Raw genomic sequence first — 72089 nt, 5'->3', positions numbered from 1 at the left:
GACTTTGGAAAAATAAACTTAACAGAAATAATGCTCATAAAAGAAGATCCACTAACATCTGGCACAATTGTTATGGATAAAAATCTGATCAATAAATCAAATCTTCATTGTAAAATTTAAATGGAAAAAAAATTGATTGTGATGAAAATAACTTTAATAACATGAACATTATAATGGAAAGAATGGAAAATGGTTTAGATGGGTCTTCCAGAAAATTAATCAACAAATTAAATTCGCTGAATGGAATGGTTTCCCTAAAACTTTCTCAACAAAATTTAATCAATGCTGACAAAATTCCAATTTGAATATGTTTACTCAAAATGATAGTATCTCCATGTCCTTAGGATCCAAGTGGCAGAGTCAACATGGCCTGTGAAATGTCCTGTATTAATCCCAACAATTGATGTGGAAGTACGTTAACTAGTTTAGTCCACAGTAGCAAGAATTTCAACCTTAATATCCTAAAGAGACCCAAAGAATCTAATAAGATTGTTACACAGGAGAAGGTTAAATCATGGTCACTTGATATAACTTCAGTTTTCTTGAGATAGAGACACACTGACTAGAGAAAGAACTACATAGCTCTGCCTGCCATCCTTTTCACATGAGACTACTCCTATTTTCTGTCCACATACAAAACCATCTGCCTTGTTCACCATTGTCTCTCCAATACCAACAGTGTGCCTGGCACATAGTGGGTCCTGGGCAAATAATGAATGAATGAATGAATGAATGAATGAATGAATGAATGAAATGATGAGCCTTCTGCTCAACAGTATTTTAAAAACACAAGTCAACCCATCTCTGAAAAATGCATTAGAAATTATTCAAGTTCATTTCCTAGTGGTATTGCTTGCTAGGTCTAGGACCTCCTCATTTAACTTCTCTGTGTCTCAGTTTCCTTAACTATTCAATGAGCATAAGAGACATAACAACTCAATAGGGTTAATTGAAAGAATTAAACAGGAACCCTATATAAAGCACCAGGCAAAGAGCCTGCACATAGTAAGAGCTTTCCAAATGTTATCTATTAATATTATTATCACTACCATCATCATCTTTAAATAAAACTAACAATAAAAGTCAAATTGCCAGCCTTTTTAAACATTTTATATTTATGAGAAATAAATAATTACAAGTCTCATTTAGCATGACAAATAATTATTTATTCAGTGGCAAGTGGCGATACGCTGAGACTACTGAGCAGTCAGTACAGATTCTGCCCAATCTCTTTAAACTTTTAAAAGCAACCTCTACATGACTGAATAGTGTTCACTGGTTTTTTAATAGTAACAAGTGCTATTCTAATGCTAATCATGAAGAACTATAAAATTCTGAAGTGCCTTTGAAAAAGCCAGTATAACAGTACAGTTAATAAGCTTTAATGTGTCCTAATTATTTGAGACATTATCATTTTCATGTGATTGAAGACACAGTGAGCAGAGCACTCCCAAGTTCTTGGTTCAAATCCTAACCTCTCTACTTATTTGAAGTGACTCGCAACAAACCCTGTAACTTCTTCAAATATTTTAGCTAATGTGTAAAAAAGGGAAGCAATCCCTAACTTAAGAAAACTTACCAGGATTTTGACGCTCAAGTGAGTTACGCATATGGGTAGGAATGGAAAGGACCTCGTGCATTATCTCATGAATGAAAAAAATGAGGTCCCACAGAGACAGCACTTACCAGATGCCACACTCCTAGTTTTAGAGAGGCTGGATTTTGTTTAAAAAAAAAAAGCTCCTAAAGAAAACATCTACGAGTCAAGCTCTTTTGAGTAACTCAACTACATTAGGTATTAAATAAAACATGATTTCTCTTGTCTATTTGAAAAAAAAAGTTTAAGTTTGAAAGAGGGAGTGCATTATTCTTCTTGCTTTGCAACTATGTCAATCTGTAATGATGTTTAATTATAATAATAATGTTTTAAGACCATGTGCCTACAGAACAAAATGAATAATTATAATGATGAAGATAATGTAATAAGGAGGATGGTGACAGTGCCAAGGACTAAGTCAGGCACTTAAATATACATTATCTTTTTTGATTCTCACAACACTCTCGGGTATCTGTATTTTACAGATGAGAACACAGAGGTTCCGAAAAGGTTCAGCAACTTGTCCAAGGTGATACAACTAGAAAGTGACAGAACCAATGGCTGAAACTCTTATTTTGGTCTGATGTCCAAGCAGCTGTTTCCTAGACACAAGACTGGCTCGTGGAAGGCCCAGGCAGACCTGATTATCTGAAGCCTGCCTTTTCTTAGCCATTCCTTCTGGAGGCACCTTTTCTCATCTGGGCCAGGCAACACTATGAGCTGCTCACTCTTAGATCTCACTCTCACTCTTTTGATTCTCTCCCAGGTTCTGGAGTTCCATAAACCAGTATAAAATTCACCGAACACCAAAGCCAGGCAGAGGCTACCTGGTCAGAGTTGGCTCTACAAAAGAGCCAGCTGCCCTAGCTCCTCGACCTTCCCACTGTGCACATAAGACAGCCAAGGTGGAGGTAGCTTGCTCAGAAAGCCAAATAGAATGTATGTCGCATCCTGCCTCCTCTAAGCTATTCCCTGCCCTACAGCCTGGTACCCACATATATGTGAAAGGACATCAAATTCCACTTTCAGAGCTTGCCAGATGGAAGTGTTTCAGATGCCAGCAGATGCTACTGGGCAAGGGCTGCATGTGTGTTGTGGGTCTGTCCCCATGACGCCTTGGAGACCGTGAATTTCTCTGAAGAACACAGCCTGGTATGGGGCCCCCATAACACTCTTCCCACTGGAGGACCACCAAGCAGGGCTTCCCTTCTGATAACCCCAAGTGGACTTGTTGGACTTCATTGGTGTCTGCTACACAGCCCGGTCCGTGAAGCAACAGCAAATGCTTACACTCCTTAGTTCTCTTTTTCTCTTCTTGATTATACAGGTGTTCTCTTTTGGCAGGGAAATGTTAACCAGCCCTTAGCAAAATTGAACTTTGAGGTTTTGGGGGTTTTTTTGTTTGTTTGTTTTCTTGTTGGTTTTTTTGTTTTTTGTTTTTTGTTTGTTTGTTTGTTTTAAAAAAAGGCGAGAAGAAAATCTACAAGAGTCCCCATTTGGATGGTCAAATGGCTGGATTGGAAAAGGTAGAAAACGCCATCATGGGAACCTTGCCCACTGCAATATTTTGGTGTCTCACTGGCAAGGGTAAAAGTAAAGTCCGGAGGACGGGGCTTTGTCTCCTGCTTTTTCACACAGAGACTGCTTTTCCAAGTAAAGAAATGTTGACCAAAGAAAATAAAGGGAAAGACTGCCTCATTCTTTACCGACACAAAATGTGTAGCACTGTTCTAATTGAAGCAATATGCTTCCGAGGGTGGAGAAGTGTGGAAATAAAATAACCCATTTTTTGTGACTTGGCTTTACCTCTGGGTCTTCTCACATAACCTAGGTGGACAGTTGCAACACAGCAAAGAATACTATAGTCTCATTGTTATGCACTCCCCTTTTACACTCTGACTTTAACCCACACAATGACACTGTGTCTTTCAGGCCACAGTATGATTATTGTTTGATGGAGATAAAGGTTGGTAAAGAGAAGAAAACTATGGCTAGGAAAAGCAGTGCTTCATATTGCAGATATTAAGCAGATATATCAGCAGATATTTCAAGATTTAAGATTTATTCCAGAAAATAAAGAAATGGGAGAAACCTGGCCAGATGTTGTTAATTAAAAGAACTCAGGCTGAGGGAGTGGGAGGACCCAAGGGTATAAAGTAAAAGAACCCATCAGCTGCCCTGCGATGCGGGGAGGGATAAAGGTTCACAGCAATGGCTGTTACTATTTGCCTCCCAAGATCTCAGACTGCAATGATGACCTCAGAAGTGACACAGGCATCTCCTCGGAGGCCTCTAAACCCACAGCATCCTCTCAGTTCTGAGCAATTAGTATTTGCCCAGCGCTCTGTGGTACCCACCACTCCCCTCAAGACAGGGGTTAGAAGAGGTGCCCGGGAGCACATCAGGTCCTTGGAACAATGTTTTTCTTCCCAAGAACTTTGTTCAAGATGATTAAGAAGTCACAGATTGTTTCCCTTTTCTTGTTTACATACAGGTAAGGAAGATTTAATGAGTATCTACTATTTGCTGGCACTGCTGACAACTAGGAAGACAAATATGAATGCAACCTATTCTCTTCTGAATTCCTCACTTGCTTACAGCCTCTCCTAAACGCTGTCTTAGTCTAAAGTACAGTTTGGCTGGAACAGTTTTGTTCCTCCTGGTCCCCTTTATGAGGAACCTGGGAGAAATTATTGCATGGTATGGGAACTAAGAACAAGTGTACATCTAAACAATCGGCTTACATTCATATTATGGACACTCTGAACCATGTAACTGACCAATTTCCCCTTCTGGTGATGTGTAGGGACAAATGTTGGCCCATGAGAAGCCAGAAAGAAAGTCATTATGGTTTGAGTTTTCTGAGCCTTATACCAGAACCATTTTCATTTTCTTTATTTTCCTTCTTTCACTTCCTTCTTTTCCTTCTTTCTCCATCTTACAAAATTTATCTTTTTATTATATATTTCATGGATCTGTATAAACTGGTTTTAATTTCTAGGACATGGTGGGGTCTGAGAAAACAAGTAGTTGTTTTCCCCCAAATTCTATTTCCAGAGGCTTTCATTACAAAGGAATTATTTATCTTTGGAGGGTAAAAACAAAAATAACCAAGTGACAAATAGAATAAATAGATCAGACTTTCAGCAGCTGTCCATGAAGACATCGAGCAACAGATGTCAGGAAACCATGAAGTAGCCGCATCGTCACTCACACACAATGAAGCCAGGGCCCATTTGGGGAAAACATTCTGATGTTTCCCCGATTTTAAAATAGAAGTAATTAAGTAATCTTTAAATTTAAACCCTAAACTTTTTAATGTGCACTCTATCTACTCAATCCAGCTTTTTTTGGTCATTGACTATTTCCAGCCTCTATGGCCAGGAAAATCACCAGCACAGAATTCTTAAAAACATAAAAAGAACCAGATCATGCATCTGCAGATTAAATGAAACTTTTGGAGTTTCTTTTTCACCTATTATTTTAATTGATTACCTTAGTGAATCATAGAAGCGAGGTAAACAACAGTGTAAAAATAATTTTTTAAACATTTATAATAAAGCAACAATTAGTATAAAAATTGAGCAGTAGAAACTTTTCAAAATATTTATTCATTCACCAAATATTCCTGGATACCTATATGGGCTAGACCTTGAGAATAAAGCATAAAACAAATTAAGTTTTGCTTTTACTTTCATAAAACCTACTATTTTGGGTAAGATAAATATCAAACAAATTTTCATACGAATAAATTTATAATTTCCCAGAATGATCTAAGTATTACAAATGGAAAATGGTATTAGTCCAGATAACTATTATGTTATTACTATCCACCTCAAACTTAGTTTTGTAAAACAACAGCCATTCTGTTAAGCCCTGATTTTATGGGTCAGGAAGGTGAGCAGAACACAGTATGGATGGCTGGATCTTACTCCACAGTGACCTAGACCTCATCCAAGATGTCTGGAGCAGCTGGAGAAGACTGTGGGAAAATGTGAAATAGGGCCATATGTCTGTGGCCATGATCTACTCTACCTCCCATTGGCAGGGAATTAAAAATGTCCAGATAACTTTTTCACTTCCATGTTTGTCCCAAGGTCTGCGATGACTAGTTCTCTGTAGTCTTTCTAAGTGATTCACACAGGCTTCCTTGTACCCTGATAGTACTGGGGTAAACAAATTTTTAAATGGAAGCTGGATTCCCTGGGAATGAGAATTCCAAAAGGAAAGACATGGGAACTGCTGATCTTTCAAGGTCATGGCCCACAAATTGGAATGGTATCACTTCCATCATATTCTATTGATTGAACAGTCACAGTAACTATGAATATTCAAAAGGAAGGGACATAGACCACCTCTTACTGGATATACTGTCAAAGATTTCTCCAGGTCAAAAAAGCCTGAAATAATTGAACAGTAATTTCAAAGTGCTAATAGAGAAAATTATCAAGTCATAATTCAATACCCAATTAAACTATCATTCTACAGTAGGGCCAGAATAAATCAATTTCAGGAAGGTACAGAAGGCATGCAGAGAGAATTACTAAAGAATATTCATCAAGAAGAAGGAACTGAACACAGAATTAAGGTATAGAGTACAAAAAACATGAGAAAGAAAATATGAGTAATCAATAAGCATTGACCATATAAATCAATATTTATAAAACTGATTAATTGGAATGCTATAAAAACAAGGTAGAACTAAAGTTAAGACATAATATATAAGATAAGGGGCATGACCAGATCTCCAAAAGGCTTAGATCTTTTTATTTTTTAGGAGAAGAAAAATATTAACTTTAAAGTTAGTTAAATAAAAGTTACCTTTGATAAAATTTAAAAGTAGCTGCAAAAAGAATGAAAATTTAATGTATAACTCTTTAACTAATAGAGATGAAAAATGGGAGAAAGGGGACTACTTGACCAAAGCCATGTAAGGCAGGAAAGCTTTTTACAAAATGAGAAAGTATGATAAATAAGATGGAAAAAAAAACAAATTAAATCAATAATCTCAGTAAATGTAACAGATAAGACTCACCATTTACATTTAAACATTCTGAAACTAGATCTAAAAAATCCAGCTATATGCTGTTTACTGAAGACCATTCTAAAAACATAAAAAAAAGAATAAAAATAATGGGATTTTTAAAAAAGACATACCAAGAAATAGTATACAAAAGATATATGATATGGGGTGTTTTAATATCAGACTAAGTTTGTAAGACACATAACCAGTAATTTTAAAAAGTCACTGCATAATAATAAAAGAAAAATTCATTAAGAATAAGTATCTGTTTTAAATTTATATAAACCAGGGATGCCTGGGTGATGTCATTGACATAAACAGGATAAAATATTAACAAACTGAAGCCAGCAAAGTAAAAAAAAAAAAAAATCACATCACTATAAACATGGATAAGCAAATATTTTTAACATCAGAAAATCTATCTAATCAGAAATATAGTTTTTATATACCAGAAACTTAAGAAATACAACTTTCATAAGATATCACTAAATCTAACAAGAGATATGCAAGATCGTCAAGGAAAATATTAGTTAACTGTACTGGAAAACAGGGTATTAATTGAAAGAAAATATGTACTATGTTCATAAATGGATAGACTCAATAACATAAAATGCCATTTTTTTCACAAATTAATCCAAAAAGTAAATATAGCTGCAGCTAAATTCCTAATAAGTTACTTTTTGGAACATGATAAGTTGACCCCAAAATTTATATGCAAAAGCAAATAATAGACAATAATTAAGACAATTTTTGAGGGAAAAGAACAAGTATCAAAACATCAAGGCTTATTTTATTTTATTAAGGCTTATTTTAATGTAGTATTAGTGGTAACACAATTGCACAGTTTTGATTGCTTTTTTGTATCAGATACTGTTTGAAGGATTTTATAAGCATATGCTAACTTATTGCCATAATAACTGTTGGATAGTTACCATTGCTTACTTCACTTTATAGAAGAAGAAACGGAGGCACAGAGAAGCCAAATAGCATGCACATGGTCAAACAAGAAAATACAGTGGAGACAAGGTTGAAACACAGATGCCAGACCTGTACACATCCCATGCCACACTCCACAATCAATCTAATAACTGAGAGTTGTGGCTTTGGTTCACAGATGCACAAAAACACAGAAAAACAAATTAAGAGATCAGAAATGGAACAAAACAATTATGGTAAATTGATATAGGACAGAGGTGCCATTACATATCAATAGGGAGAGAGTGAGATATTCAATAGGTGGTAGGAAAATTACTTAACTGCCTGGGAACAAAGAAAATTAGACCCCAGCTTAATATCGTATGTGAATATACAGCCATGTATATTGAAAGTTTTAATGTATAAATCAAAATGTTAAAGCTTTTAGAAGAACACATAAGATAAAGTCTTCATGGTCTCAGGGTAAGGAATAATTTGTTAAACAAGATATAATATATATAAATTATAAATAACTGAAACTTAAATACTAAATTAAAATGAAATATTTCTGTGTGGCGTAATATGTCATACAGAATGAAAACTATAAACCGCAGAATGGATAGTGGTATTTATAACTCAAGTAACCAATAATTTTTGGAAGTCAGAGTTCAGAGAGCTTTTATGAATGTTCTTACTGTACATTAATTAGAGATAAACATGGTAAAATAATAAACAAATAAAATTTTATCATCAAAAGGCCAAAGATGAAAATAAAATCCAGTAATACCAAGCATCAGTAAGAATGTGAACTCTTGACAACTTTCACATACTACAGGTGGAAATAAATTGGAAAGTGTGTATAGTAGCCTATGATAAGCCTTAGCGGTATATTTCAAAATGAATAAATGCTAAATAGCCACAATGAGTAAAAAAAAAACCCTAAGTTGTGGGACACCTGGGTGGCTCAGTCAGTTAAGCGTCTGCCTTCAGCTCAAGTCATGATCTCCTGGGATCTCCATGTCCTGGGATCAAACTCTGCTCAGTGGGGAGTCTGCTTCCCTCTCTCCTTCTGCCCTTCCCCTCAACTCGTGTGCACGCACACACTTCCTCTCAAATAAAATCTTTAAAAAAATACACAAGTTGCAGAATGATACATATAGTATGATAATTATGTAATAATACACACAACCCTATCCAGTTTATGGAATCATATATAGGTATAAAATTATAAAAACAAGCATGGAGAGGTATAAAATCAAATCAATATAATTAAGACCTCTGGGAAGGAGAAAATGGAATAGAAAAAGGGACAATTATATAGGGGATTCGAAATGTATTTGGAATTTTTATTTATTTAAAATAAAGACATGAGGGCGCCTGAGTGGCTCAGTGGGTTAAGCTGCTGCCTTCGGCTCAGGTCATGATCTCAGGGTCCTGGGATTGAGTCCTGCATCGGGCTCTCTGCTCAGCAGGGAGCCTGCTTCCCTTCCTCTCTCTCTGCCTGCCTCTCTGCTTACTTGAAATCTCTCTGTGTCAAATGAATAAATAAAATCTTTAAAAAAAAATAAAATAAAGACATGAAGCAAAATTTGACAAAGCTGGTTGCTGAGCACATGGATGTTTATTATATTATTCTGTATAGTTTTCCATTTGCTTGAATTAATTCATAATATAGAAAAAATTGTTTCAAATGATATACATAAAATTACGTTATTTGAAGGGAGACATCATAGGCAAGGTAAATGCATTTTATGGATTTATTAAATAAAAAAGATGCAAACATATTACTTTTTAGGAGAAAGGAATTTTGCCATAATTGCAGCTTTTTCTACACTGTGCTCACAAAATAAAAATATATCTATCTGGAAACCAACTAGATAATTTGAAGATTTCACCAATAAGAACTGCTCTATTTTGGATTGTTCCAAATTGGAGAATTACTGCAATTAAAATAAGTTGCTTATTCTTTTTTATAAAAGTAGACTAGACCCTTAAATTAGATTGAGACAACTTTTTTAATGGTAAGTGATTGGAAAGACTTTTCTCTCTGTCTTGAGTATGGCTGGACATAGCTAACTAGGCCTTGGCAGTCTTCCTTCATTCAACAAATATGTTTTGAAAACTTACTATATGCCAGGGCCCAGAACAAACAAGCTTCCCACTTTCTTGGGGCTTTCTTTGTAGTAGGGAACATTGCAATTATCAGGTAGATAAATAAATATCAATTAGTGGTAAGTGCTATGAAAAAAGTGAAAGTAATGTGGGGGTGGGGTGGGGATTTCGATTGGTGGTCAGGGTAGACCTCCCTTAGGAACTGAGATCAGAAAGATAAGGAACAAAACATGCAAAAATCTGGCCAAAAAAGCCTCCAGACACTTCCCCCAGAGGCTGAGATACATACTCAGACTTTCATAAATTCCCTAACATCTTCATGTCATTGAATTGTACCTTCTCTATGTTTTATGTTTTGTTTTGCTTTGTTTTGTTTGTAAAGAAATAAGACTATGTTTTGTAAAGAAATAAGGATTTTATCACTTGATTAGAATTTCTGCCCACTCGAAGAGTATTCCAGAGCAACACAGCAACCTTGAGGTTCTATATGTGGGGACTCAGAGGCTAGGACTTAAGCAAGGGTCTCAAAGCTCACGAGATCCAAATTTTTGAGACTTTGGATAATTTACAAAAAGTAATCTAAACCACTATCTCTTCCTCAATCTCTAAACACATAGGCTCTAACACTTATTTTCTGTTTTATTGGTGCTCTCCTTAATATTTATGACTCACATACTATTGTTTATTGTCTGACTTCTAGAATAAGCTCCCTCAGGGCAAAGGTTTTTGTCTCTCTTGTTCACTACCAGTATGGTACCAATGTGGAGTAGGCAATCAGTAAATACTTATTGACTGAATGAATCAATGTTAAAACACTGGACACCAAGGGTCTAACTCTACTGACCTGCACTGTGCCCTGATTGTAAGTCACCTAATTATATTTCTCTTTAATAATATTATAAGCAATTTGAGGACAGAAACTACACTTTATAGCACTTCCATATTCCCCCATTATACCAAAACCAATACTGGGTATATTCAGGCTCTGTATCAATAGTAATTGTTCAAATGACTGTTTTCTAGGGCTGTGCTGACTAAAGACAGGGCAACGGAGAAAATGACACATTAACCTGATGGCCTGTAGTCCTTACACATCTAGAAAAGCTGTCATGTTCATGAGTTAGAGAAGAAACCATTTCACTGAACAGTTGCAGTCCATGCAGAGATAGAACTCTCAAACAAGAAACTTATTAGTGTTTTGATAAAAAGTTACCCCACAAGTAACCTAACAAATGCTGTTATAACTACAAGTCAAAGTTCACACTGACAGGAAGTCTGTATTGTGTCCAAAGAGGTTTCAGAAGCTGTCAATGTTGATAAATAAAAGCTAATGGATGAAATGAAAGAAAATAGGGACCTCAGAAACCAAGATGAGTACGAATGACTCCTGATCAATGAAGAGTTGCCTTATGTGTCCACCCACTGCTTGGTTTTGTTTGCTTAGTAACTAGGATATCTCCTCAATTTATATAGTGCCTATTAAACAGTCAGTGTTCAACTGAGCTGGCCCAAGTACAGAAGACCTAAAGACTCATTTATCAAAACTTCTCCTACACTGACACGCTACTGATTCGTGATTTGCAGAAGAAACACTACTACAGGTTAAGTTTTTGTTTCCTGGAAGGTCTCATGGAATGAAAGCACACTCCTCAGAGACTACCTGTGGACCTTCTAACTCCCAATGGACTTTTCAATTCCTAGCCAAGATCAAAGCCCTAAGTAGAGTTGGAAGGGAGAGCTGGTAATAAGTTTAGTAGAGCAGGTGGGAAGAAGAGAAGATCTAGGGAAATCCTTACAAAATGAGGTTGCATAAGCAACCTACATTAGAATCACCAAGGGATGCTTAGTTAAAATACAGATCCCAGGCCCCTTCCCAGACCTACTGACTCAGAATCTGTTGGGGTGCATATTAAGGCACACTGCAGTATGATAACTGGTGTTCTAAATAAGAGAAGACAGGTTCTGGTATCTTCCATTGATTACCACTGTTGGGAACACAGGGAGCTGTAAACCTCAGGAAAGTGGGGTAAAAATGGGTAAGAAAGGAGACATCACTCTAAAGTAGGTATGTAATATAGATGAGCTGGGTCAAACCAGACCACAACTAAGACACAGCATATAAGTGCAGACCACCAGATAATTAATAATGCAATCACTGAGATGACATTGTTAACCACGTTAGCAACAAGGCACCTAGTTGTCAGAGCAAGATATGTGGCAAAAGTAATTCAGGATCAACAGGACTGTTTCTTTAAGAGGCCAACAGTACACATTTTTAGACTTTGTGGACCGTATGGCTTCTACTGCAACTATTCACCTCTACTCACTGTTGTACCATGAACACCGCCATAGACAATACATAAGCAAAGGGGTATGGCTGTGTTCCAATAAATTTATAATAATAGGAAGAATATGGCCTGCAAGCTGTAGTTCGCTAACCCCTGCCATAGTTTATCTTAGGGAAATAAAAATGTAACCAGTCTTGTGCTTATATTCCAATCTGAAAATGTGTGTTCTATGTCATGGGTTTGTGCTTCACGCATTCTCTTTATTTACATATAAACTGGAAGAAAGTAGACCAAAAAACACAAAGAACAATTGATTATGAATATTTTTTGGTTTTCCCTGTATTTTCTAAATTTTCCACTACTTTCTGGATGTAATTATGTTTAATTTTCTTTTTGGAATTCCTTTATAATCAGAAAAATATATACTATTTTAAGAAGAAAGAAGGAAGCCAGCTAGTTTATATGTTCCTTGAGCTTCAGCAGAAAAGCTCTGCTTGGAGTTTGCAAATTTTTTGTGTGGAAAACAATCTGGCCTCTGCCCTGCTTGCAGATAATGTAAAAACTCTCTCCAGTCCTGCTCATTGGTGCAAGCAAAAGAGGAACAGAGAGGACAGGGGTAATTCAGCAGTTAACTGCACAAGCTTTGCCCAATGATCCTAATTTCCATGATTTTAATAATAATGAGTGAAACCCAAAGTGTTAAGTTGCACTTTCTACCTCAGCAAAACGGAGTGATAATTGTGCAGAGAATAATTTTATGGGTGAAGTGTGCCCGGTATTGTAAGACTAGAATAAAGTGCTCTAATACACAATGTCTTAGCAGGTGCAGGCACTTACCTGAGCAATTAAAATCTTCTTAATATACAAATCACAGCCAATGAGACTGCTGGCATGACAGAATAGATCTTTTAGGACACAATGTGTTTGTCTCAAACAGGTCCCCCCTACCCCTCAGCTTTATTTATTTATTTTTGCTAGCAATCATTTGTAGATCTTTTATTTGAAAAAGAAAATTGACCAAACATAGATAATTTTCTCCAAATATACCCAAGCACATTCATTCTCTTACAAATTCATTCAGACCACAGAAAAGCTATTAAGTACTAACTATGTATGAGGCACTGTGCTGGGTGCCGAACAGGCTATTTTGGGACCAATTATAATCATCTTCCCCACAAACAGAGGAAAGCACTTCTTGATGATGGCTATGAGTTACCAGGCTGGGGAAAACTGGACCTTTGAGTCCCCTGCAAGTCATTGGCATTCTAGCCAACTGGTTAAATTCGTGCTCTAGGACCATGTGTCAACCATGCCAGACTAGCATTTAACAGAGGGCCATCCTCTAGAGGTAACGGTGCAGGCGAGATGTTCAAGAGGAACCAAGTTAACACAGGTACCAGCCCTTCTCCTCCCTCATCTCTTCAGCACATCTCAAACTGGCCTTTGTCTCTCTCTTCCACAGAAAAGACAACCCTTAGAAAGATCACCAATAACTTCCACATTACTCAATCCAGTGTTCAATTATCAGCAGCCCTGACAGGAGTTTGACACGGCCATTCTTTCTTGACTCAATATCCATCATCTCCTCAACATTGAAGATAATCACACATCTCACTATTCCTTCCTAGTCCACCTGGCTAATTCTTCTTCCTCTTCTTACCCCATATCAAGTGCCCCAGTGTTTGGTCTTGTTCCTCTTCTCAAATCTATCACTCACTCTCTCAGTGAGTTGTAGTCTTAAAGCTTTAAATTTGAATCATATGCTGATGACTCCCAAACTCATATCATCAGTCCAGACTTATTTCCCAAAGTCCAGACTCAGGTATCTAAAAGTTCATCAGACACCTCCACTTGGATGCTGAGAATGGCTGTTTCAAATACACATGTCCCAGACTGGTCTAACAAAATCTGCATATTCCGCAATCTCCTCCATCTCAATTTATTGCAGCTTCATCATTCTAAAAGCTCAGGGAGAAAACCTGGGATCCAAGGATGACCCCTTCTTTATTTTATACCTAACACTTGATCCATCAGGAAATCCTGTTGGCTCTACTTCCAAAATATATACAGAATTGAATTCCTTTTGACCACCCCTGCTGCCACATTAATGTCTAAACTCTTACCATCTTTCAATTGGACCACTGCCATGGCCTCTGGCAATAATCCTGGAAATGAAGGGAGGACTATGAGTATTTCATTTCTGGTTCATTTTGATGGTGCAGCAATCAGTTCAGGCTGCCCCAAAAGGTTTTAGAGAACATGTTAACCATGGTACAAATAGGCAGAGAAAATAAAATGGAACAGTTTGGCCTCTTAAAACATTAGAAGATTTACAGGAAGTGTTTAAAACTCGCTTAAGTGACACTTCGTCAACGCCACAATAAGTCATTCTTTATATTGTTGACATGCTGTTGGGATTCATTTGTTAATTTTTTAAAGAGAGAGAGGGGGGAAAAAGTAGTAGAAGATTATCCATATTGCATGAATAAGCCTGTCTGTATGTCTGGGGGTAAATCTGTTTTGTTTAAAGAGAGGGGAGGATGACCACAAATATGTTCTTTCTCCTAGAACAATTCTGGCTTCTTCACATCGACACAATGATGACCACTATGTGTGGGCACAAAAACATTCTTCTGTAAAAAGCAGGGCTGTCTAGTTGTGTGAAGACACTGCCTGAGCATGGTGGCTTACATATCCCTCAATCACCTCCAGGGCTGGTAAGAATATCATGATCATCGTGACATACAAATGTCAACACTTTTCCATCAAAATGCCTTGAATCTTTGCATATGGGTACACAGGCGATTTTATCAGATGCCTGTCCCCTGAGGTAAGGCCCAGGCAATTTAAAAAGGAAATCCTTGGGAGCACCTGGGTGTTTCAGTCACTAAAGTGTCCAACTCTTTTCTTAATTAATTAATTTTTGCCAGCATAACAGTATGCAATCCATGCACTACACCATGCAATCCGTGCCCTCTCTAATGGCCACCACCTGGTTCCCCCAACCTTCCACCCCCGCCCCTTCAAAACCCTCAGATTGTTTTTCAGAGTCCATAGTCTCTCATGGTTCACCTCCCCTTCCAATTTCCCTCAACTCCCTTCTCCTCTCCATCTCCCCTTGTCCTCCATGCTATTTGTTATGCTCCACAAATAAGTAAAACTGTATGATACTTGACTCTCTCCCCTTGACTTATTTCACTCAGCATAGTGTCCAGCTCTTGATTTTGGCTCAGGTCATGATCTCAGGGTTGTGAGACTGAGCCCCATAGTGGGCTCTGCCCTGGGTGTGGAACCTGCTTCAGATTCTCTCTCTCCCTCTCCCTTTACCGCTCCCCCTGACTTGTTCGTTCTCTCTCTCTCTCTCTCAAAAAATAAAATAAAAAATAATTAAAATAAAAAGTAAAGTCAGCAATTTTGATGCAGACTGTCTCTATAGACATTTATTTAAAAACATTTATTTAAAAACTCTATTATCTATTATCTATTTAAAAACTCTGACAAGCTGACCAAGCACAAGATTGGGTTTTAGGAGTCCAGAGCCCAAGTTTAATCAATTCACTGGGTAATCCCCCCGCCATTCTGAGCCTTTGTTTTTACATCTATGAAAGGAATAATGAGGTTCTAGCAAACATTATTTTCTTGTTAGGCAGCTCTGGTGAAATAACATGAAAATGTTTTGAAAACCCAAAGTACTAGACAAATCTAAGTGACTATTTTTAATTCTTTCAAATACATCGCATTGTTTTTATTATTTCTGATCTGATTTCTGGTAACATTTTTATCTATGGGCCAGTTTTATATCCATGAGCCCACTGAAGCTTTTCTTAGAGTGAAAAATGTATCTTTATAGATACAGAAACCACTTCAAAATTAGAGATGAGGGGGTGCCTGGGTGGCTCAGTGTGTTAAAGCCTCTGCCTTCAGCTCAGGTCGTGATCCTGGGGTCCTGGGATTGAGCCCCACATTGGGCTCTCTGCTCAGCAAGGAGCCTGCTTCCTCCTCTCTCTCTCTGCCTGCCTCTCTGCTTACTTGTGATCTCTGTCAAATAAATAAATAAAATCTTTTTAAAAAGTTAGAGATGAGTTTTATATTATATATTTCATAAGAAAGTAGTGAAAAAATTGACGTTTTCCCCCACTTTATCAAAAGTATGTGATAAGCCTTGTTTTCACACACAAAATAATTAAAAAAAAAAACAAGAAAGAATAAATGTGAGCCAAAAAAACCCTTCACATAGCAAATCAGACAGTTCTGGGAAGTGCAATGTTCTGTACCAATGTCTTATCAGTTATCAATCAACCCCACAGTGGAGAGATTAAAATGCAGTTGCTTCTCCTGGCTCATGAGAGGGAGAAGCCAGTGTGGAGATTTCTCCTGCTTCGGCAGAGAGGACGACAGCTGGAGCTGTATGGGCACCGATGCCAACCCCCATATGTTTGCCCACATCCATGCTCCCTGTGGCTGGTGGATATTCTCAAGGACCAACATGTCTCTTCTTCTCTGGCCTCGGGGAGCTTGGTCAGTACTCATGCAGAGCAGCCTGAAAGCCAACCAATGAGGAATGGGAGTCAGAGGATGAACACCCCTAGGTTCCCCATAACTAGGTGAGATAATTCTACAGCACCAACCCTCAGAGGAGCCCCAGAAAGATGGATCCCCAACTCCCCACAGTGGATATCTGCTCATCAATATACCCAGTACTGACTCCTATAACCTTGTCCAACTCTCCCCATAACCTCATGCGTGCTTCCTGGGATCAACTCCCAAATAAACTACCTGCACCCAAGTCCCTTATCTCATGGTCTGCTTTTGAGGAAAGCCAAACTAATGCAACAGGCTTTGGGATCATTCTAGTACATTCTAATCCTTGTTTCATCAGTTGCTAGTGGTCTAGCCTTAAGCCCGTTATTTAATCTTTCTAAACTTCAATTTCCTTATCTGTAAAATACAGGTGATAATAACTATGCCAACTTTGTATGACTATTATAAAGATTAAATAAGATGTAAAACAAATAGTACAGAACTATGGACTTGATAAGGGCTCAATAAACACTGGCCATTGCAACTGTGGTTGTTAAGAAGACACTCTCAACAACCATACAACACCATTCACCTCCATCAGACTGGGAGAACATTACAAATTTGAACAATATTAAGTATTGGTAAGATTATGGAAAAATAGGAAAATTCATATTCTACTGCTGGGGGGAGAAGTGGATATAACTATTTAGGCAAACAATCTGATAATAGTTATGTTGGAAAAAATTTATATCTATATCTATATCTATATCTATATCTATATCTATATCTATATCTATATTCTATGATCGAGTTAATTCCTATCCTGGGAATATGGCCTCGAGAACTCTCATGTCATACTCCAGAAAACACACATAAAACTGTTCATGGAGGCACTGTCCATTATCATAAAAAAAGCAGAAATATTTTATATTCCTTTAATAGGGTAAAGGATAAATGAATGGTAATACATTATATATAGGATTACTATATAGCAGTTCAAATAAATTATTTCTACATTGATCAAAACATCTTAAAACTATGATCCAAAGCAGGATAAAGAAGGTTACAGAACATCACAACAAGATGAGACATTTTTGAGTGTGAACTTTTTAAAATGTACAATTGAATTCTACAGGGATGCAGAGAATGACCTCATTTCATTAAAATGCTGACACTGGGGACATACACTGGAGGATAGGTGGCTTAAACAACACAACTTTATTTTCTCACAATTCTGGAGGCTGAAAGTCTGAGATTAAGTTGTCACAAAGGTTGGTTTCTTCTCAGGCCTCCTACTTGACTTGTAGATGGCCATTTTCTCCTTATGTCTTCCTATGACTTTCAGTCTGTACCTGTCTGGATCCTAATTTCCTTTTCTTAGAAGAAGACCTCTCATACTGGACAGAGCCAACCCAAAGGGCCATATATATATATAATTTATTTTTTAAAATAAACATATAATGTATTTTTATCCCCAGGGGTACAGGTCTGTGAATCGACAGGTTTACACATTTCACAGCACTCATGATAGCACATACCCTCCCCAATGTCCATATCACCACCACCCTCTCCTGTCCCCCCTCCCCTCAAGCAACCTTCAGTCTGTTTTTTGAAATTGAGTCTTTTATGCTTTGCCTCCCTCCCAATCCCACCTTCTTTCATTTTTTCTTTTCCTACCTCCCAACCCCCCCACATTGCATCTCCACTTCCTCACATCAGGGAGATCATACAATAGTTGTCTTTCTTTGGTTGACTTATTTTGCTAAGCATAACACCCTCTAGTTCCATCCACGTCATCACAAATGGCAAGATTTCATTTCTTTTGATGGCTGCATAGTATTCCATTGTGTATATATAACACATCTTCTTTTTCCAGTCATCAGTTGATGGACATCTAGGTACTTTCCATAGTTCAACTATTGTGGACATTGCCGCTATAAACATTTGGGTGCACGTGTCCCTTCGGAGCACCATGTTTGTATCTTTAGGATATATACCCAGTAGTGCAATCACTGGGTCATAGGGTAGCTCTATTTTCAGTTTTTTGAGGAAGCTCCACGCTGTTTTCCAGAGTGGGTGCACCAGCTTGCATTCTCACCAACAGTGGAGGAGGGTTCCCCTCTCTCTGCATCCTCACCAGCATCTGTCATTTCATGACTTGTTAATTTTAGCCATTCTGACTGGTGGGAAGTGATATCTCATTGTGGTTTTGATTTGTATTTCCCTGATGCTGAGTGATATGGAGCACTTTTTCATGTGTCTGTTGGCCATCTGGATGTCTTCTTTGCAGAAATGTCTGTTCATGTCCTCTGCCCATTTCTTGATTGGATTATTTGTTCTTTGGGTGTTGAGTTTGCTAAGTTCTTTATAGATTCTGGACACTAGTCCTTTATCTGATATGTCGTTTGCAAATATCTTCTCCCATTCTGTCAGTTGTCTTTTGATTTTGTTAACTGTTTCCTTTGCTGTGCAAAAGCTTTTGATCTTGATGAAATCCCGATAGTTCATTTTTGCCCTTGCTTCCCTTGCCTTTTGCGTTGTTCCTAGGAAGATGTTGCTGCGGCAGAGGTCGAAGAGGTTGCTGCCTGTGTTCTCCTCAAGGATTTTGATGGATTCCTTTCACACATTGAGGTCCTTCATCCATTTTGAGTCTATTTTTGTGTGTGGTGTAAGGAAATGGTCCAATTTCATTTTTCTGCATGTGGCTGACCAATTTTCCCAGCACCATTTATTGAAGAGGCTGCCTTTTTTCCATTGGACAGTCTTTTCTGCTTTGTTGAAGATTAGTTGACCATAGAGTTGAGGGTCTATTTCTGGGCCCTCTATTCTGTTCCATTGATCTATATGTCTGTTTTTGTGCCAGTACCATGCTGTCTTGATGATGACAGCTTTGTAATAGAGCTTGAAGTCCAGAATTGTGATGCCACCAACGTTGGCTTTCTTTTTCAATATCCCTTTGGCTATTCGAGGTCTTTTCTGGTTCCATATAAATTTTAGAATTATTTGTTCCATTTCTTTGAAAAAGATGGATGGTACTTTGATAGGAATTGCATTAAATGTGTAGATTGCTTTAGGTAGCATAGACATTTTCACAATATTTATTCTTCCAATCCAGGAGCATGGAACATTTTTCCATTTCTTTGTGTCTTCCTCAATTTCTTTCATGAGTACTTTATAGTTTTCTGAGTATAGATTCTGTGCCTCTTTGGTTAGGTTTATTCCTAGGTATCTTATGGTTTTGGATGCAATTGTAAATGGGATTGACTCCTTAATATCTCTTTCTTCTGTCTTGCTGTTGGTGTAGAGAAATGCAACTGATTTCTGTGCATCGATTTTATATCCTGACACTTTAATAAATTCCTGTATAAGTTCTAGAAGTTTTGGAGTGGAGTCTTTTGGGTTTTCCACATATAGTATCATATCATCTGCGACTAGTGATAATTTGACTTCTTCTTTGCCGATTTGGATGCCTTTAATTTCCTTTTGTTGTCTGATTGCTGAGGCTAGGACCTCTAGTACTATGTTGAATAGCAGTGGTGATAATGGACATCCCTGCCGTGTTCCTGATCTTAGCAGAAAAGCTTTCAGTTTTTCTCCATTGAGAATGATATTTGCGGTGGGTTTTTCATAGATGGCTTTGATGATATTGAGGTATGTGCCCTATATCCCTACACTTTGAAGAGTTTTGATCAGGAAGGGACGCTGTACTTTGTCAAATGCTTTTTCAGCATCTATTGAGAGTATCATATGGTTCTTGTTCTTTCTTTTATTGATGTGCTGTACCACATTGACTGATTTGCAGATGTTGAACCAACCTTGCAGCCCTGGAATAAATCCCACTTGGTCGTGGTGAATAATCTTTTTAATGTACTGTTGAATCCTATTGGCTAGTATTTGCTGAGTATTTTCGCCTCAGTGTTCATCAAGGATATTGGTCTATAGCTCTCTTTTGGTGGGATCCTTGTCTGGTTTTGGGATCAAGGTGATGCTGTCCTCATAAAATGAGTTTGGAAGTTTTCCTTCCGTTTCTATTTTTTGGAACAGTTTCAGGAGAATAGGAATTAGTTCTTCTTTAAATGTTTGGTAGAATTCCCCCGGGAAGCCGTCTGGCCCTGGGCTTTTGTTCGTTTGGAGATTTTTAATGACAGTTTCAATCTCCTTACTGGTTATGGGTCTGTTCAGGCTTTCTATTTCTTCCTGGTTCAGTTGTGGTAGTTTATATGCTTCTAGGAATGCATCCATTTTTTCCAGATTGTCAAATTTATTGGCGTAGAGTTGCTCATAGTATGTTCTTATAATAGTTTGTATTTCTTTGGTCTTAGTTGTGATCTCTCCTCTTTCATTCAGGATTTTATTTATTTGGGTCCTTTCTCTTTTCTTTTTGATAAGTCGGGCCAGGGGTTTATCAATTTTATTAATTCGTTTAAAGAACCAGCTCTTAGTTTCGTTGATTTGTTCTATTGTTTTTTTGGTTTCTATTTCATTGATTTCTGCTCTGATCTTTATGATTTCTCGTTTCCTGCTGGGCTTAGGGTTTCTTTCTTGTTCTTTCTCCAGCTCCTTTAGGTGTAGGGTTAGGTTGTGTACCTGAGACATTTCTTGTTTCTTTTTCTTTTTTTTTTTTTTTAAGATTTTATTTATTTATTTGACAGAGAGAAATCACAAGTAGGCAGAGAGGCAGGCAGAGAAAGAGAGAGAGGAGGAAGCAGGCTCCCTGCTGAGCAGAGAGCCCGATGCGGGACTCGATCCCAGGACCCTGAGATCATGACCTGAGCCAAAGGCAGTGGCTTAACCCACTGAGCCACCCAGGCACCCCCTTTCTTGTTTCTTGAGAAAGGCTTGTACCACTATATATGTTCCTCTCAGGACTGCCTTTGTTGTGTCCCACAGATTTTGAACCGTTGTATTTTCATTATCATTTGTTTTCATGATTTTATTCAATTCTTCTTTAATTTCCCGGTTGACCCATTCATTCTTTAGAAGGATGCTGTTTAGTCTCCATGTATTTGGGTTCTTTCCAAACTTCCTTTTGTGGTTGAGTTCTAGCTTTAGAGCATTGTGGTCTGAAACTATGCAGAGAATGATCCCAATCTTTTGATACCGGTTGAGTCCTGATTTAGGACCGAGGATGTGATCTATTCTGGAGAATGTTCCATGTGCACTAGAGAAGAATGTGTATTCTGTTGCTTTGGGATGAAATATTCTGAATGTATCTGTGATGTCCATCTGGTCCAGTGTGTCGTTTAAGGCCTTTATTTCCTTGCTGATCTTTTGCTTGGATGACCTGTCCATTTCAGTGAGGGGAGTGTTAAAGTCCCCTACTATTATTGTATTATTGTTGATGTGTTTCTTTGATTTTGTTATTAATTGGTTTATATAGTTGGCTGCTCCCACGTTGGGGGCATAGATATTTAAAATTGTTAAATCTTCTTGTTGGACAGACCCTTTGAGTATGATATAGTGTCCTTCCTCATCTCTTATTATAGTCTTTGGCTTAAAATCTAATTGATCTGATATAAGGATTGCCACTCCTGCTTTCTTCTGATGTCCATTAGCATGGTAAATTCTTTTCCATCCCCTCACTTTAAATCTGGAGGTGTCTTCAGGCTTAAAATGTGTTTCTTGGAGGCAACATATAGATGGGTTTTGTTTTTTTTATCCATTCTGATAGCCTGTGTCTTTTGACAGGGGCATTTAGCCCATCAACATTCAGGATAACTATTGAGAGAGATATGAATTTAGTGCCATTGAATTGCCTGTAAGGTGACTGTTACTGTATATGGTCTCTGTTCCTTTCTGATCTACCACTTGTAGGCCCTCTCTTTGCTTAGAGGACCCCTTTCAATATTTCCTGTAGAGCTGGTTTGGTATTTGCAAATTCTTTCAGTTTTTGTTTGTCCTGGAAGCTTTTAATCTCTCCTTCTATTTTCAATGTTAGCCTAGCTGGATATAGTATTCTTGGCTGCATGTTTTTCTCATTTAGTGCTCTGAAAATATCATCCCAGCTCTTTCTGGCCTGCCAGGTCTCTGTGGATAAGTCAGCTGCCAATCTAATATTTTTACCATTGTATGTTACAGACTTCTTTTCCCGGGCTGCTTTCAGGATTTTCTCTTTGTCACTGAGACTTGTAAATTTTACTATTAGGTGACGGCGTGTGGGCCTATTCTTATTGATTTTGAGGGGCGTTCTCTGAACCTCCTGAATTTTGATGCTCGCTCCCTTTGCCATATTGGGGAAATTCTCCCCAATAATTCTCTCCAGTATACCTTCTGCTCCCCTCTCTCTTTCTTCTTCTTCTGGAATCCCAATTATTCTAATGTTGTTTCGTCTTATGGTGTCACTTATCTCTCGAATTCTCCCTTTGTGGTCCAGTAGCTGTTTGTCCCTCTTTTGCTCAGCGTCTTTATTCTCTGTCATTTGGTCTTCTATATCACTAATTCTTTCTTCTGCCTCATTTATCCTAGCAGTGAGAGCCTCCATTTTTGATTGCACCTCATTAATGGCTTTTTTTATTTCAACTTGGTTAGATTTTAGTTCTTTTATTTCTCCAGAAAGGGCTTTTATATCTCTTGAGAGGGTTTCTCTAATATATTCCATGCCTTTTTCGAGCCCGGCTAGAACCTTGAGAATTGTCATTCTGAACTCTAGATCTGACATATTACCAATGTCTGTATCGATTAGGTCCCTAGCCTTCGGTACTGCCTCTTGTTCTTTTTTTTTTCTGTTGAATTTTTCCGTCTTGTCATTTTGTCCAGATAAGAGTATATGAAGGGGCAAGTAAAATACTAAAAGGGTGGCAACAACCCCAGGAAAATGTGCTTTAACCAAATTAGAAGAGATCCAAAATCGTGAAGGGGGAGAAAAGGGATAAAAAGAGGTTCAAAAAGGAAGAAAGAAAAAAAAAAGAAAAAAGAAAAAAAAAGAAAAGAATTAAAAAAAAGAAAACACCTAAGAAAAATGTAAAAAAGAAAAATATATATATATTAGATAAACTAGTAAAAAATCATTAAAAAAGAAAAAGGTAACAGTTAAAAAAAAAAAAAATTTACCCGAAGGCGAGAAAAAAAAAACAAAAAGTTAAAAAGAAAAAAATTAAATTAACTGCAAGACTAAAAAAAATCACAGGGAAAAAGCCATGAGTTCCGTGCTTGGCTTTCTCCTCCTCTGGAATTCTGATCCTCTCCTTGGTATTGAAACCGCACTCCTTGGTAGGTCAACTTGGTATCGGCTGGATTTCTTGTTGATCTTCTGGGGGAGGGGCCTGTTGTAGTGATCCTCAAGTGTCTTTGCCCCAGGCGGAATTACACCGCCCTTACCCAGGGCCAGGGTGAGTAATCCGCTTGGGTTTGCTTTCAGGAGCTTTTGTTCCCTGAGCGCTTTCCATAGAGTTCCCGAGGACGGGAATACAAATGGAGGCCTCCTGGTCCAGCCCGGAGGAGCTGAGAGCCCAGGGCTGCACTCCTCAGTGCGCGCTCAGAGAACAGCGCCCAGTTACTCCCGTCTGCCTGACCTCCGGCCGCGCTCCGAGCTCACCGAGCCTGCGACCGGTTCAAGGTCACCCCGAGCTGCGAGCTTACTGTCAGCTCTGTCTCTGTAGCCGGCTTTCCTGTTCCAATACCCGCAAACTCTGCGACACTCAGACACCCCCGATCCTTCTGTGACCCTGCGGGACCTGAGGCTACGCTGACCCCGCGTGGGCTTCGCCCCAATTTAGCCTCTGGAGCGATGTCCCTCAGCGGAACAGACTTTTAAAAGTCCTGATTTTGTGCGCAGTTTCTCCGCCGCTTGCCGGGAGCCGGCCCCTCCCCCGGGGTCTATCTCCCCGTCGCTTTGGATTCACTTCTCCGCCGGTCCTACCTTTCAGAAAGTGGTTGTTTTTCTGTTTCCAGAATTGCTGTTCTTCTTCTCTTCGATCTGCTGATGGATTTGCAGGTGTTTGCAATCTTTAGATAAGCTATCTAGCTGATCTCCGGCTAGCTGAAGTAGTCTCAGCCTGCTACTTCTCCGCCATCTCGACTCCTCCCCCAATTATTACTTTTTCTTAAAGAATTCGTTTGGCTCTAAGATTTGGATCAGGAAAATTTCTGGGGAATAATAATCAACTGCAAGGAATTGGTGACCCCAAATAGGATGGTTATTAATTTTCTTGAAATGCCAAGTCTCATACCTGAAAACTGTGGGCAAAATCAGCTAACAGGTAACTTTCAATAGATAGTACACTTTTATTGCTGTTCATGTAGAAACTTTAATGAATTTTCACAATCCAACAAAAATAGCTTTTTAGCATTCCATCCAACAGGGCAAATAAACTTTATTAGTTTCATATCCAGAAACTATTTAAAGGGTTTACATCTAATTTAAGACTTACTAGCTTGGGGTTTGGCTTTCCTTCCTCTTGTGTGTGTGTGTGTGTGTGTGTGTGTGTGTGTGTGTTACACAACTGTTGTAATTTTGTACAGCAATGGTGTAGACTGAAAAGAGAATCTATAATAAAGGATTCAGGTTATGGTCTTGGTCACACTGGAGAGCTGCTGTTGGCATTTATGAAGCCCCTCATCCACACATACTCTTTGACAAAATAGGAATAATAGCCTTCCACTCCAGAAAACAGCATAAACTCTGATGACATAAGGAATTTTTGGAGAATTATCTTTCTCAGAAAACATCTCACAAAGACATAATGTTTCTACAATGTGGCATGTCTAGTGAGAGAAACCCTTGTATCTGCTTTACTAACTAAATCTGTTAAAACACAGTGGTTCCTCCTTATCCACAAGCAATGTGTTCCAAGATCCCCAACAGATGCTTGAAACCATGGACTGTATTGAACCCTATAGGTTCTCTTTTTCCTATACATACATACCTATGATAAATTTTAATTTATATATTATGCACCATAAAGTTAACAACAGTAACTAATAATAGGACAATTATAACAGTATACTGTAATAAATTTCATGTGACTATGGTCTCTCAAGATATCTTCTTATACTGTAGTCTCCCTTCATCTTGTCATGAGAGGAGATGAGAAAATGCCTGCATGAATAGATGAGGGGAAGTAAATGCCACAGGCTTTGTGACATAGTACTGGGCTAATCCTAGCTCCTGACTACATGTCAGAAGGAGGATCATCAGGTTCCAGACCACAGCTGGCCACAGAAAGCAAAACCACAGGTAAGTTTATCACAGATATGCATCTAGAGACAAAGGTCATTGTTATTCTAATGAAGTCTCAGATTCGAGTCAGAAATTATGGATGGTGAGTTTAAGATTATAGTGCTGGTGTACATTATAAGGCTTGGTGAGTAAATGTAATTCCTAGAGCAAACATATTCTAATAAATACAATTTACTTTAACCTTCATATAATTAGCAAATGCAATGTCATAGAAGGAACAAGGATAGCAGACACACAGTATATTCTACATGTGGTTCCATCTTTACATTCTTTAACCAGATTTAACGTTAGAACATCTCCAAGTTAGCAGTTAATAGTTCTTAAAACTATTAAACGAAACTTATTTCAGGGTGCCTGGGTGGCTCAGCGGGTTGAACCTCTGCCTTTGGCTCAGATCATGGTCTCGGGGTTCTGGGATGGAGCCCTGCAATGGGCTCTCTGCTCAGCAGGGAGCTTGCTGCCCCCACCTTCTCTCTTCCTGCCTCTCTGCCTACTTGTGATCTCTCTCTCTGTCAAATAAATAAATAAAATCTTAAAAAAAAAAAGAAACTTATTTCAGGAAAGCTTTTTTCCATTCTTAGCAGACAGGAAAAGAACTCAATTTTATTATAAGAAGGAACTAAATGCAGACATAATTTAAGTTTTATGACAGCTAGTTCTTCATGAAACAGCTGATTGACACTCATGGCTGCTAGAATGAATTATAATCTCTAGTTAGGGCTGAATTAAAGCATGAGGCTTATAACTTTCTTTTGCCTGCCAACCTAGGATGCCGATAATAATTGTAACAATAATAATAACATTGAAAGAAGGTAACACTTACTGAGGATTTACAATGTGCCAAAATCTGAACCGTGAATATTTAATCCCCAGAATTACATTATGAGGCAGACTCTCACTAAGGCACTCACTTTACAGCTAAGAAAAAGACAATTTAAAGAAATTAAGTTCATGGATTCTTATCCAACCCATGCTCTTAGACTTAAACAGTTTGTACATCTCATAATTCAACAAACTGATATTTCCAAAATGTCTCTTTTTCAGACTATTTTAATAAAATGGTGCTGTTTTTAATGGGTAATCAGCACCCCTGAGGTAGGGTCATCACATGTTTGTTTTATTGTTGCTGTTGTTTTCCCACAAAACACTCCCTTCCAATCTCTTTCTCCTCCCATACTGGTTTATTTCTCTTTCCTTTATCTCTTTTTATCAATTATTCCTTCCTTTTATTTACATTTTATTTATTTATTTGATAGAGAAAACATGCACACAGGAGTGGGGGGGGCAGACTCCGCACCGAGCAGGGAGCCAAACACAGAGCCTGAGATCTAGACCTGAACCAGAGGCAGATACTTAGGTCTGAGCCACCCAAGTGCCCCTCAATTATTTCTTCCTTTTGCCAATTTCTATTTTCCCAAATCTCCCATTATCCTGGTCTGTACAATCAGCTTACCAGGAGCATTTAGCAATACCAGAAAACTCCTAAAAGGTGGGGTTTTAGAGTCCGATAGTCATTAAGCCAAAAACTGGAAACCAGAAACAGAAGCTGAAAACACAGAACTGTTTTCCCTACTCCTTCTAACACTTGAACAACAATAGTTTGAACCGCATGGGTCCGGTTATATTGACATTTTTTCAGCATATACAGCACAGTACTATACGTGTATTTTCTCCTGATTCTCATTTCTCTAGCTTACTTTATTATAAGAATACTATATTAGTTCATATTGATGTAGTTTTTCAGTGTAGGTGAAACCCAGAGCTGACAGCCAAGAAGGAATTCTTGAGATGTCTTTGGTGCAAAAGCTGGTTTTATTAAAGCATGGGGATAGGACCTGTGGGCGAAAGAGCTGCACTGGGGTTCTGAGGAACGGCTGATTATATACATGGGAGTTGGGGGAGATAAGGGCAAAGGGAGGTGTTCAAAAGGAGTCTGCAAAAGAAGACTCAGGATTCTGGAGGGTTTGCCATTGTCAAGCTAAGATTGTTTTTCCCCCTAGCACAGCATTAACATTATGATAGTTGGAAGGAATGTCACACATATCCTCAGCTTTGTCCTCAGCTTGCCTTATGCTTCCTCATCCTCAGCTTGCCTTATTCTCCCTCATCCCATATGACATACAAAATATCTGTTAATCAACTGTTGATGTTATTGGTAAGGCTTCTACAGTGGGCTGTTAGTATAGTTATGTTCTTGAGAAACCAAAATTAATATGTGGATCTTTAACTGTGTGGGGAGGTCAGCACCCCAACACATTATTCAAAGGTCAGCTACACTTTCTTATGAAAAATGTTGCTCACTAACATTTATCTTGGTTTAAACTGAAAACAAAAACCTGCCTCATATGAAATTAACAGGCTATCTGTAAAGTTGTTTGAATTTGGGGGTAGAATACTCTGATAAAATAGAAAGAGTTTGAAGGGGTCATTTGTTTGGGCTCATGCCTTCTAACCAGCAAATTATGGCTGCACCACATCTAAGCCAACAACCTTACTTTATAAATGAGGACACTAAAACCCAGAGAAGTAATTCATTCTCAGGGTGAAATAAATAAGATAAAAGATAATAGATTTGCACCAAGATGGATGGGACAAAGAATATCAAGCTTAAGCAAAATAAGTCAGAGAAAGGCACCTTTCCTCTCTCCTTTAGTTCAAGCTGGCAGCATCTTACTGGTGTAATTCAGTTTTTACCCCAGGCTTCTCCTGAGAAGGTATGCTAAATCCATGAAGCACATTTGATCTCTTTATCAAATGGCTGTTCATCCACTCCCTTCTTGCTCTTTTCAGTACGTCTTGATCTCAGTCCCTCATTCTTGCAGCAGTCCCTCATTTTAACAATATGGATAGACTGAAAACATCCCGATCTCCAAGTTCTGGTTAGTTTTTGCTTAACAATTCCTTCAATGTATCTCTCTCCTCTCAAGTTTTATTATAAGCAGTAAAGAGAAACCATGCTGCTCCTTCAGCACTTTGCTTAGACACCTCATCCCTAAATAGCCCATTTCACTGCTCACAGGCTCTACCTTCCCCAGAGCAGGGAATATCATTCAGCCGTGTTCTTTGCCACTTTTTAATGAAGTTTGCTTTGCTTCCGGTTCCTATTAACTTATTCCTCATTTCCACCTGAGACCTTACCAAAATTACCTTTAATGTGCATATTTCTATCAACACTCCCTTCAGGGCAACCAAGAATTTCTAGCATGTTCTCCAAAACTCTCCCAGCTTCTGCCCATTCCTGTCTTAAAGCCACGTCCGCAGGTGGAAGTAATTATACAGCAGCATCCCACTTCTTGGTACCAAAATCTGTATTATCAGTCAGCTGCCATAACAAAATACCACAGACAGGGTGACTTCAACAACAGAAATGTATTCACAATTCTGGAGGCTGGGAAGTGCACGATGGAGGTCATTGCTGTCTTCCTGGCTTATAGACAATTGTCTTCTTGCTGTGTACTCAAATGGCCCTTTTATGGAGAGAGGGAACAATCTCTCTGATGTCTCTTATAATGACCCTCACCCTATCTGATCAGGGCCCCACCTTTATACCCTCATTTGACCTTAGTTACTTCCTTAGAGGACCTCTCTCCAGACACAGCCCCATGAGGGGTTAGGACTTTAATATATGTATTCAGTGGGAGACAGAAACCTCTAATTCACGATATATATATATATATATATATATATATATATATATATATATATGCTAAAAAAAATACAAAAAGATTCAAAGTAAAAAGATGGACAAAGTCAAGACATGCTAGACATCAATCAAAGAAAACCTAGTTTAGCTATCCTAGTATCACACAAAATATACTTTCAGATAAGCAGCTTTACTAAAAATGAAACATTTCACGATGATAAAGACTCAATTCACCAGGAAGACATATTTATCACAAGTGTGATCATGTGTTAAAAGAGATTCAAAATCTATAATGTAAAAGTTGGAAAAACAAAAAGAAAAAGCAACCCTATGGGAAGAATGTAGTACAACTCTTTCTGTCTGATAGAGCAAGGAGACAAAAACAAATCAGTGAGGGCAGAGAGGACTTAAACTTCATGAAAAGGGTCTTTAAAAGGGTAAGACGTAGAGCACCTGGGTGGCTCAGTCAGTTAAATGTCTGACTCTTGATCTCAGTTCAGGTCTAAATCTCAGAGTTGTGACTTCAAGCCTTGCATTGGGCTCCATGCTGGGCATGCAGCCTACTTTAAAAAATAAAAATTAATTAATTAAAAGGGTAAGATGAAAGCAAAGAAGAAGAAGAAGAAGAAGAAGAAGAAGAAGAAGAAGAAGAAGAAGAAGAAGAAGAAGAAGAAATATATCTTCAATGACCCAGAATTATTCTAGAAAAATACCAGCATAAGATGTGGGGAAGAAAGAAAAGTAACATGAGAACATACTAAATTACTTGTCTGGTTCAGGGAAAAAGTGGACATTTAAACATTTCAGAACTCGACAGAAAAATACAATGTGCTTAAGTGAGGAGAAACCACCATAAGAAGAATAAACAAATGTATCTCTACTAAACCCAGAGAAAAAAATCAATCCAGGAAATAGTGGGAAATTGAAATGATAGTAAAAACATTTTCCCTTTAAGAAAAAATTGTCAGATGGTGAGATCTGCTAAACTTTAAGAAAAAATCATTTCCCATGTCGACCACAGGACTGTGTGTTTCAGGGCAGGTTATTTCAACTCTCTGCATTTTGGTTTGTTAATTACATTATTACATGTAAAGTGCTTAGCACAGTGCTCCATAGAAGGCATTCAGTAAATATTAACTTTTGCCATTCTTATTACTTTCAATACTATTGTTACTGCTGTTTCTGCTACTATTATTTATTATTATAGTCTCCTAAGTCTCTGACATAAGGGACTCAATAAGTCTATCAACATTTTCGAGTTTGACTTATGCAAACAGATATAATTAGATCTTGCAGGCATGGTGAATGTTTCTTAGCAAGATGAGATCCAGAGAAAGAAAAGTTTGTGTTAACTCCAGTGTAAGCCAAGAGTAATATAGAGTGTGGCATGGCTTGATAAGGAGTAGAACACATGAGAAAGTGTCAGTTACACTGAGGAACTGATTTGGGTGTGAAAGTCAAATTCTTGCCCAGTTATTGTAAGTTAGAAAGAACAACAAGCTAAGAAGATCTGAATCTTGTCCATGATTTGCTGGCAGTGTATCAGGAAGCACATCCCTAACTGAGTCTGTACTCCAAGACCCTACATCCTTTCCTCTGCCTGATAGGTAGTAAGTCCCAAGTTGAAGCTGGCTTTGAAAATAGTCATTGTTCAAGAAACACTTATCAATTTATCAACTTTAATCATTTTATCAATTTAGCAATTTCAGCCAGTTTATCAATTTGTCAGTTATGTCATGCATCATTTGTCACTCTTCTTCAGATACCAAGCATTTCCAAAACTGAGTAGTTTATCAACATCAGATCCTATGGAGACCCTACCTAATGGAGTGAAATTCAAATTAGGAGTTTGTGTTATCTCTATAGACAAGAAAAGAAAATTTGCTTTTATTATCAATCTCTACAACGATATGGTGATGCTCTATTTTTCCAAGAGTAACACTTGAAAATTTAGTAGAATATTTATGGGAATAAGAAAGGTGGACACCTGAACAGGTTGGAAAATATATAGAGCATGAATGCATAAGCTCACAGCAAAATGTTTGGCAAGAAAGGGAATGTTAATGTTAGTGTGAAATACACAGTGGATTCAGTTATTAATTTTCCCACCAAAGTTTTACTTCAAAAAACCAAGAGTGCAGACTAGTCAGTGTTTCATAATAGAAAAAGAGCATACCTTAGGAACTAGTTCAGGGAGATATTTTAGTTCCTTTCCTTTGTTTTTCAATTAGTCATTTGACTATTTTGTGCACTTCCTTTCCTTGGGGAAATGTTCTGAATCTGATCTGATTATTTTTTAAACCTATTAATTGCGTGCAAAATACTTTTGGTATTTGAAAATTAACTAAATGTTCTTAACCTCAAGAGAAAATGAGTTGGAGATAATTAAAACAAGTCCAAAACATTAAGTACATTTTTTGAAATCCCTCAAGTAAAAGAATGTAGGTAGAACTGAACAATACTCAGGCTTGGACCAGAACTTAGACATCTAAAGTGTCAAAAATGATTTTACATGAAATATTCTGTTTTCTTTTTTTATTCTTTTGGACTTCTTAAAAAGAAAAGGATGGATTGGAGAAAAGCATGAAAGAAGCAAGCTTATCAGAATTCAAATTTGTCTAGGGTATGTTGGTGTAACTAGCCTTCCCCAATCCATCAAGCTTACCATCCTAGTAAAATTTCAATTCCTTTCAAATCAGTGGAAAGTTGCCATGCTAGTACTGAGGGTATATCAAAATATAAACAAGACTGAATTCTTCCCCACACGAACTGTTTAATATGATGACATGGGATTGAAGAAGAAAAATAATGTCATAATGTTGTATATGTTTATAATATAATCATATTGCAAAGAGGGTTTTCAAGGTCATCTCCCAGAAGTCAACGAGATGAACTCTGCTTCTCACCTTTTAAATCCTTCCTATCCTCCCCAGGCAATTTTGGTTCCACATCTGTTTCAGACTCTACAAAACTTTTTTTTTTCTTTTTAAAGATCTTATTTATTTATCTGATAGACAGAGATCACAAGTAGGCAGAGAGGCAGGCAGAGAGGGAGGGAGGAAGCAGTATCCCTACCGAGCAAAGATCCCAATGTGGGGCTCAATCCCAGGACCCTGAGATAATGACCTGAGCCAAAGGCAGAGGCTTTAACCCACTGAGCCATCCAGGCACCCCTCTACAAAACTTTCTAATGTGCTTACTGTTTATACCACAAGTGAGATTCCATTGTAAACATTTCTTGATTATAGTTCTAAAACCATGGTAAGAGTATCTGTTGCCCCAAGCAAGATGGCAGCATAACATGCAGGGCAACAGAGTGGCAAAGGTGTGGACTTCAGAGCCAGATGACTTTGGTAAAAAGCCCTGGGTCACCAATGGAAGAGTTACCTAATCCCCTAAGCCTTGGTTTCCCCATCTCCAAAATGGGAATATTAATACTTCCTACCTCAAGAGTTTTGAGGCTCAATGAGGCAGTGTTGAGAAAAGTAGTAAACATAAATGTTAGCCATGATTAGCTTCTCATTTAGGTAAATCCATTACTGCACTCCACAAGTATTTCCTGGGTGCCTATCCTATGCCACATACTGTTCTAGACTCTGAACCCTACCAGTGAGTAAGATCGACAACATCCCAGACCTCAAGGAGCCTCCATTCTCATCTCAGCAAGAAAATGGGTTCCATTAGGAAGGAGTACATCAGATGTCATTTTGTACCTCCCAGGGTGATTTGCACAAAACAGCCAATAAATGTCTATGAGGAAATCATAATGAGTAGAAGGAGGAAGACATGCTTCGAAAATCTTGTACTCCTGGTCAAAAAAAGTAATTATGTGGACAAACCAATTGTATTCTGCTAAGGAGATCTGGAATCTAGTGTGTTAACATTTCTGAAAACTCAACTCTTTGGTATTTGAAAACATAATGAATTACATGAAGTTAACATGGCATCATGCCATGTTTTGCTCAAGAGGCAGAGAAATGTGTGGCATGGAGCACACTTGTGGATTGTGGTGTTCAGCCAGGTGAGGCCCAGATCACCTTGGGTTTCATGGCCATTCAGTCTGCACCATCTGGCTGACAATTGGAGTCTTGGCTTTGCTCTTGACCTTAGCACCAAAATATGCCCAGAGTAACTGCAGGAGGCCCAGGGACACCTAGCTGAGGAGATTCACTCTGATATGACTGGAGTTACTTTTCAAACACATGTTATTTGAGGACAGTTAGTAATTAAGACTTATTTATTTATTTATATTTATTTCAGAGAAAGAGCACACAAGCAAGGGAGGAGCAGAGGGAGAGGGATAAGCAGACTACACTAAGCACAGAGCCCAATGTGGGAATCAATCCCACAACCCTGAGATCATGACCTAAGTTGAAATCAAGAGTTAGATGCTTAACCAGCTGAATTACCTAGCTGCCTCTAGACTAATTTTTATTCACTCTTCACAGCAAATAAGAACCCTATACTTTTTTTTTTTAAGAACTCAGGAATTCTTTGTCTAATTGTAAAAATATGTCTTGGTCATTGAAAGAAACTTTGAAAGAAACTAAAAGCTGTAACTTTACACACATACACACATTCTTTTTACAGAGCAAGTTTTGAGAATTTTGTAGAAACCAAGAAGGAACTTGTAGAGACATTGGTCTGGGAAGTCAGGAGACTTGGTTTTCAGTGTTGACTACAATCAAGTAGTTTCTTGGACTTAAACAAGTGAAATCACATGTCTGGACCCAGTTTCTATCTGGAAAATGGAACAGTTAGGGTCTCCTTCTGGTTTTTTTAATATGCATTTATTAAATAATGATCTACCATATGCCCATCTCTTCCATACAGTATTTAAAACAGCCTTATATAATAGTTACATTTTATAAAGAGGAAACTAAAGCTCAGAGAAGCTCATTAACTTACCCAAGGCTACCAGATATGGGCAAAGGTGTGATTTAAGGGTATTTCCTCACACTAAGTCACATCCTCTTCCTAGCAAACTACAGCTGCCTTTAATTTACTAGGATATAAAATGGATCTTGGTTTGAGAAGAAATAATAATCCTGAAAACAAAACCTCACTGCCTGCTTGGTCCTTTGATGGGTTCTGCTCTTTTACTTATTTGTAGATGGGTTCTACTCTGTCACTTGCTTGTATGAAATCTATGGTTTACAACTGTAAGGTAGATAACTTGATAGGTTGAACCCTATCCAGAGAAGGTATCTCAAGCTTCATTGACATTTGCAGGCACTCGAGAGATGTGATCTAAAATAAAGAGAGATCCACTTATGCCTCAGTGATTATGGAGAGATGTAATCAGAAAATTAGATGGCATATGGATCAAACCCAAGCAAAACAGATTCTCAGGGACTAGCAGTCTTATTGGACTGCCCAATGAATGCTTACCTAAATAGACCAAAATGCATCTTCCAGGAATCTGAATAGTGAAATACAGAAAAAGCAGGCCATTTGGTAGCCATAGAGCAGACACTACATGCATATTGTATTCACCTTAATGATGGACACACAGTGAAATTAATAGGCTCCTACTTTTGAGAATCTCAGACTTGTCTTGGATCCCAAAGCGTTTTCCAGTTCTTGTTCCATTTTCCACAGGGATTGTTCTGCTCTGCACTCTGTTCTTGGGTTTCTGAGACACTAAATTGCCAAGGAATATATGTAAACTACAACATTAAACATTTTTTAAAAATTGTTTGGAATACTTGACTCTAGTCTTTGCAACACAAAGAGCTAAATAAAACTATGCACAATCTTTTTGTTATACAATAGACTGCTAAATTCTATTAATGTCAACAAGACTGAAATTAATAAGGATTTTGCACCTGATCTGCAAATTCCAAGGCCTGATTTATCATCACTACATATGCTTTCTGTTACTCTTTTGGCTATTCCAACTGGATCAATTATATTCATTGAGAATCTTAAGAATTCATTAGGACCTACAAAGCAGAGACATCTAGTACCATGACTTCCCTATCAGCCCAAAGATCACTTTCTTATAAGACCAATTCCATAGTTTCTGGAGTGAATTTTTAAGCATTTGAATTTTCAGCATACCTCCTGCACACATACACAAACAAAGCTTCTTCCACTATCAATATTACACACACACCAAAGACATACATTTGTCACTATCAGTGAACCTACAGTGAAACAGTATTATCACCTGAAGTCCATTGGTTACTTGAAGGCTCACACTTGGTGTTGTACATTCTAGAGATTTTGTTGAAATATATATATAATATACATATATATTTCATATTCTCCACCATAACAGTATTATATGGGATAATTTCACTGTCCTATAAATCTTCAGTGCTTCACCTATTCATCCCTTTCTCCTCACTAACCCCTGGCAGCTACTGATCTTTTTCCTGTCTCTATAGTTTGACATTTTCAACAATGTCATATAATTAGAATCATAACATACTTACCCTTTTCAGATTGGCTTCTTTCACTTAATAATATATATGTAAGTTTCCTCCATATCTTTTCATGGCTTGATAGTTCATTTCTTTTTAGGGCTCAAAAATGTTCTATTGTCTGGGGGCACCTGCATGGCTCACTTAGTTAAAGCATCTGCCTTGGGCTCCAGGGTTCTGAGATCAAGCCCCAAATTGGGCTCCCTGCTCAATGGGAAGTCTGCTTCTCCCTCTGCCCCTTCCATCATTCATTCTCTCCTTCCCTCTCTCTCTCAAATAAATTAATAAAATCTTTAAAAGAAAATCTTCTATTGTCTGGATGTGTCACTGTTTTACTTATGCATTCACCTACTGAAGGGCCAAATAATCTTGGTTGCTTCCAAGTTTTGGCAATTATGAATAAAGCTGCTACAAACATCTTTGTGCAGGTTTTTACATGGATATAACTTTTCAACTCATTTAAGTAAATGCCATGGAGCATAACTATTGGGTTGTATGGTAAGAGTATATTAAATATTGAAAGAAACCACCAAACTGTCTTCCAAAATGGCTATTCCACTTTGCATTTCCAAAGCAGTCTATGAGGTTCCTATTGTATACATGCTCACCAACATTTGGTGTTGTCAGTGTTCTGGATTTGGGCCATTCTAATAGGTAAACCATTGTATCATATTGTTTTGAGATTTCCTAATGACATATAATGTCGAGCGCCTTTTCATATGCTTATTTGCAATCAGTATTATTTCTTTGGTAAGATGTCTGTTCATAACTTTTGCGGAATACTTAAATCTGGTGGTTTTTTTAATTATTATTCTTTTGAGTTTTAGAGTTCTTTATACGTGTTGGGTAACAATCCTTTATCAGATTTGTCTTTTGCAAATACTCTTTCCAAGCTTGCGTCAGAGTATTTTAAGTGTAATGATCAACCCTGAAGGATGGATGCTTTATGGAAACAAAAAAACATTTAGAAAGAGTTCTTTAATTGTAAAAATTTAGACTCATTTTTAAAGATGCACTGAAAATGGACTATGTTAGGTTTATGGGCTATCTCACTGACTACTAAACTATGGTGGAATTAACTGAAATCTCCCAAAGAGTCCCCTTATATCAAGAGGAGATTGGAATCTAGTCAAGATTGGTGCCAGTCTTGGATTCATGGAGAGCACCAGCAGCAACTTGTGGTTTCTGTTAAAATGCACGCAGGCATAGATTAGGCAAGAACCTGTTAAAGTAACTTTCAAAAAAAAAAAAAAAGCACAAGGATATTATCTTTTATAGTGCAAGAGACTTGGACCAAAGGCTTTTTTTTTTTTTCAAAGGCTTTTTTTTTTAAGCCTTTATTTATTTGACAGACAAGAGATCACAAGTAGGCAGACAGGCAGGCAGAGAAAGAGAGGAGGAAGCAGGCTCCCCATCAAGGGGACAGCCCAATGTGGGGCTTGATCTCAGGACCCTGGGATCATGACCTGAGCTGAAGGCAGAGGCTTTAACCCACTGAGCCACCCAGGTGCCCCAGACCAAAGCCTTTATAAGATTAAATATATCTCTTGTTACAGTATGCTAGTCAATCTGTTATCTCTGAGAAAATTTAATTCTCACTAGGAAGATGAGATCAAAATGTCCAAGCATTTGATCCTACTACCATACCACCAAAACCACTAGCACTACCCCTAAAATAACAAGTCTAAAACACCTCTGAAATAAGAAAGCAGTGCTGTAATATACCAGAAAATGCCTGGAATCCCCATATATCAGTGATGGTTTTACTGCTTACAAAACTCACTCTAGTTTGGGTAAGCTAAAGGGGATTCATTACAGGATAGCTAATGGGTATCATAGAAGCTGGGAGGGCTGAAGAAGATCAGCTCTGGGCTGGACTTATGACTTTAATGTCATAAAATCACATTACAGGACTGAGCTTCTGGACCTGCCAGAAGTAATTGGCTGCTGTTGCTGGCTCCAGACTCAGACCACCTATGCCACCACCCACAGCAGCAAAAGAAAGATGCACCCTGCCTCTCAACACCTACAAAGCTAGAGCCCTAACGCTGAGACCCTCACCACAATTGTTGCAGAAAATCAAGCTCCCCTGCAACTTGGCTTGCCTGCCAAAGTAACAGAGACAAGAGAAGTCAGCCTCTGCTTCAGAGTGTTCCGCTTGTGCCTTCTAAAGCTCACGTGTTGTAAGTGATCAGTGTAACCAAGATCACATCCAAAACTAGAGCTTCAAAGGAGTCTAAAGAAATGTAGTTTTGAGGGTTCCAGCCCCAGTATTTCAAGAAGGCCTTCTAGAAGAAAGATGGAAAGGATACTCAGTGCGGTGATACACCATCCCACCCATCCTGAAAAGTGAGTAGAAAGCATATAATTGTTCAAGGAAAGCCAGGGCAATTCCAGAAGAGTAAGTGTCAAGGCCATGGACACAATTTATTGGAAAGAATCATGGAGCAGCCACCAGAGTGGCTCATTTCCATCTGGAGTAGGAAACACAAATATGCTGCGGCATTGACTGTAAATGTTGGGCCAGAGGCCAAGCTCAGGAGGAGGAGGGAGCTCTAATTCCCTAAGAGAAGCCTACTGGGATGCCCTGTCTGGCAGCTAACCCCCCTCTTCTACAATCCCTGTTGCTGACTCTGGTGTACATAATACCTTCACAGGCAGGCTGACCCAACCTGAATTACAAAGATAGCCATGCAAGCAGACAGTAAACGTCTAAAGTAAGCAAACCCCATGAAAGAGTAACATACAAGCTAAGGAACATCACTAAGGGAGAATTTATGCAGTAAACAAATGGAAACTTTGAAAATAGTACAACTGAAAACCACAGAGAGATGAGAATGGATCCTGTATCCATGAAACAAAATACTGTTTTTAAGAACCCCAGATTAGAAAAAAGAAAATGCTTACCAAATAAAAATCTTAATAGGTAAGCCAAAAGCAGAATATATTCATGCTCGCTGGAAGCCTAAATTGTGCTCAGAATGACAGAGATGGTGTAATAGGTGCTGAGGTCCACCACCCCGATCCCTGCCAGGGACCCAAATGTTCTGCCACCTGCTGCTGCTGGCAGCTCACAGCCAAGTCTCTCTCCAGGAATTACCCATGAGAAAGAGAATTGCTTTGTCCAAGTTTATGTCCTTTCTCCAAAGGCACACAGGCCCCCTTGCGTGGATTCAGGACAATCTGAAGGGTCATCCCAGCCCCAAAGCTCCCTGAACAGTCAGTTGAGGCTTTTCTTACAACTGCAACACAGTTCAACTCTCCTTTTACCCTACCCTCCTTATCTTTCCCTCCCAGGTATTGTTTCCAAGAGAACTTAAGCAATAAGTCTTCTATCTGCAGATCTCCATCTCAGCATCCGTTTCCAGGTAGCCCAATCTAAGGCAGATAGAAAAAATAAAAACAAAAAGACCTGAAGACATCGAGTGTGTCTCCATTTATATGATTGGAATTCCAGCAGACAAGAACAGAGAATGGAAGGGAAGGAAAAAACAAAGAACATATAAATAGAATTCCCAGAATTGATGAAAGAAAGATACTGATCTAAAGTCTACCAAGACTTTTATATATGTTATATATGTTGACTTACATGGAGCCGCCTTGGTGGCTCAGTCAGTTAAGCATCTGCCTTAAAATCAGGTCATGATCCAGGGGTGCTGGGATGGGGTCCTGCATCAGACTCCTTGCTCAGTGGAGAGCTTGCTTCTCCCTCTCCCTGCAGCTGCCCCAGCTTGTGTCTCTGACAAGTGAATAAATAAAACCTTTAAAAAAAATTCTAAAGACCTAGTTAATAAGGTAGATCCAATTAATATAGTAATGTGTATACTTTGAAACCAGAAAATAAACTTTTCTTAGAGAGTATTTTCTTAGCACAACACATAAATCAGAAACCAAAAAAAAAAAAAAAAAAGATTTAATCATTTAAAAACATCTGCAGAGTAAGAGATATTATAAACAAAACAAAAAGGCAATAGCAAGCCAGAGTAAAATAATCACCAACACGCTTCAGTGTGTTTTGTGGTTTTGCCCAGCACCTATATCAGCACTACGATTTTGCACTTGGGGTACCATTCTGACTATCTGGTGGTGATGAGACCTCCCTCCGGGCCCCAGGGCAAGTGTGAGGAAATCAGTTCATCATATACCTGGCCACAGGATCAATTCAAACATGAGCATAGGACCCATTGGGGGCCAGTAAGAAGGAGCGAATGACAGGACTTGAGTGCAAGCAACTGAAAAAGACTCTGCCACTGAATTTATAGAATGAAGCTGTAAGATGGAACCATCCTGGCATCAGAGCTGAAGAAACAGAACCCAGAAATGAGTCCCAGAGACACGGTGGTGCCTAAATAGATTAGATAGAATTAACCAGGATGCTCAATGTCTTTAAACTCTGCCTGAGGTAGAGTCAGGCAGGGGGTAAACAACTAGAAAATACTTTGAGGTTGAACTGTGATATATAGATAACTACGCAAATGAAAGAGCAGTTATTACTAGGTGTTGTGGGTTCAATCACATTCTCCAAAATGAAGTGCTGAAATCCTGAATATATATAAATATACATATATATACATATATGTATAATGTATGTATATATGCACATATACATGTATACATACACACACTTTATTTGCAAAGTGTCTTTGCAAATGTAATCAAATTAAAATGAGGTCATACTGGATTAAGGTGGGCCCTAAACCTCATGACTGGTGTCCTTATAAAGAAAGAGGTTTGGAGGAAGAAAGATACACTGGAAAGAAGTCCACATGAAGACCAGGGCAGAAATGGGAGTTATGCTGCTGATGCAAGCCAAGGAAGGCCAGAGATTGCTGTCAACCATCAGAGGTTAGAAGAGGCGAGGAAGGATTCTTCCCTATAGCTTTCATAGGGAGCCATGGCCCTTCTACCTCCTTGATTTCAGACTTCCAAAACAGAGAGGATAAATTTCTGTTCTTTTAAGCCATCTAGTTTGAAATAATTTGTTATGGCAGACCTAGGAAGATAAAACAACAGATGATTATTAACTTTAAGGAAATGCAAAGAGTTGTGCAAGGAAGTAACAGGTATAATACAGAAATCAGGTCCAGATACCATTTCTATAGACAGAATAATGTAAAAATCAATCAGTCAATCAATCAATCACAATATAACCATATTGGGAAAAGAGAGATAGGGGGCCTGGCAATTATATTTGGTTTTGGGCAGCAGGAGAATCAAATTCTTGCCTTCTATCACGTGAACTTTACCTTCTATCATAAGACCTCAATAGATAATGTGAAAATTGAGAAATGAAGTAATATTGTTATAAGCTTCGTACATAGAGATATGAATAAATGGCCAAAAAGCAGATAATAGTTGAAAATGGTCACTTCTGAAGAATAAGACATGAGAAATTAGATCTTGGTGTACTCGACTGGACTGCTTTTCATTACTCATGTAGCACTATTTGGCTTATTAAATTATGCATGTATCAATTTTAATGGTAATAAAAACAAAATTCAAAAGGAAAAAATAGGCAAAAATGAACAGACAGTTCACAAAGAAAGAAGTTCAAATGAAGAACATATGAACACATGCCTAAACTCAATGACAACAAGGCCAATTCGTTTTAAAATAAATTTAAAAAATAACTCTAATAATAAAAAATCAAATATTAAGTCTCCCACCAACTAAGCACAATTTGATTGGAAAGAAATTTGAAATTTGAAAATTGAATGTGTATACAATACTGCTAATCCACTCTGGCTTGGATCCAGGAAACTTTTGTACAGGATCAGAAAAAAGCTTGTTTGAGAAAGTTAATCACAGTGTTGCTTAAAATAATGAAAATCTGGAGAGGATTAAATGTTTACACAATAGATATTTATCCATTCCAGATAAGATATTTTATATTTACATATGATACTATCTGGCATTGAAAAAGAATGAAAAGGAGTAAACCAACTTTATATATATGAAGACACGGAGTGAGAACTTTCAGTGAAAAAGAAATGGAAAGAACAGTTTGTCCAACCTATTACCAGCAAAACAAATTTGAAAACATACTAGCCATTCACTGTTCATGAATATCTGAATGTAAAAACGTAAAAATATTAATTAGAGGGATACATGCTAAATTTGTGAGAGAAGTCGGGTTGGAGAGAGGTTACAAAATGAAACTGAGGGTGAATACAGAAAAAATACCCACTTCATCTGTATTATGTTATTTCTAACGTTTAAAAACTCTTTTAAGGATAGGAAATTGGTTCTGCAGATTTTGGGTCTGTGAGTCTCCATAACCATGTGAGCTAATTTGCTATAATAAATATTACATTTGGGGGCTCCTGGGTGGCTCAGTGTGTTAAAGCCTCTGCCTTCTGCTCAGGTCATGATCCCAGGGTCCTAGGATTGAGCCCCACATTGGGCTCTTTGCTCAGCGGGGAGCCTGCATCCCCCCCCCCCTCTCAGCCTGCTTCTCTGCCTACTGGTGATCTCTGTCAGATAAATAAATAAGATCTTTAAAAAAAATAAATAAATATTGCATTTAACACAATTATTGAATAGTAATATATAGTATAATATGTATTTTAAAAATAAACACTCCGAAGGAAATATGAGAAAGTAGTATTAATTATCAATTCTGGGTAATAGATACTCAGGTTTTTAAAAATGGTATCTAGATACTTACTTGTATCTTTATTACCCAAATTTTAAAAACTAGATGTAAAAATGTTTTATTGGGAAATTACAAAATTTGACTCAAAAAGAGTGCAAGTGCCGGAAGAATCTAACAATCTATAGAGGATGCCCCAAAATAGTAGAGAACCATCCACTAAAAAAAAAAACAAAAACAAAAACAAAAACAAAAAAAGAAAAAACGAAGCACTAAATCCATCCAGTTTTATGGATGAGTTCTACCAAATGTTCCAGAAACAATGTCCTAACTCATCCTGTGAGGACAGCATAATCAAAACAGAGCTAGATTATTAGCACTCCAAATTCAGTAGGATATTAAAAGAAAAATCATCTTGCTTGAGTGAGACTGATAAAAAGTGCCTTCATGATTCAACATTAGGAAGGTAATTTTTATAACACACTAAAGTAAAAAATTAAGTGAGACAAAATTTTAATCTTAAAGCTCAAGACTTAAAGTTCAATTGATATTAAAAAAGTAAAATTTAGTAGCCATATGTATTTGTTCAATTCTTTGCAAATAAGAAATAGAAGAAAACTTTTGAATGTAAAGGAAAAACACTCCCCTTAGTCAAAAACAATCGAGGATGCCCTGCATCAAGGGCTAACCTATAAAATAAAATAAATTTTAAACATTCTAAATAAGAAAACAAAGGTCAGCAGTTCCAGATTACATAACCCTTAGAATTTCCAAGAATATTTACCGACAGACTTAGAAATAACAAGCCGGGATTCATCTCTCCGCCTCTGGCGCCCCGCCCCCACGGCTCCGCCCCCCTTGCCCCGCCCTCCACTGCTGGACCTGCGCGCCTGGAATTTTGGCGCCTGCGCGTGGGACGGAGGGAAGAAAGACCGCAGCTCCGAGCTTCCCCGCACCGCTGCATGGTCGCGTGGGCGGAGGCGCCTTCACCCATGTGTACGAGTCCGTGGAGGATAGGTTCCTGCTGCTGGAGGCGCTGGAGGCAGCAGCGGCTGAACTGACAGGATGCGAGGAGGACGAGGGTCCCCGTGGGAGAGGGCTTCAGCGTTCTGGAGAGGCGGCGGCAAAGGAGAGCCCGGGAAAGAAGGCGTGCAGTCCGCAGGAGAGGAGGCGGTGTCCGCAGACTTGGCGAACATGGACACCAGAACGCCGGTGCAGACGATCTTCCTTTAGATACCTGTCCGGAGCGGGCCGGGTGTCTCTACTTTGCTGAGGTGTTGCTTTGCTCTGGGGAGCTCCACCGCTCCTAACTACGCCAGCGTGTATCTTTTCCACAAGCCCCCAGAGCAGTGATGGGATAACACGTTCAAAACTAAATATTCTGAAAACGTGGCTTATTAATATAATTTTTTTCGTAACTATTAGAAGGTGCGTGGCATTTAATTTACTCAGTATACAAAAGCACCCTATAGTAAGGGAAGGACACAAAAATGAAGTGAGATTGTGGGATCATGGCGTGGATAAGTATTTTGAAACCCACCGAACAGCATACTCTGCCCTGAACAACTAGCCAGTTCGCCACGTGTGGCTACAGAACCCTTGAAACGTGCTAGTGCGACTGCAGAGCGTAATTTTTCATTAACTGAAAATTTTAAATAGCTACAGAGCTAGCAGCCTATGGGATTTTCCCTAGCACTTTGTAAATAACAAAATTGACTTGTTGAAGTGCCCCTCATACATTTTAAATGACAATAAAACAATGAATACCTGCGGTTTTTTTTTTTTAATGAAAGGAATTTGAGTAATTAGATTTATTTAAAGATCAAGACTTGAAATTGGTATCTCAAGATGAAACAGCAGTCAGGCTTCATAGATCTGTATTTCTGTATTGTGTTTCTCTCTCTTAAATCTGGTCAGATTTTTCCATATGTAAAATGCCCCAACGCTTATTAAATCAGCTTTTCATTGTAAACGATGGAACTTTGGGATTTACTGGAATGTCGAATGGTATATTTCTTTTTGTAATTTGTCTTTTAAATTTCAAGATAAAATTTCTTTTAAGTTTCAAGATACGCCAGAAAGATGTACAAGCACAAATTGCATTGCAAAGTACGCTGTGAAAGGAGCTGATTTTGTTATAAAGTCACATTATTTCTGTTCTTGGGATTCTGTTTATGAAAGCATGATAGTTATTTTCAAATAAAAGCCTCCTGGTAAGGTTCAACAGATAATTCAACAGGTAAGGTTGTCAGATAATGTGGATTGATTCCAAAAGTTAGAAGCTGCTAGAGTTTATTTTTGGGTAGTCGTCTGAGGCGTTAGTAGCCAGCAAGACCTAAATACCATTAAACCCATTTCTGTGATGGAGTAACTAGTGCTTTTGATGCATATGTAGATTATAGACAGGGAAGTAAATTTAATTGAAGGATAAAATAGAGTGTAATAAGGAATTTATTCAAAAGCATTTTAAAGTTATACTAATATTCTAAGATCAGATTCTGTGAGACTTTCTCTCTTCAGTGTACAGCTGTACAAATAATGAATTTCTTCCCTGCTCTAAATCTATTAAGAGAAAGGGGGAACTTTTTTTTTCCCCCTAGGATATCCTAATGGATATGTGAATGTTATGTACTTTTAAATGATAGAGAAAACATCATAAATAAAGAGTATAATAACTAACCTTATCATTTTAGGGAAGTACTAAACTACTAAACCCTTGTGAGAACGGTTGATATTTTTCATATTAATATTTTCAACCCTCAACCTTATTCCATCGTTTTATGTAATGTTTTGTGGTAATTAATTGGAATCCATCTATTTTATGGACTTTAATTACACACCCCAAACAATTCTGAGTTAAACAGTATTAAATGAGCACAAAGTGGTTGTCAGAAATTAGTGTGTTTATAAATTTCTTTTGTATTTCCATATATTTGCAGGCGAGTGATGCTGGAGAAATACACATTAAAAGTAGATTGAGCGTCATTTTCTGTGATGTATATTTTGATCCTACTATACTCATTTATTTTATTTTGCTTTTTTAGAGTGGAAATATGCCTTGAAGTAGGATCAGGGTCTGGAGTGGTATCTGCATTCCTAGCCTCTATGATAGGTCCTCAAGCTTTGTACATGTAAGTATAAGTATATCAAATTCATCCACATCTTCCACTAAGAAATTCACTGGGGTATGACTGCCTGAATGAAATCATTTTTGTAAATGAATGGTATATATCTGAAAGGGTCTACTTAAGTGTAGTAAGGACTCAGATTATAAATTATTCTTCCCTAAACATTTTAACTGCATGTCCAAAACTGTTCCATCATACTACATAATTTATAGAAGCAACAAAATAATTTTAGGGCATTTCTAAATTTGAAAATTTTTAGGCAAATAGCCTGATTACCAGAAAAAAATTGAAAATTACTTAAATTTTTAAGAAAATTTGAGAATATGGAAAGTTTAAAGAAGAAAATAAAAATCACTTGCAGTTCTATCACACATGGTCCAAAGTGTGTTTCTTTCTTTTTTTTCCCCATTTCCTATGTTTTAAATATTGTATTGTGACTATTTTTCAAAAATTCCTTTTAAATTTCATTTTTGGGGTGGCATAGTATTCATTAGACTCATAATTCCTTCAGATGTGTATGCATGTATGTGTAGTTTCTATTCTTGCACATTATATCAATATAACAATCTTTTTCATTAATATAACATCTTATTTCTTTTTCTTCCACCATTATTAAAGCATTTTCATTTTTTTCTAAATCTGCTTTTTAAAAAAGCAGTGGAACATTTAAAAATTTTTCAGTAATAGGTTGCCTCATGGTCACAAAATACAGTTTTCTTTCTTTCTGTTTCTAGGTGCTCTGATATCAGCCCTGAAGCATCAGCTTGCACTCTGGAGACAGCACACTGTAGCAAAGTCCACATTCAGCCAGTAATTACAGACTTGGTGAGCTGTTCATCCTTGTCCAATAACAGTTAATTTTTTTTCAAGTAAGTGAAGGTTAAAATGATTAGGTCAAAGAAGCTTGAGTGATAAATTAATTAACTTTTAATCCACTAAATAGTATACACCATAATTTACAAAGTAAATTCTTAACTAATGTAATTCATCTTGTCCAAAATTCAAAGGAAACTTCTACTGTCTTGGAAGGATCAGTCATCTTTTGGTCAGAAGTGACAGAGAATCCAGTTTAAACTGGCTTAAGTAAAGTGTGTGGCTTCAGGCACAGCTGGCTTCAGGAACTCAAATGATATCACAGGCATCTTTTTCTTAACTCTGAACTTCTCTGTTGGCGCTATTTCTAGGTAGTCTTTTTCTTCTTGGTAAGAAGAAAATTTGAGAATATGGAAAGTTTAAAGAAGAAACTTTCTCAGTTCTCAGCAAACACCTCCCTTATCCTTTCATGGAAAGAAACTCTTTCTATTTAGTTAGTCTTACAAGCCCCAGAATGAGTATTGCTTGGATCATCTTGGATCATATGCCATCTCAAAATGTCTCACTGTGGCCAAAGGGGATTGAAATATGCAGATGACTGGTTTAGGCCTGAGTCATAGTCCCACCCCAACAGCTGTATTGGGATAAGCCCTACCCAAGCTAAATGGATTGAGAATGTGAGGATAGAGAATTTACCCATTAGAGATCAAGGAGATGAAAGAGGAGAATGAGGCCTGGAGAGATAAAAAAACACATCACAATTACAGAACCGCCATTTAAAGTTACACATATATTTCCCAGTCACAGTTTTCCTTTAATATTTTAATTAGTAGGACTTGGATAATTTTGGATATTTGTTGTTGTTATAAGTGCTTTTTTGTAAGCAAAAAATCTTAACACCATGTATCAGATAGGAATAAGAAATAAAAATGCTTTCCGTGCTTCTTGACGTGTATTCTTATTGTTAAGAGTATTTAGTTTTTCTGCTTTTTTAAACTCAGAAGTTATTTTTCAGCTTAGAAGGAATTAAGCAAAATATGTAAGAAATTCTTACCTATTAGAACTTGTTACTGCTATTAAAAACTAGATTATCAAGAAAGGTACTTAGGTGAGTTACATGATTTACGTTAATTTACATAATTTACATTAAAGGTTTTGCCCTTTAAAATTTTAACTTCTTTATTGTCTCTATGACTAGTGTTAAATATATGGTTTTGGTATATAAAAACTTTAAATAAGAAATTCAAAATATCTTTTTTTTAACAGAGGTGGAAACTGAGGTGAGGTTCATTTTTTAAAGTCATGTAACTAATAGAGTGATAATTAGAGAATTTAGGCCCCGACAATTGAGTCTACATCTAGAAGTCTCATGGCTGTTTCAGGACATGGCTCATGGTCTTCCATGCCAGTCAGCTCTTTCTGTGGTTTGAGTGATGGTGACCCTGAATGCTGACAAAGAAAGAAGGAAGAAGGAGGCATTAGCGTAGGTATTATGATCCACTTACAAAACTCTGTGTTTGTTTAATATTCAGAACACTAGGCATAGATTATCACAGCCATGATAAAAATCATTGTTTTGTTTGTCTGTTTTTTGTTTTGTTTTGGTTTTTTTGTTTTTAAGATTTAATTACTTGACACAGAGAGAGATCACAACTAGACAGAGAGAAAGGGGGAAGTAGGCTCCCTGCCGAGCAGAGAGCCCAATGTGGGGCTTGATCCCAGGACCCTGAGATCATGACCTGAGCCAAAGGCAGAGAGGCTTAACCCACTGAGCCACCCAGGCACCCCCAAAATCATTGTTTTAGATAACTAAGCTTACCTGTTTACAAAGTAGTACTTTTATTTTGCTTCTTTTTTAGTTTTAGAAAAAAAGACTTTTTTCAGATTTGGCATATGGCTTTCCAGACATTCCTAAAATAAACTAAACATAACTTAAAATAAACTAAACATAACTTTATCTTTGATTGATTCAGGGTCATTAAAATGAACATTAGTTGCTATTCTGTGCTAGCTGTGATGAGGATTACTCAGGGCTTTCTTCCTTACACTGAGTAGCTAGAGCCTACAGTGATTTTGAGTTTTCATTTCCTCTCTTTGTCTCTTTTCTCTTGCTTTATGTTGTCTTATTTTACTGTTACCTGTTAGTGGCATTTCCGCTCTCTCTTTCCATGTGCTGTTTGCTAGAAGACCAAACAAGTGATTTAGTTAAACTTGTATTTAAGCTAAGAGTTCAGGGGCCCTAAATAAGAGCCTCTCATATAAATAAAGTGCATTTTGCTGTTTGAATTTAAAACTTTTTGTCAGAGGCCTTTTTTGCTTACTTCCCCATTTTTAGATCTGTTCTAATGCTCTGAGACCACGCAAAAGCTGAATGTGGATGGGTGAAGGGTGTGTGTGATTAGACCTCATATCCAGTCTACAGTAACTTTGTCATTTAAACCATTTTCTTTTTAAACTACATAATTTTCTGTATTTTAATATCAATTTTGCCCTTTATTTAAAATCCATACTGCAATGATTATTAATATATAGTACCTCAGAACAATTTTTTTAAAAGATTTTATTTATTTATTTGACAGAGAGGTAGAGAGCACAAGTAGGCAGAGCAGCAGGCAGAGGGAGAAGGAGAAGCAGGCTCTCCACTGAGCAGGATGCCTGACATGGGGCTCATTCCTAGGACCCTGGGATCATGACCTGAGCCAAAGGCAGCTACTTAATGACTGAGCCACCCAGGCACCCCCACCTCAAAGCCATTATAAACAATTACAAAGAAAATTCTTTTTTAGTTTCCCTTCTTAACATTTCCGGAAAATTACCTTCTGGACTTTTTTTTTTTTTAAACAATGTGAGAAACTTAATTTCTTTATGTAATTGAAAATTGGTTATTTCAAATGTATTTCCTCATGCTGCAGTATCACTACCAAAAGGAACAGCAGATAACTAGTCATCTTCCTACTTGCAGACAAAGGTGTTCCTGAATCACTTCCCTCAAAAATGTTACTTTTCACTTTTTAAATGAATAGAGAAAGAAGAGGTACCTCTGTAACCCTCCTCAAAGATACTATTCATGTGTTCTCTTTGAACTTTACAGTTAACAGGCCTATTAAAACGACAAACAGAAATGGTTTTAGGAACCTGGATAAAATGGAAGTTGTAAGGCTGTGTGTATATAGCCCAGTGATGTGTCCAGTGCTGAGATGGTAAGACTGAGTGTTAAATAACTTTTTACATCACATGATGTAAAAGCTCTTTCCTCTCTAATCCTCCTTCAGCCATTTTGATTACATCTGGGAGAAGGTCTCAGTTTTAACACCTTTTAAACACTTGCAAATGTCTCTTTTTTTCCCTCTCTCTTAAAGATTTTATTTATTTACATATTTATGAGGTTACTCATTAGCACAGTAGGTAGCGAATCAGTCTCATATTTACCTACTTATGTATTTATTTATTATATATTTGAATGACAGACAGAGAGAGAGCACAAGCAGGGCAGAAGGAGGAGAGGGACAAGCAGTCTCCATGCTGAGAAGCCTCCCTCCCCCCACAGTGGGCAGGTGGGTGTGGGAGTGCTTCATGTGGGGCTCCATGTGGGGCTCCATGTGGGACTCAATCCTAGGACTCTGGGATCATGACCTGTGCTGAAGGCAGATGCTTAACTGACTGAGCCCCCCCCAGGCGCCCCTCCAAATGTCTCTTTAACAAAGAGGCAGAAGGCCTGCATCACCCTCAGACTGGAAGCAGTAACTATAACCATGACATTTTTAAAAATTTATATCCCATTTATTCTTGTAGTCATTTCTATTTCCAGGAAGTAATACTGATTTCCCTTTAGAGCAAATTTATTTAACAACAACAACAAAAAAGGTCCATTTAAAGAAAAATATTTAGTGAATAATGGTAGGTCTCTATACATATATAGGAGAATGTTAATAAAATACCTGATACTTCGGACACTGCCTTGAAGTATTTCAGCTATTCCATCTCAAGAAACAGCCTCAGGGGGCGCCTGGTTGTCGCAGTTGGTTAAGTGCAGTTGCTCGGTGACCAACTCTTAATTTCAACTCAGGTCATGATCTCAGGGTTTGTGGGATGGAGCTCCACATCAGGCTCCATGCTCAGTGGGGAGTCGGCTTCCTCTTCCTCGGCCCTTTTCAGGCATGTGTGCTTGTGTGTGCTCTGTCTCTCTCTCTCAAATAAACAAATCTTTAAAAAGAAAGAAAGAAACTAAGAAATAGCTTTAGAGTTCATGGATGAGAGTCTGTACAAAGTGGTAATTGAAGGAAATGGCTTTAGGGGTGAGAGCCCATCCAGATACGGTGTTTTTAGTTTGCTGTGCCTGTGACAGTGCAGGGTGGCATGACGAGACATGGTCTTGTGAGTATGTATATAATTCATCATCAGAGGAACCAAAGGAATACTTTAAATGGCATTGTGCCTTGAAAGCACTTTGTTTAAAAAGACATTTTTGTTGCAGGTTCACAGAAAATTGCACCCAGTGGTTTAAAGATTTACAAAATGCCAGACAACTGAAATTTTCAGTGTCTCTTCCACAATTTTCAGGCCTCTCTAATTGTCCCATCCAATATATTTATTTATGTATCTTTATTTTATGAGTAAAGTAGAAAGCAAATATATATATAGATAGATAGATAGATACACATATATTTGTGCATATATGTGTGTGTGTGTGTGTGTGTACACACACACACACACACATATATATGCACAAATATATGTGTATCTATTTTTATACATATGTATTTTTGGATGTTTTTTGTTATAAAACATTTCTCTTGGTTACAGAAAATAAATGTTTAAGTTAGAGCAATAGGTTTAAAGCATATGTATATCTATATAGAACATAGGAGAGCTTTCTTCCTTATTTAATCTTCAAAAAACCTATATCTGAAAGAAAATGTAAAAATATTTATCTCTGTATACAGTTTTAGCCGTCTAATACATTTTTCTCTAAAAACATGGGAAGAAAGTATTTTTAAAGATTGTTGTATTTATCTGTTTTAATTCTGAGTCCAGTTTAAAATTCTGACTATTGAAACATTTAGGTCAAAGTCTTATTACCAAGATTGAAGGAAAAAGTTGATCTTCTGGTGTTTAATCCCCCCCTGTGTAGTGACTCCACATGAAGAGATAAGATGGGTAACCAGATTTAATTATTAATATTTTCAGCTATTTTCTTTACAAAATCAAATGAACTTATTATATGACATTAGTCAGCTGCTGATTAACACAAACCAGTCTGATATTACTCATAATTGTCAATAGTTAAGTATGTTGGCAGACAAAGGAAAGGAATCTCAAAGTAATGGAAATACAGTGACCCATATTATCCTTAACATTCCTATCAAAATCAAGCCATATGTTTAATTTGTGTGTGTGTGCCCTTTATCATGAATGGTAAATTTGCAAAACAATATTTTTAATCATCCTTAAATTCATTTTAGGAATTCTTTCTGAAAGTCAACAATTTCCTCCTTTCACAAGTGTAGGGGCACTGATTCTTATTTCAGGTAGGGAAAAGAAATATCTTAAAATATATGATTTGGAAAACCTCAATAATGAAGAGGTAAAACATACCTGAATTGAAAGAGAGAATGGTCAAGGCAGACAAAGTTTAATAATGAACTAAGGCCAGCTTTCCTTGAACTTCTCATGACCTGTTTTATTCATCAATGAATCATGGCCAGGCTGATAAACATTACATTGTCCTCTGCCAAGATGGCAAAGTCTGTGTAGCTGCTATCACTACTAAGGGCAGCTAAGCAACTAAGAACTTGTTGCTCCTCTGACTAGGAACTCCTATGAGAAGGAAGTCATTGTTACAAGGTTAACAGAGATTTTAGCCAATGCAACTTAATACAACTCTTTAGAAAGGGACTGTGTGAATAAATCTCAAGAATGATAAAAATGTTTCAGTCCAATAATTTCAGTCTTGACATATAATTTAAGAAAATCATTCAAGGGACGCCTGGGTGGCTCAGTCGGTTGAGCCTCTGCCGTTGGCTCAGGTTGTGATCCCAGGACTCTGGGATGGAGTCTTGTGTCAGACTCCCTGCTCGATGGCTTCTCTCTTTGCCTCCTGCTCCCCCTGCTTGTGAACTCTCTCTTGCTGTTTTTCTCTCTGACAGATAAGTAAATCTTAAGAAAGAAAGAAAGAAAGAGAGAGAGAGAGAAAGAAAGAAAGGGAGAAAAGAAAAAAAATCATTCAACAGTAGATTAAAAGTTGATGTTCAGAAAATATGCTTATTGCATGTTTATTTATGATGGCAAATAATATAAACCTATATATGTAACAGAGGAAATGCAGTTAAGTAAATCATGGTCTACCAGGTCTACAAACTTCTGGCAAGACTAGTGAATGAAGAGGAGATTCTGGGAACATGGGGACATGAATGGGCTTCCTTTCTCCCACATTTCCACTACTAAGCTACATACTTGCTTCCCTGACTCTCCTGCTGTCACTAAGTAGTTCCCATTCTGTCATGGATGATCTTTCTTTATCTCCAGATTCTCTCACCCTCTCCCTCTCCCTCCTCCTCTGCACCTTCCTCTGCTCGCACAAGAGCTAGCACATGCAGTCATGTGCCTTTGCCTCAGGTCATGATCTGGTGTCCCAGGATCAGATAGAGTCCCACATTGGGTTCCTTGCTCAGCAGAAGAGTCCGCTTCTTCCTCTCCCTCTGCCTGCTGCTCCCACTGCATACTCTCTCTCTCTCTCTGTCTCTTAAATACATACATAAATAAAATCTTTAAGAAAAATAAAAATTCAAATGAAAATTCCAACTTGTATTGTGGTTCTAAGTCAGGACCCTAGGTCAGAAAGTAGCCAACTGAAAATAGTTATTGGCACTTAGGAGACTAAGTGACTTATGAGAGAACATTTCTCCCTATGGAGGCCAACCCAGAGCCATGCATGCCTCCTGGAGTCCCTGCTTCAAACAGTCATGAAAACAGAAACAGAATATTGGGCCCTGCAAGCAGCCTGTCAGAGAATTAACCGAGTGCCCTCAGGAAGATGCAGCACAGGTATAGACATGACACAACAGGTGGACAACTATTTGCAAAACAGCAAGATGTCAAAGCTGCATTAGAATTGTATTATCTCAAAGTACTGTCTAGAAACTAATGTTATCCAATAATACAGCCTGTAAGTGTGCAAATGTGGAGACCGTGAATGTGGCTAAGAATCCAGAGTCTGTTAGTGGTTCCGAATAAAGAAAGACTTGTGGATTCAGAAACCTCTGCCCTCCAGCAAAAACAAGGGGAAAGATTGATTTGTCATGGCATTATGAGGAGGCTGTTTCTGAGAGATCATAACAACAACAACAACAACAAATGCTGCCCCCTTCTGCAAGGGTTTGGTAAAGGTGGGATGGAGCACTGTCTTTCCATGAAGGAGAGAGGAAGCAAGGGTGAGAAAAGGTACATGGGTCTCGTCCAGGCATCATGGCAAAGCTGTCTCTTGAGATGCCATCCACTTCAGTGCTGGGAAATCTGTACTTTTAGGTCACCTCATGCTGTGCAGGTCCCACAGAATCTGGAGATTTCCTCCAGTGTGCCACGTGAATCCTTGAGCCTATTCCCTGGAGTTTGGCAGCACAGGGTTGCTTAGCAAGACCTGATACGGGCCTTTCCAAAGGGCTTGAAGAGTTTTTTTTTTTTTTTTTCTGGAGTTCTTTTCCAGTAGGCAAGATCTCCAGGTTGCAAGATGGGATGATTAAGGTCATCCCCTAAAATGCACTGGGGAACCATGTTATTTTTAACATGAACAATTAAACCCTTACATATTAATTTCCATTCATGTTATTTATAAATCCCCTTTATTAATCTTCATAGCCTGAAAATTACACATGGCCTGTGCGGACTGAGAAATCTAACCCAAAATGTGAACTTACTACATCTACTCACATTGGAGGTACCTAGAGGAATACGTATAAAATTTACTCTACAGGAATGTGCTTTAAAGCCAGGCATTAATATATTCCTATTGAAAAACTTTTGAGAAAATAAACAGAACCCACACAACAGTAAAGAATGTGAACCAAAGAGCCTCCTAGATGGGAATCTCTCTTTTCTTCCTTCGTGACTTCATTTGGTATCATTTCCCCATGACCCAGAAGCTTCATTCACTCTTGTGGAATATGCTGCAATGGTTCGTTTTTTGTGTTGGCTTCACTGGACCACAAGGTGACCAATTGGGTGAAACTTTGCTCTGGGCCTATCAGAGTGTTTCTGGATGAGACTAACATTGGAATCGGTTACTCAGTAAAACAGATTGCCACCCAGTGCTCCTGGGCTTCATCCAACTGACTGAGCCAGGACAAAAAGGCTGAGTAAGGGAGACGCCCCTCCTTCTAACCCTCTCAATGTCTTTGAGCTGGGACATTGGTCTTCTCCTGCCTGGGTCATAAATGTGTGAGCCAGTTTCTAATAAATCCCTCTCTAGAGAAAGATGACATGGAGATGTAGGTATAAACAGTCAGTTGTTTCTCTGAAGAATGCCGACTAATACACATTCAATTCCTCCTCCTGGCTTAGTTCCATTGATTTAACTCCTTCCTTTCTTTGGGAAATGAGGATCCCGGTTAGATGCCCTTTCTGACCTAAACAGCTTTAGACCACACAGATCCGCAGTTCCCGCCACAGTGAATGGAAACACCACTCTGTGGTCCAGATGGTGGATCTGCATTGTCACAGCTTCGTCCTAGGGGGGTAGTTTGCCATGTTCTAATGGGTAGTTTGCCATGTTCCCCCAGGGCCACGAGAAGCCCTTATTATTTGCCAAGTGGACTGATAAGAGGCCACATCCTATGTCAGCTACAGGAGAAACAGAGCAGAACAACAAGTGGATGAACCCAAAGAGGAGACCGCTTGCAAATGAAAAATGAAATGAAATGAAAATTGAATAGAAAAGTAAATGAAAAATGCTTGTTCAACCAATTCTCATTTAAATTAGGAAATCTGGGTTCAATTCAGATTAAATCAGCAATTTAATAGGACAGATGGGTATTTTAAAATTTTTCTTACAAAGACAGGAAACCTGCACCGGGGAAAGTTAAAATCCCTTTTAACTGATGATTAAACAAAAAATTCAAATGATTTATTTGACCAAGAAACAGAGGAACTCAATCTAAAGTAATCTTAAGGAGGAAAAAAAAGGACTGATAGAATGAGAGTGCAGATTTAGACATTAACTAAAATCGAGTAGAGAATATATGAAAATGATGGATATAGAAATATCATTGAAAGCCAGAGGTTTGCCACATTCCTCATATCTAAATGTCACAGTCAAGTACTTCTACTTATGCTCAAGTCCCAGGCCATGCTGTGCTCTGTGATACATCCCAGACCCAGAGGAGGAAGGAAACCTCCCAATTTCTTTGAATGAAGCCCTGTAGCCTGGATCACGAAGGCTGCGTGACACAACCAAGTAGAGAAAGCCTCCCTCCCTCAGCCTCACTCGTAAATGCAGACTCCAATGTCCTCACTGAAATAATAGCAGCTATCATCTCTCAGTAAATTAGAATCCTAAAAGAGATTATGAAAAAGCCTCAGAAGAGGAATGCAGAGATATTTAAGAACATATCAAATGGTATAGAATAGATTAATAGTTGCACAGGCAGAAAAAAAGGACAATAAAGGGTGAAAATATATTAGATGTAACCTGAGCCTCCTCCCACCTCTGCCCCCAGAGACCCAGAGGCCCATGAGGATGATCCGTGACCCAGGCCAACTGTTCCCCCGAGTGGCGCCATTTGCATAGTGACTAGGAGAATGGACTGTGGATCCAGGCCACCAGGATTCCAGTTTGGCCACATCATTTCCTTTGTGACCTTAGTAAGCTACCCAATTTAAGTGCCCCAGTTTCTATATCTGAAAAATGCTGATAATAATAGTACCTGCCTCCTGGGGTAGACATAAGAGGGGGGTGAATGAATATACATGAAGTGCTTAAAATGTCAAGATGACAGTTCAGTGTCCTCTTGTTGGTATTTGCATTATTATTGTCACTGTTGGTATCTTACTGAAGCCAGCTCTCTGAGATTTTCTCTCACTCCCTCCTCCAAAAGAGTGACCTAGATGGGCATCTGGGTGGCTCAGTCGGTTAAGGGTTCTACTTTTGATTTGGGCTCAGGTCGTGATCTCAGGGTCCTGGGATGGAGCCCCAAGTTGGGCTCCACTCAGCAGGTGGTCAGCTTGAGACTCTCTCTCCCTCTGGCCCTCCCCACCCTCTCTAAAATAAATAAATAAACAATCAAATAAGTAAATAAATCTGAAGGAGACAAAGAATAAGAAGAGGAAGAGGAGAAGGAGGAGGAGAAGAGAGACCTAGATGGGGAGGAGGGAGGATGGGGAAAGTTTCTGTTGTGCTCAGAAGGCAGCATCCAGAGACTAACATCTATTTTGTTCAACCAGTGGGATTTTGTGTTTATTTACTGTCACAGATTAAGGTAACAACGATGAGGCTTAATTATTTGTCTAAAAAAGTTGTACAAGTCACTGTGGCTGTTTCAAGTTTGGTTTTCAATTCTTGATTTTCAAAGGGCTTTTATCTGTAAAAAGAAACAATCTGTCCTGGAGAAAATTCATTATTGTATACTGTTTACTACGTGCTTTGATAACGCACAAATAAAGGTTTTGTTTTTAAAAAAAAATAGCAGGCCCAAAATGGAGTCATTTGTGCTAGACCCACCAAGACTTAATATCTTAAGCTAATTCCTATTTCAACCTCCCTCAGAAATATAGTCTTAACTGGTCAGTGTGGAATTTTCTGGTCAGCACCAATGATGTAATCTTCCACATGGCTCCTTTCCCTCCTCCAAAAGAAAATGAAGTAATCCCCCTAATATACCCTTTTATCCTCAAAAGGAAGGTGACTTCACCCGGAGCAATTATTTAAAAAAAATATATATATATATATATATTATGATTTAGTTGACTTGTCTTTAAAAACCTTTCCTTATCTGTAGACTTTGGAATGCCTTTCTAGTGTTAGATAGGATGTTGGCTGATTCATGAATCATTTGATAAAACCAATTAGATCTCTAGAACTGACTTATTTCAATATTTGTTGCTTAGCAGTCTTGACATTTCTGGTTAATTCTAAATATTTGAAGAAAATCCTGCCATCCTCTGTGTTTTCCCATTTGAGATGGACTCAGTCTATTTATATTTTTATTAGGAGAATAAGAAGATTCAAAGATGTTTTTCAGAAATATAAGGCTCTTGCTTTCTTCTCTCCTTTGGTCCCAGAAAATTTGAAATCTAAACATCTTTGAATAGGAGATCTCAAATAATTATTTTCTGGAGTCTCTGTCATTTTAATAGTACATGTGAAAAAACCCACCCTGTAACTTTTAATTAATTTTTCATGAAAAGAAGCTACAAATAAAAGTTTCAAAGATATCTTTTAATTTTTTTATATTTTATTTATTTGACAGAGATCACAAGTAGGCAGAGAGGCAGGCTGAGAGAGAGGAGGAAGCAGGCTCCCTGCAGAGCAGAGAGCCCAATATGGGGCTTGATCCCAGGACCCTGGGATCATGACCCAAGCTGAAGGCAGAGGCTTATAACCCACTGAGCCACCCAGGCACACTTTTAAATTTTTTTTAATCTTCTAAATTTTTAAGAATTTTTAAGTTGGTAAGTTCTATGGGATAAGATTTTGGTATATAATACTATACAACTTTTCTGGTCTTTTTTTCCAACAAAATATTCACTTTGTTGAAAGAACTCATAGTTTTTTTCTTAGTTCAGTTGTTAAATTTTCAAAACAACATATATAATTAAAAATGGATGTTCTTGGACTAAAGTATCTGGAGAGTTAAGACAATATTTAAACTAATATTGCCTGCATATCCCTGTGTTTTAAATATCACTGATAACCAAATGAGATTATATTTACGTTTACAATATGTTATAAGCATGCTACAAAAAGAAAGTTATTGAAAACTTACAAAAATTCATCAAGTTTATTCACTGATCTAGGTTTTTTTTTTTAAAATTCTTTAGGTTATTCCTTTGCTTTCTATCTCTCTGAAATAGAAATATAACAGAACTATTTGTTCTGTGTCTCCATTTCAGGCACAAAACCTCTGTAATTTCCAATGAGGATAGCAATAAAGGTTTCTTTTGTTATGTTAGTGAGGTGGCTTTTGGCTCTCACCTAGGAACTGGGGCTGGTTGGCAGTGGGGTCAACTTGTGATTAGAGGCATGGACCCTTGAACCCACCAGCCAGACCTCTGGGGAGAGAAGACAACTGGACATGAAGATCAATGGCCAATAGTCAATAATGTAATCAATCATGCCTCAGTCCCACAAAACTGTCCCCCTGCCACACACATATTTCACACTTCAGACAAGAGTCACAAATCTGGGTTGTCATCTGTGCCTCCGACTGAACTATTCTAGGAATTACAGCCATTTCTGTTACGGCTACCACTGTGGGATTGGCCTTGCATCAGACTGTACAAACCACAAAATTTGTGAAAAAATGACATGAGAATGCTAGCAAGGCTTGGAATCAACAAACAGTCCTAGATCAAAGATTTCATGAAAGAGTCTCTAATTTAGAGGAAGCCATAGTATATATAGGAGAGAAGATCTTCTAAATATAAGGCTTCACCTTCCATGTGATTAGAATGTTTCTTCCTTCTGTGTTACTCCTACACCTATAATAAATCAGAAATACCGTGGAACAAGATTTCACCATATTACTAGTCATTATGGCGGTAATTTAACTGTGGATATTAAAGAACTTCAAGATTCTATTCAGGGCATTCCTTGCTATCCTTACAATCAGTTCAAGAGTGAGTTTCGCACAAATAATGTGCGAAATGATTCTGTCTGATGTAAACCCCTTTGCTTGGATCAAAACACTGGTGCTGGCATTATAGGTGGAATGATGACACTTTTTATTGCTATAATCATATTACGCTTAGTCTGCTCACGGAAATCTTTCTGATGACTAATGGTTCAAGAACTTGATAAACGGATTTTGCTGCTTCTGCATTAACAAAAAGGGGGAAATGGAACCATCCCTCAGAATGATAGACTGCTTAAAATATCACTAATGAGAAATTGTACTGGTCACGCAAGCATGCTTGACGATGACCTTGAGAAAACCTGTACTACCAGCAGGCCTCCAGTGGAAAGGAGAATACAAGTCCTTGAAGCACAGCCGCTCAGGGTGGAACATCACCTGTTTCCCTTTTCTATTGTCTCCCCTGCCTCATGAAAGCCTGCTGTTAGAATAATCCATTTATGTGCCCTTGCTCAACCAAAAATTCCATGCTGATGGGGCAGGCACAGCCTACTCCGTTTACCTACAAGACTATGGTCGACGTAGGCCTCCCATTCCTTCTGGTTGACCTACAAGAACCATGATTAATGTATAACATCCTCCTTTGTTGGTTGTGATCTTGTATCTAATAAATATGGGACTGAGGAATTTTGGGGGGCAACAGTCCTTTCAGCGTGGTCCCTGCTCCCTCCCTCTCCCAGGTGACTTGTTTGTTCCTCATTCTTCTCCCCAGTGCCATCAGGAAGGGGCCCCCAAATGCCTGGCAGAGGGAAGAGATGCACGGAGGAGGCCTGGTGCTTGTGTGAAGTGGGATGTCACTCAGCGCTCAGGGAGCTGTCACACCCTCAAGGCAAAGCTTTCCTCCTGTGCCCTGAGCCACAACTTTTGATGCCAGGCCCATACTCTAGGCCAGGAGTGTCTTTACATTGTTCTAGGGCTGTGAAGCAAGAAGATTCCATGGGGTCCCCAGTGGGAGAGGAGCAGCGCTTCCAATAGGCAAGGGTGAGTCTCCCCAGTTTGCCCTTCCCAGGCCAGTGTTCTCCCAGGCCCATCCCCAAAACAGAAAACCTACTCTTCAAGGGTCCGTATTTCTTGCCCTACCCGCTCTGCTGGGCCACGGGAACGTGGAAACCATGGCGTCAGGCTTCCCATGCCAGCACCCATTCGGCTCCCAACTTTTGCCCACTTGACCCACAGAAGAGACTCAGGAGAGCTATGCAGAGAAACTAGAACAGGCTTTAATTAATGAAATGAACACTACCTAAAGGTTCTGCGAAGAATATGGGGAGAGGGGAGGGGAAATCTGTGGGCAGCGGCAGAAGTCCCAGGAGCTGTGAGACTGGAGGCCAAAGGGACACGGATCTCCATGTACTGTCCCAAGGCCCATGGCTGCTGGGATCACAGACAAGGCCTCAGGCCCCCGCTTCCTTCAAACTGGTGGGTCAGGGATTGGGAAGTTTCCCAACATTGGGTGGCAGGCTGGGAGCCCGGTTTTGCTCCAATACTGGGCTTGATTTGTGTCCCCCATTCCACACTAGTCTTGCACCGGTGTCAACAGGAAGGAAGTGCAACACCAGCTACTTCTCCAGGAAGGTATTGGCTCAGCCGAGCCTTTGCCTTTTGGGCCCCAAGGAAGTGGGCTGTGATGTGGAGGAAAATGGCTTATTGCACGATGCAGATCTTTTGCGTCCTCTCCGGTGCTGGGCAGGGGATGAGGGGTTCTTGTTGGCAAGGCTGCTCTGGGCCTTGCTGACCAGGGAGGCGGGGCCACTAGGAGGAGAGGCCAGGATGCTCCCGTCCCTGCAGACGGCCTTGCTGGAAGTGCTGCAGCCATCTGATCTGGAGCTCTTCTTGGTCTTCTTGGTCAGGTGCCTGGGGATGTGACTGAAGCTAGGGGCACTCGGGGCTCCCGACACAGGCTGGTTTGTTGTGCTGGCTCCAGCGGTTCCCGACAGGGTGCTCTGGCGTGGGCGGCCCAGGCTTGCCCTGGAGCCCTGTGGGCTGCTTGGGGCCCTGCTTGTTCCTGCTGTGATGTTGAGAGCGCCAAAGCTGGAGCACAGATCTGCATCAACTCCTCTCCCCAAACCTGGGGGTGCTGCGGAAAGCCCCATGATAATGGGGGCCAGCATTGTGCTGCCTCCTGGGGGGCAAGGCTGCTGGCTAATGGGCCCAGCATGGGACACGGCACCGGGCAGCTGGGTGACAGCTGTCAAGCCAGGGGCAGCGGCTGCACCAGGGGCGAGTACAGCAAGAGAGGTAGCCGAACCTGGCTGGGCACTGGCACGGGTGCCCTGGGAGGCAGATGCGGGTAAGGGAACCGCATAACCTGCCTGGGTGTCACTACCCAAGGACAGCTGGACTACTGCTGTGCTCAGGGACGGGAGAGGGTTTGGAGCCTGAGCTGCCGGCTGTCCATGTCGGGGAGAGCTGTGAAGGGGGCTGGCTCCGGGCCACTGCCCACCAACAGCCCCGAATGGGGCCTGGGCAGTAGATCGCGGGTGGCCACTCCCCACAGGCAGCGCAGGCAGCCCTGTGGGGACTGTGACTGAGGCCTTGTCCCAGGACTGCATCAAGAGGACCTGGGTAGATGCAAAGTTGCTCCCACTGCAGCCAGGGTGAGACCCCAAGAGGAGAGGCTGGGAAAAACAGGAGAAGTCCAAAGAGGTGACCTGGGAGTCAGAGGCTGGCAGGGGAGCAGCCACTGCAGCAGGCAGGGCCAAGGCACTGGGTGGGCTAGTTGAGCCACAGCTGCAGGTGGCCTCTGTGTCCCCTCGAAGAGCATCTTGGATGCGCTGGAGAGCAGCTCTTTTTTCCCGTTCCAGGTCCTCAGCAGTCACTCGAAACCCCGGCTCAGGGGGTGATGGCAGCCTCAGAGGCTCCCCTCGGCTGTGTGGCAGCAGAGGAAACTTGCGTTTTCGGGGCCTGGAACAGTCAGCTGGGGATGAATAGTTCCTCTGCGCTGCCTTCTGCCCTGTGGTGGTATCGGCAGCCTTTTTCAGCTGGTGGTTCTTCTGGCAAAGTGCAGGCACTCCGGCAGGACACAAAGGTCTCTCTTGGCTGACTTTTTTGGGGGACCTCGGGGGCCGCGGGGCCCGACTTGTGGCCAGACCCCTCCTCCTCTGCACCGGGTAGCAGCCCCTGGTGGAACTGTAAGAACTGGTAATGGCATTTCGAGTGGGGCAGGAGCTCCTATGGGAGCTGGGGGACTTCTTATTGTATGGGTCTTTTGAGCTCTTTTTCCGGGGGACGGCTCTCAGCAGAGGCCCAGGCCTGGGCACAAAAGAAGAGAGCCCTCCGTGGACCCCCACGGGCCTAAATGCTCCCTGTGGGGCCCCAGCACCTTTAGGGTCCTTTCTGTGAGTCTCTATCTGGGCCCTCCCTTTGCCGCTCTCTCTGGGGTCTCTGCACATCCTCTCCCCTCTGGAGACTCCGTGGACATTCCTGGGTGCTGAGGGCCGCAGCCCGGTGACGACCTGCTTCTGCAGCACACAGGGGGTGACCGTGTCCATGATGGACTCGCAGCGGTGGTGGCAGGACACCTGTGATCCAGCAGCCGATAGCATCACCTTCAGCCGGCAGCCCCACCTGCAGGAGGAGGTGAGGAGCCCCAGAAGAAAGCGCGGGGTCGCCAGGATCATGGAGTACCTTCTCCAAGCTGCTAGGACTGAGCGCGGTTGCCAACTTGCAGGGTACTTGGAGGACCGCCTGTGAGTGGACCCAGGGGCGTGGACCGCTGGGCGAGCCCTGGGCGCCAAGAGTTGTCTGCGGCGACAGGGAGCCCGGTGGGGGCGGACAAGCCCTCCTGGCAGGTGCGGATCCCGCAGAGCCCGGGGCTGTGGGGAGGGGCATGGCCTGTTCAAGGAGGTGCCCATAGAGCAGTCTGGTAAACCCAGATGCTGGGGATAGCGAACTAGGCTTGCAGCGCTCTCCTTCAGCTGCCAAGTCGTGGCCGAAGGCCTAGAGCACAATGTGGGGCTTGTTGCCAGGACACAGCTTTGGAACCTGGAACCTGAGGAGTGAGCGCGCGTGCAGGAACCCCTGTGCATGCGCACAGCTTCTGTTGGGTTGCCACCCAGTGCAAGAATCAGGCCTGCAAAGGCGCCGTGGAGGGGTCGAACCTCTCATTCCCAACCTTCGGGATGGGAACAGATCTCTTGGGCTTGAAGGCTGAACTGAGGAAGGGGAATGGGGGTGCAGTGGGTGCCAGCCATCTCCCCTGGCTGGGCCCCAAGCACTAAGGGACAAGAGCTGGTCCCATAGCCGCGCCTCTGCGGACCCGTCAGCTGGGCATGGCAGGGCTGCACACATCCTCTCTTCCCTTGGCAAGTGCCCCCATTGCCTCCTTCTCTGGGTGTCAGGCCCTTTGTTTCTGGGTGACATCTTGGACGGTGGGCTCACATGTTGTGCAACGCTGGCCTCTAGGAGACACTCTGAAGACCTTTAGGGGAAACCATTTTGATTAATCCAGCAACAGGGTGAAGGTCCAAGTGGGCATTCCATCTTGCCTTTTGTCCACCATTCTTGTTCCAGTGCCCTTGGCCTGCCCTTGCCATGCTCTTCGTGTACACTTGGCACACCCATGTCTGGGGTTACATTTACAGCTGAAGATGCCACGGACTGGATTCCATTCACAGAACTTTCTTTACTTTCTGACAGCACCCGGTGTGGTCTCCTTGGACAGTCCCCACAAGCACCCACTGAAACCCAAAGGGCAATTGTTTCTGGTAATACCCTCTCACAGAGACCCCAGCGGTCCCCTGGCATGTGTGGGTCCACACAGCAATGGGTGATAAGCCCCCCGGTCAGCTACAGCTGCGATCCTGGTGCTCTCTGGGCTTTTCTCTCTCGCTGCTGCTGCCACTCAGAACTGAATTCTCGCCACTGACTGCGGCAACTGCTGTGCCAAGTTCTTCATGTCTGTTCATCCCTATCCAGTCCTCAGAGGCACTTTAAAAAGGAGAGAGTCTTCTCTTCCCTGTTCCATAGTTGGGGACGCTGAGACACGCAGATGATTCACTGCCTGTCGCAGGTCACTCAGCTGGTAGGCTGATGCCACCCTGAGTCCATGCTGAGAGCTGGGTCCTAGAGGTTTGCAGGCCTGGCTAGAACTCAGGCACTGACTGTCCCTCTTCTGTATAGGTCTTAGAACTTGCTGGAGAAGGGTGGGAAGGGGGAGAAGGTGCTGAGCAGTCCCCACACTGGGACTGGAGCCTGAGTGGGGCCCATTCCCTGTACCCTGCCTGGCCCGGACCCCGACAGCTACATTTGCAGTGTGGCCCATAGGCGGGGTGTACCCCTGTCCCTCACAGGGCCCCCTTTTGCCACTCTCCCAGGAAGTACGGCTTGGGCTTTAATGGTGCTGGCCTGAGCATGCAAGAAAGGTGGCCTGGGGGCTGAGAGATGATGCTGACTGCTGTGGACACAGTGGCAGGTAGTTGGGAAAGATGGGGCAGCAAGCAGACAGAGAAGCAGAGAAGGGACAGCACTGCAGAAGGAGGTGGGAGGGGAGAGGAACGGGGGGACTGACAACACACACATACACACACACACACATGCATGCACACGCACACACAGAGACACAGGGCAGATAGGAAAGAGGGGAGGAGCAGCGACCCAGGGATACAGTGAGGCCATCTAGATCCTGCCCTTCCTCCTGGCTGCACGTCAGGTCCCCAGTGGGCAGGTCACCCCCGCTGTGTCCTAGTCAGTCTCTTCCTCATCTGCATAGCAGTTTGGTGGGACCTTGTACCTGCTTGCACGAGTGGGTGGCATCTACCGTTCCCTGTGTCCAGGGCTGGCCTACTGCCAGAGCTTTCATCTGCTCACGGCCGAACCCACACCAGGGGCACACAGAGAAACTTCAAGCAATGACACTTCCTGAGGCCACAGACATGCTGCTGGGGACTCAGGAGGCTGAAAGCTTGGCCTGGGAAGAGAATTTCTTTCCCTGGCGTTTTGCTGCTGAAAACGATTCCCCCCAGGCCAGGAGCCAGCTGTGCTCTTGGATAGTCTGTGGCCATGGAGTAGCAGGACAACCCCCCACCCCATATGGAAGCCTGGGAGATGGGTTTCTGAAATCCTGAACTGTAATCCCATCGGTAATAGTCCAACAGTTTGCTTTGACCAAAGATCTTCTGTATTTGAACATGCTTTCCAATTGTTCAGTAATGGGAGTCCCAACATAACATGGCTCACATATTTTTATATGTGGATATAGATTTTTATCTATCCGTACAGAAAAATGACAAAATCCTTTGTTTTTAGAGGTTATTTCTCATGCCTGATTCCATCTCTACACCCAGGGGGGACTCAAACTCACAACCCTGGGACCAAGCATCACACACTCCACCGCATGAGCCATCCGGGCAGCTCGTCTTTTTAGAGGTTATTTCTAAAATTCTGCCTTAAAAAATTTTTAAAGATTTTATTTACGTATTGGTGAGAGAGAGATGGAGAGCACAAGTATGGGGGAGGGACCGAGGCAGAGGGAGAAGCAGACTCCCCTTTGAGCAGCAAGCCCAATGCGGAATTCCATTCCAGGACGCCGGCCTCATGACCTGAGTTAACACACTGAACCAGTCGGGTGTCCTGAAAATTCTGCTTTGAAATGTAACCTGGGCAATTATCAATTTATTTATTTTATCATTAGTTTTATTATTAATTTTAATAATTTTTAATATTTTATTTGCAAATTATTTATTTTCTTTTATTTTATTAATTTTACTTTTTAATTTATTTTACCATTCATTTTTATTATTTATTTATTTATTTAAGATTTTTGAGATTTATTTGACACAGAGAGAGAGAGAGAGGTCACAAGTAGGCAAAGAGGCAGGCAGAGGGAGACCAGGAGGTTGGCTGCCTGCTGAGCAGTGAGCCTGATACCCGGCTTGATCCCAGGATCCTGGGATCACAACCTGAGCTGAAGGCAGAGGATTAACCCACTGAGCCACCCAGGTGCCCTAGATTCATTAACAAGTTACTTTACAATCAAAAGTTCACCTTTTAGAGTGCAGTCTGGAGGATAGTTTGATTTTTCGGTGGGGGGAGCTGTTAGGGCCTTGGAAGATGACAGGATCATTATGGAGCTCAGTCTGACGTTGCTTTACCAGGTAACAATGGACAGGGTATAATCGTAGAACTTAATGTTACCTCTATTATCACCTGTGACAATATAGCTGAAATGAACAAACACATCTGTTTGGGAACTAACAGTAGTAAGTACCATCTCCTGAACAGCTCATTTTATGTCCAGCTCTGGAATCCAGGTGTTGTACAAATTTCACTTTAACACTGTGGCTGATTTTACAGTCGATCCACTTTACATCGGGGAAACTAAGGCTCAGAGAATTTGAGAAATTTGCTCACGGCCTGGGGTTGCCAGATTTAGCAAATAAAAAATGCAGGATGCCCAATGAAATTTGAATTTCAGTGAAACAAGCAGTAATCTTTCAGTACAAGTATATCCCAAATACCGCTGGGGACCGACGTACACACGGCAGCCCCATCAGGCCCCGTGGCTAGACTGTGCAGGGACCCAGGGGTACCTAATGCAAAGCACACGCTCTGTGTCGCTCTCCTCTCCCCGCCCTCTCCCATCAGCCACATGCAGTGTCAATGAGCGTTGGTCGATATTCTTTGCCACTAGACCACAGAGGACATCAGAGTCCATCCACCAGCCCTCTGAAATCACACATCTTGGCAAAAGCACACAATCCACTTTACAGGAGGGCACTGCTCTCAGAGCCATATAAAACCCTGTCCAGTGGTCACAGCCAAAGGCAGAGTCCTGTGATATAATGACTTTTATTTCCAATTCTCAGATCCATCCCAAATGGGGATTGGCATTATGTACTGGCATAAGTCTAATCACGGTCATGGGGGGGGGGGCGGGATGGGGGATCCTCTTATAGATGCAAAGTGATTAAATGCAGTTTCTATTGATCAGCAAGGCAGGTGGGCAGAGTAATTGGTGAGAACATCTTTCACTGCCATCTGCTGGAAAGAAATGGCAAAACAGGCCAAGTGTTTTCAAGATCCTTGGTGGGCTCCTTGGTCCTGGCTGGATTTTATTTACCATGGAGAGAAGGGAGTACAGGCCTGGTCTTCACTGGGCCCTAGCCCCCCAACTAATTAAAGGCTGATTCATCATCAGCTGCAATTCTTCTACTGTATTTTCCACACCCCCGAGTGAGGACAACTTGCATTTCTCTTTGTAAAGACATGCCAGGACCTCACCGCTCTCTGTATTAAAAGAAATGAAAAAAAAAAAAAAAAAAAAGTAGGGCTTTTGAAAAGCAAACACATGCACATGGTCCCTGTCATGAGGGAGAGTCCTCCGTCCCTGTTGGGAACTTCTCAAGCATAGTAATAACAATGATTTCATCTAGAGCTCCCCTGTGCCAGACAAGGTGCTAGAGTTTTATGTGGCTTGTCTCACAAAAATTCTCATAAAATCACTCTGAGGGAGAGTGTCATCATGCCCATTTTCTCCCGGCTAGCGGCAGAGCAATGGAGCACAAAATCAGAACTTTTAAAAGTCTGCTCCACTGGAAAAATGGAGGCTCAGCCAAGTTAAGTCCCTTGCCCCGAGTCATTCAGTAAGGCAGGGATATGTCTGGAATGTGAACCCTTTTCTGTCTGAGACCAAGGCCTCTAATGACCCTCTCTGAGCCCCCACAGCCTCTTCAGTCAGCAAACTTTATAAAGTTCTGTTGTATTTCATATTTTCATAATGGGTAAGTGTTGTTTTGTAATCAGAAGAAACAATATAGTTATTTCATTTCCTTAAAATTAAAGTACATAATATTTATGGTTAAAATGACTCTAATGAGTGTGGAAGGAAAAAAGCAAGTTTTTGTTTCACCAACACAAAGGAGTTCTTTAAAAGTAATACATGGGGAAAAAAAAAAAAAAGGGCAAACCAGGGAGGAGTCAAGATGGCAAAAAAGTAGCAGGCTAAGACAACATCAGATAGCAAGAGATCAGAAAGATAGCTTATCAAACCATCCCAAACACCTACAAATCCAACAGGAGACCAAATAGAAGAAGAGCAGCAATTCTAGAAACAGAAAATTGACCACTTTCTGAAAGGTAGGACCAGTGGAAAAGTGACTCCAAAGCGATGGGGAGATAGACCGCAGGGGAGGAGCTGAGCTGGCTCCCGGCTAGCGGCAGAGCAATGGAGCACAAAATCAGAACTTTTAAAAGTCTGCTCCATTGAGTGACATCGCTCCAGAGGCTAAGCCAGGGTGAAGCCCACGCCAGCAGAGCCGGGCCTCAGGTCCCTCGGGCTCACAGAAGGATGGGGGCTATCTGAGTGTTGCAGAGCTCATAGGTATTAGAGTGGGGAAGCCAGCTACAGAGATGGAGTCAAGGAGCGAGCTCTCTGCTCGGGGTTACCTTATTGTGATCTGTGGCACAGGATACTGCTCTGTGAGCAGGGACCCCACAAGATCCAGGGAGACCCCCCTGGAAAAACTCAGGGATTGGCGAGGTTCAGAGACTCCAGGCAGGACCGTGTGCCAGAGACAGAGAAGTTTGGTCACAGGTTGGAGGCCAGGGAGATGGGAGTGATTGAGCTCTTTTCTCTGAGGGTGCACTGAGGAGTAGTGCCCCAAACTCTCGGCTCCTCTGGGCCAGAGATTGGGAGGCCACCATTTTCATTCCTGACCTCTGGAACTCTACAGAAAGCATTCAGGGACAGTGAACCCGAGCGGATAACTTAACCTTGCCCCTGATAAAGGCAGTGCACTTCCACCTTGGGCAAAGACACTTGAGAATCACTATAATATGCCCCTCCCCCAGAAGGTCAACAAGAAATCCAGCAAAGACCAAGTTCATATACCAAGAGAACAGCAGAATTCCAGAGAAGGAGGAAGCAAATCAGAGAATTCATGTTTTTCTCCCCACGATTCTTTAGTCTTGCAAACTTAGTAAGTTTTTAAATTTTATTTCTGCTAATTTTTTTTAACTTTTACCCCCTCCTCTTTTAATGTTTTTAACTAGTTTCTCTTAACAATACCTTTCGTAAGTAAAAAAAATTTGGAACCTTCATTATTAAAATCATATTTTATCCTTCATTGTATCTAACTTTATTTTTTGTTTATACATAGGTTTTTTTCTTCTAAAAATAATATGGGTTACAAGTTCTAATAGATCAAAATACACCCTAAATCTAGCACAAGGCTTTGTTATAGTCTCCAGCCTGAGCAAATTGCCTCCAATTTCTTTTTCTTTATTCTCCCAACCAATTTATCCTTATCAACTCCTTTTATAGAAACTTAAAAATATTTTTCATCTTTATAACCATATTCCATCCCTTCATTCTGTTTACCCTTATATATGCTTTTCATTCTTTAAAATTTTGGGAGGTGGTTTCTTCTAAGAGACCAAAATACTCCCAAAATTAAGTGGGTGACCCTGTTCTATTCAACAGTCTAATATAAATATTTTTTGTTTGTTTACTGTTTAATTTTTTTTCCTGATCTTCTTTTTACCCACTTTCTTCCCCCCATGGTTTGGGCTCTCTTATGATTTGGTTAAAGCACATTTTCCTGTGGTCTTTGCCACCCTTTTAGTATTTTATTCGCTCCTTCATATATTCTTATCTGGATTAAAATGACAAGGTGGAAAAAATCACCACAAAAAAACAAAAAAAACAAAAACAAAAACAAAAACAAGAGGCAGTACTGAAGGCTAGGGACCTAACAATTTTAAATATCTATGCCCCTATCATGGGAGTAGTGAACTATATAAACCAATTAAGAACAAAATCAAAGAAACACATCGACCATAATACAAAAATAGTAGGGGACTTTAACAATCCCCTCACTGAAATGGACAGATCATCCAAGCAAAAGATCAACAAGGAAATAAAGGCCTTAATGACACACTGGACCAGATAAATATCATGGATCTACTCATAACATTCCATCCCAAAGCAACAGAATACACATTCTTCTCTAGTTCACATGGAACATTCTCCAGAATAGATAACATCCTGGGCCATACATCAGGTCTCAAGTGGTATCAAAAGATTGGGATCATTCCCTGCATATTTTCAGACCACTGCTCTGGAGCTAGAACTCAATCACAACAGGAAATTTGGAAAGAACCCAAATACATGGAGACTAAAGAGCATCCTTCTAAAGAATGAATGGGTCAGCCAGGAAATTAAAGGAGAATTGAAAAAAACTCATGGAAACAAATGATAATGAAAACACAATGGTTCAAAATCTGTGCGACACAGAAAATGAAGTCCAGAGAGGAAAATATATAGCGATACAAGCGTTCCTCAAGAAACAAGAAAGTTCTCCAATGAACAACCTAACCCTGCACCTAAAGGAGCTGGAGAAAGAACAGCAGAGAAAGCCTAAACCCATCAGGAGAAGAGAAATCACAAAGGTCAGAGCAGAAATCAATGAAATAGAAACCAGAAAAACTATAGAACAAATCAATGAAACTAGGAGCTGGTTCTTCGAAAGAATTAATAAGATTGATAAAACCCTGGCCAGACTTGTCAAAAAGAAAAGAGAAAGGACCCAAATCAAAGAAATCATGAATGAAAGAGGAGAGATCACAACCAACACCAAAGATATACAAACAATTATAAGAACATATTATGAGCAACTCAACGCCAGAAAATTTGACAATCTGGAAGAAATGGATGCATTCCTAGAGACATATAAACAACCACAACTGAACCAGGAAGAAACAGTAAACCTGAACAGACCCATAACCAGTAAGGAGATTGAAACAGTCATCAAAAATCTCCAAACAAACAAGAGCCCAGGGTCAGAGAGATTTCCAGGGGAATTCTACCAAACATTTAAAGAATAATTAATTCCTACTTCCTGAAACTGTTCCAAAAAAATAGAAATGGAAGGAAGAGTTCCAAACTCATTTTATGAGGCCAGCATCACCTTGATTCCAAAACCAGACAAGGATTCCATCAAAAAAGAGAATTACAGACCAATACTCTTGATGAACAGAGATGTGAAAATTCTCACCAAAATACTAACCAATAGGATCCAACAGAACATTAAAAGGATTATTCACCACAACCAAGTGGGATTTATTCCAGGCCTGCAAGGTTGGTTTGATATCCGCAAATCAATCAATGTGATAAAAATACATTAATAAAAGAAAGAACAAGAACCATATGATACTCTCAATAGATGCTGAAAAAGCATTTGACAAAGTACAACATCCCTTCTTGATCAAAACTCTTCAAAGTGTAGGGATAGAGGGCACATACCTCAATATCATCAAAGCCATTTATGAAAAACCAACTGCAAATATCATTCTCAATAGAGAAAAACTGAGAGCTTTTCTGCTAAGGTCAGGAACACGGCAGGGATATCCATTTTCACCACTGATATTCAACATAGTACTAGAAGTCCTAGCCTCAGCCATCAGACAACAAAAAGAAGTTGAGGCATCCAAATCAGCAAAGAAGAAGTCAAACTATCACTCTCTGCAGTTGATATGATACTATATGTGGAAAACCCAAAGACTCTACTCCACATTGGCTAGAACTTGTACAGGAATTCAGTAAAATGTCAGGATATAAAATCAATGCACAGAAATCAGTTACATTTCTTTACACCAACAACAAGACAGAAGAAAGAGAAATTAAGGAGTCGATCCCATTTATAATTGTACCCAAAACCATAAGATACCTAGGAACAAACCAAACCAAAGAGGCAAGGATCCATACTCAGAAAACTATAAAGAATTCATGAAAGAAATTGAGGAAGACACAAAGAAATGGAAAAATGTTCCTTGCTCATGGAGTGGAAGAACAAATGTTGTGAAAATGTCTATGCTACCTAAAACAATCTACACATTTAATGCAATCCCTAGCAAAATCCCATCCATTTTTTTTCAAAGAAATGGAACAAATAATCCTAAAATTTATATGGTACCAGAAAAGACTTCGTATAGCCAGAGGAATATTGAAAAAGAAAGCCAAAGTTGTGGGCAACACCATTACAGACTTCAAGCTCTGTTACAAAGCTGTTATCAT

At 39.8% G+C, this 72089-nt stretch overlaps 1 protein-coding gene across 1 annotated transcript; it reads left to right on the top strand.

The window, feature by feature from the left end:
* Positions 1–40471: 40471 nt before the first annotated feature.
* Positions 40472–59948, top strand: LOC309852186 (uncharacterized protein; the record flags this gene model as incomplete). The annotated part of the gene is made up of 5 exons (XM_082708491.1): positions 40472–40550; positions 43236–43509; positions 45342–45428; positions 46160–46250; positions 59793–59948. The coding sequence occupies 5 exons, from the start codon at positions 40472–40474 to the stop codon at positions 59946–59948; spliced, it is 687 nt and encodes a 228-aa protein (XP_082564617.1).
* Between the last annotated feature and the right edge of the window lie 12141 nt (positions 59949–72089).

Source organism: Mustela nivalis (genome assembly GCF_964662115.1).
Source record: "Mustela nivalis genome assembly, chromosome: 17".
Taxonomy (NCBI): Eukaryota; Metazoa; Chordata; class Mammalia; order Carnivora; family Mustelidae; genus Mustela; species Mustela nivalis.
This window is presented reverse-complemented; position numbering and strand designations above follow the sequence as displayed.